Source organism: Haliotis rubra, unplaced genomic scaffold, assembly GCF_003918875.1.
Source record: "Haliotis rubra isolate DU_JTF1 unplaced genomic scaffold, ASM391887v1 Scf1695, whole genome shotgun sequence".
In the NCBI taxonomy this organism is placed as follows: Eukaryota; Metazoa; Mollusca; class Gastropoda; order Lepetellida; family Haliotidae; genus Haliotis; species Haliotis rubra.
Genome location: NW_025765664.1, coordinates 33216 through 105304, shown reverse-complemented (window position 1 = coordinate 105304; position 72089 = coordinate 33216). Strand labels below are relative to the sequence as shown.

At 39.4% G+C, this 72089-nt stretch overlaps 1 protein-coding gene and 1 long non-coding RNA gene across 2 annotated transcripts; both read right to left on the bottom strand.

Annotated features, from left to right (window-relative positions):
* Window positions 1-24559: 24559 nt before the first annotated feature.
* On the bottom strand, window positions 24560-65970 carry LOC124272379 (protein draper-like; the record flags this gene model as incomplete). The annotated part of the gene is made up of 9 exons (XM_046707548.1): window positions 65881-65970; window positions 65586-65711; window positions 54051-54296; window positions 53278-53454; window positions 52911-53048; window positions 52092-52226; window positions 50816-50953; window positions 50382-50516; window positions 24560-24694 (listed from the first exon to the last, which is right to left on the bottom strand). Coding segments are annotated over exons 1-9 (1285 nt in total), but the record flags the coding sequence as incomplete, so codon positions are not given.
* Window positions 33232-39518, bottom strand: LOC124272381. Its single transcript, XR_006897322.1, has 4 exons — window positions 39444-39518; window positions 34986-35081; window positions 34455-34574; window positions 33232-33338 (listed from the first exon to the last, which is right to left on the bottom strand). It is a non-coding gene; the product is annotated as an uncharacterized LOC124272381 (long non-coding RNA).
* Window positions 65971-72089: the final 6119 nt, after the last annotated feature.

The window sequence follows — 72089 nt, the reverse complement described above, 5'->3', positions numbered from 1 at the left end:
CCAGCCTTGTTGAGATTACTAGGTTTAGAAGCCCCTCCTACGGTAAAACAATTAAAAGCTCAAGCAAAACAGCTTGGGCTCACGGGTTATTCAAACCTGGGGAGAGCCGGGTTAACCGCATTGTTATCACATGCCCCCGTAGCGCAACCTCCCAATGTAAAACAATTAAAAGCCGAGGTACGCAATTTGGGTTTAGGGGAATATTCCCGTATGAGGAAACCACAGCTTGTAGAACTATTACGGCAGAATAGAGCTATTGACCTACAGTTCATGCGCACTGAGCGAACTGTAGGTAACTATTTGAGAGGCTGGCGCATGCATGCTGATAGGAACATAGACATCACAGATATCAAGCCTCTGATAGCTGATAAAATAAACCAGGAACTAAACGATCTGGGAAGTATCAAGTTTCAGATCACAGTGAAAATGTCACTCGATAAACAGGTGGGAGCGGAGGGAACCCACACTGGGGTCACTGAGTACGTTCAGCCTTACTTCCGAGGTAAACAAGAAATCGTGACCCATATAGAGACCATAGACGCATCAATCGATACTAGTTTTCAGCAGATACGAGAATACCTAGAACGCTACACACACTTGGGGTCCGGGTGGGCTGTAGATAAAATCGATAATGTCTATCTAGACATAGCTAACTACGTGCCGTTCAGAGGCGGGTCATACCTAGACTTGCCCCCCTACTATAGGAAAAAACATGCCATGGTCAATGTCAGGAATAGAGGAGACGATTGCCCGAGGTTAGCTTTCAGGTCAGCCTTGTTTCCAGCTGACACTAATTCGAACAGGCCTTCTAGTTATCCCCAAGACGATGGGCTCAACTGGGATGGTATAGATGAACCCACCCCCATATCCCAGATCACTAAAATAGGAAAACAGAATAATATAGCTATAAATGTCTTTGGGCACGCAGGTAACACAACAATAGTACACAGAGTCAGTCCGTTGGGGGGACCCCAACTGTTGGGGAAACGCGTTATCAATATATTCATGATCCAGCGAGGTGACAAGTACCACTACACATGGATAAAACACTTTAGCAGGCTGTTGTATGACCAATCGGCACACAGAGAAAAGAGCCACTTCTGCGAACGGTGCCTACATGGCTTCACACGAGCTGATTTATTAGAATCCCACCGGGAGGATTGCCAAGGTGTGGGGCAGACGGCTATACGAGTCGACATGCCTAAGGAAGGTGATAATATCCTAAAATTCGGTAACCACAAGAACCAAATGTCTGTGCCTTATATCATATACGCCGACTTCGAAGCCTTGGTCAAACCTGTTGAGGCTGCCGCCGGCGGGGCTGTTGGGGGGACCCCAACCACACAGAAAACACAGGAGCATGAAGCCTGTGGGTTTGGATACGTGGTCGTCCGGTGTGATGGGAAAACGAAAGCTCCCGTAGTGTACAGGGGTCCCGACGCGGCTGAAAGGTTTCTTAAGTGTTTGCAGGAGGAAGAAAAAATTATTAGGAACCCACTGTATACAGTCGCTCCCATGCGTATGACCAAACCCGACCGGTTAGCTCACACCTGTAGCACTAATTGTCACCTGTGTGACTCACCACTTAACGGTGATTCGGTGAGAGATCACTGCCACGTAACCGGTAAGTATAGAGGCGCCGCTCATAACGCGTGTAACCTCAAGCTTAGAATCAACCCCAAGACAATAAACATCCCCGTGGTCTTTCACAACTTGAGAGGGTACGACTCTCATTTAATCATGCAGGCCATCGCGAAAATCGACGGTAATCTGACGTGCATCCCCAACAACATGGAGAGATACATCTCCTTCAGCTTAAACGGCTTTAGGTTCATTGACTCGGTTCAGTTCCTCCTGTCGTCACTCGACAGTCTGGTCAAGGCAAACGATACCTTCCCTATTACTGATCGATACACAGACGCCGAGACTAGACACCTGCTGATGAGGAAGGGTGTGTACCCCTACGAGTACATGGATGGCTGGGCCAAGTTCGCCGAGACCAGACTACCCCCCATCAGAGAATTTTACAGCAATCTGACAGACTCGGCAATATCCCAAGACGATTACTCCCATGCTATTAATGTATGGAATAAACTGGGTTGTAAGAATCTGGGTGACTACCACGACCTGTACTTGAGGACAGATGTACTGCTGTTAGCCGACGTGTTTGAGACGTTTAGGCGGACGTGTTCCAAGCAGTATAAACTCGACCCCGCATGGTATTACACCAGCCCAGGTCTGTCGTGGGATGCCTTGCTGAAAAAAGACCGGAGTTAAGTTGGAATTGCTTACAGATTATGACATGCACCTATTCATTGAGAAAGGCTTGCGAGGCGGGATCTCCATGGCAACCAAAAGATACGCGAAAGCAAATAATCAATACGTGAAGGGCTACGACCCGAGGAAGCCAACCAATCACATTCTCTACCTCGACGCCAACAACCTGTACGGCTGGGCCATGAGCCAGTATCTACCCACAGGGGGATTCGAATGGGCGTCACCCATTGATGTTATGAGCATCGCACCAGATTCGAACAAAGGTTATATCCTCGAGGTTGACTTAGAATACCCCAAGGCATTACACACATCACACAACAGCTACCCCCTGGCCCCCGAACGTATGAGGGTTAACCCAGACTGGATGTCTGAGTACCAACATAACTTGTTAGGTGGGCGGGTGGCAGACGTTGAAAAACTCGTGCCCAACTTAATGAATAAGACCAAGTACATCGTTCACTATCGCAACCTACAGCTGTACCTGTCGTTGGGTATGAGGCTGACCAAAATCCACAGGGTGCTCGTGTTCAACCAGAGCCCATGGATGGAGCCCTACATCAGAATGAACACAGACCTCCGAAAGCTGGCCACCAGTGACTTTGAGAAAAATCTCTACAAGCTCATGAACAACTCGGTGTTTGGTAAGACTATGGAGAACCTTAGGAAACGCGTGACCGTGAAGCTGGTTCGGTCGAATGAGGAAGACAAGCTCAGGAGACTGATAGCCAGCCCGGCATTCAACCGTAGCAAAATATTCACCGATGACCTAGTTGCCCTACACATGAAGAAAAGCCACATAAAATTCAACCGGCCTGTTTACGTGGGGATGAGCATCCTCGATTTATCCAAACACCTGATGTACGACTTTTACTACAACGAGCTGAAGAAACAGTACGACGACAGGTGTGAAGTGCTGTACACTGACACGGATTCCCTGTTGATGGAGATTCGAACCGAGGACGTGTACGAGGACATGAAGAAACGCCTCGATTTGTACGACACCAGCGACTACCCCAAGGCCCATGCCATACACAGCACGGTAAATAAAAAGGTCCTAGGTAAGATGAAGGACGAGTGTGCTGGCATGCCCATAGCCGAGTACATAGGTTTGAGGCCTAAGATGTACTCCATCCTGAAGGCCGACAATGGTGAGATCCGTAAGGCGAAGGGTGTTAAGAAGTACGTGGTGAAACAACACATCAAACACGCCAGATTCAAGGAAGCCCTGTTCAAGACCCGTACCTTCAGGCATAAAATGAACACGCTTAGAAGTGATGGGCATAGGATATACGGACTGACGATAAACAAGACGTCCCTGTCGCCGATGGACACTAAACGTTGGATAGCTATTGATGGGATAAACACGTACGCATACGGGCATGAGAAAATTGAACCAAGAACATAGATATATATAAACAGGATACCCTGTCTAGGTGACATGTCATGGAACCAGAGAAAGTTTGAGGCTATTTACTACAGCCCGCGTGGGTACTGGAAAGGAGCTAGCGCCGTACATAAGCTTGCTAAAATGGCACGAGTACCCCCGGAGGAGGCCAAAGCGTGGCTTGAAAAACAGGCCCTGTGGCAGATCTATTTACCGGCACCACGCTACGTGCCTAGAAGGAAATTCGGTATTAACATACCCAATAGCGTTCACCAGGCTGACCTCCTATTCCTACCCCACGACAAGAGGTACAAGTATGCCTTAACCGTAGTGGACGTAGCCAGTCGCTACAAGGAAGCCGAACCCTTGACCGCGAAAGATTCAGCCCAGGTAGCCAGAGGATTCGAACGCATATACAAGCGCAGTCCGCTGACGTGGCCAACAGAGCTGCAAGTTGACCCCGGGCGGGAGTTCATGGGTGTCATGTCACACCTGTTAGACAAACACGATACAAAGGTCAGGCGTGGCACGGCAGGAGCCCATCGCAGCCAAGCCATAGTTGAGAGATTCAATAGGACTTTGGCTGAGCGCTTATTCGGGCATCAGTATGCGAGGGAGATGGCCAACCCGGGGGAAGCGATCGACTGAATGGGTCGCTAGGTTGCCTAAGGTGGTGTCGGCAATCAACCATGAAGCCACCCGTCTCACCGGCAAGAAACCGGCAGACGCTATCAAACTAAAATCAATAGTGGCAGAGTCGGCTGCTCCATTGCGTGGGAAAGAGAAACAGATACCAGATAGGGCCCTAGTGAGGTATCTATACCAGCCGGGGAAACACGAGGGTGATAGCCGTAAGCGAGCCACCGATCCTATATGGTCAGTCAAAACTTACAACATAGATAAAGTGGACATCAAAGCAGACGAGCCTAACTTGTACTACTTGAGGGATGGGCCAGGGAGAGGGCTCGTTAGACAGGAATTATTGATCGTGCCGTATGGCACAATGTTACCTCCTGTCAACACGGCATAGCCGCACGTGGAGCGATGATGCAATCTCAGGATAGACCCGTTTAAACCAACACACTTCAGCCATGTCCCCGGTGCGGGTTGTGAGGTATACATGTGAAGTTCGTATCCCGCTAGCGTCTCAAACTTTTTTATAGTAGGGGGAATGGGGGGCCTGAACAAAAGCCTTATTTGTGAAATAAGGCTTTGCAGAGGCTTTTGTTGGACTTGATCCAAAACCCCCATTGTATCCAAAACCCCATTGTATTTACTAAATATATTCAGATGTTTCCTAGTGTATTACGAGAAGGACGGAGGCATAAATAAAGTACCATGTCAGATATCAACAAATACCTCTCCGCGTAGCCAGGAAAGTGTTTGTGGGGAGACCACATCGCACCAGGTAGCATAACACTATTTTAACAGTTCGCTAAAGTTCCCATTACACCTCGGATTACAGGTTACCTTTACATGGTTTAACGTTATGAATGAAGTGAAAAGGAAGTGGGTGTGTGTGCTCTTTTGAACCTCACATTGTTATTTAGAATATGAGATAATGATGGTTACGCCCAAATACACGCACTGTGTTATTCTTGTCAAGTGACTCACACAGTAAACGTTTTGTCAAAGAATCTAATTTTTTCCTAACAATGAGTTTGTGAGATTAGTTATGAGAATGGTCGTTTGTTAAGGGAGCGAGAAATAGTATGGTATTTTACTTTTCCCGACTTTAAGGAACCCGTGATCCTAAATACAGGTGACATGCACCAGAGTCCTCCTGTAATAAAGGACCGATCATTTAGACTCACTTACCCATTCGTTGATTATAACTTGATAACAAAGTTTGATTTTAACATGTGTCAACAATGGACAGTAAAATAAACTGGAATATCACAGTGAAGAAAATAAAATTAGCATGTTACAATTGAACTTAAAATTTAAAATATACCACTTTTTAAGACAATACGTATAAAAATAGTGTTATAGATCGTCAACAACTGAAGGGGCCATGGGGACTTACAATACTTTTCCTACCTGCATGGACACAAGCTGGATGTACACCATCCCTCCAGCCGTTGGTGATTGTATCAAACATTAAAGAAACAAAAATCCTACGATTTAAAATTAGTATGAAACAATACTTTGAATGAATGGGATTTGCACATCCTCCAGTCAAAGGAATTTATTCAACCTAACAAATTAAAATTCTTTTTCTAATTACAGTACAAAATCAAAATGTTTCAATTAAATCGATTGCCTTTAAAGAAAACTAGGAAGTAAAGGAGGATTAACATTGTTGGAAAGATCCGTTAACGTTTATGAGAAAACCAAATAGTCAAGCAGGACATGTCTCAACGTGATACGTTCATCACAAGGACTACAAAACCTGTAATAAGTATTCCCAAATTTACGTCACATCGGCAATATTTCAGCCATATCGTGACGAGAATCTGAATATAAATACTGAATGTATTTGAAATAAGAAATCTGTCAGCGATGGACAGTAGAATCACTAGATTATCCCAGATGTAACATAAAACTAGTAGATAACATTTAAAGGATAAAGTAACAACACATTGTAAAAATGGGCTTTAGATCTCCAGCAACAGACGGGAGATTACCATAGCAGGGACCATCGACACTTACAGTACTTTTGCTACCTGCATGGATCCTAGCTGGATTTACACCATCCCTTCAGTGCCTGGCGACAATTTCGGAGTCTAACCAAAAGTTTAGATTACAAATATAGTGCATGTAGAAGCCTGGCATGCTTGTAAATACATCAAATGATGTGGTACGTAAGTATCCTCTCAGGGGACAATAATTTTACCTTACTGCAGGCCCACCTAAGGGTACGGCCTCTAAAGTTCTAGGTCATTTATGAGCACTACCAATTTATATGAAAATAAATGAACTATCCCGTGTTCCTTTAAGAAACAATAGTTAAATGTGAACTATTATTAAAAAGATCCTTCACTGACGATGATGTAAAATAGCTTTCCCTTGTGATAGAAATAATCCATCAGTCAAGCAGGACATGCTTCAAAGTGATTCGCCCATCACAAAGGATCATAACATTTTCATAGGTATTCGTGAATATATCGAAAATTGCCAATAAGGCATTGTGTGGTAATGGCCTCTTCAAATTTTGACTGACTACTAGCCAAATAAGGAAACAGTGCACACAGAAAATTCCTTCAGAATTGGAAAACAACACAGAAAAGACGACATGATAAGCTGAAGTATCGGGCCTCAACAACATGTCAACAGAACATGAAAAATATCCGTAACGATGACGTCAGAAGTTCAAAATTGAGTCGGGGGTCACACGTCGAAGTCACAAAGTCAATAACGGGTATGACCATCATGCGCGTGAAGCACAGCAGTGCATCGACGACGAATAGAGGCTACCAAACTTTCCAAATGAAGGCCTGGGGAATGGTTTGGGACGTGGTCGCTGCCGTCTGGAACCTGTGTCTGATATGAGTCACCCGAATCCATCTGTCCTGTCTTGGCGTCGTTACTCGGGGACGCCCAGAACGTGGGTGGTCGGCGTTGTCATTACTGTTTCCCTAACGCCTGATCAATGCAGATATCGTGTTACGATGGCATTGGAAATGTGCTGCCACCTGTTGTTGGCTCATGCCTGCTCGAACCATTCCAATGGCTTCATGACGTTGAGCACATGTTAATCTTGGCATGATGTGCATGTGACTTTTCATGTGAATTTGTGAACGTTTGAATGACCAAAGATCAAGCTTTCGACAGGGACATCAATTTCTGAGTTTCCCATGTTGTGTGCAGCTGCACAGGCTGCACATGCAGTAACACATTGCAAGTCCATAGACCACCATCAATGACGTAACGTCGCCTGGCACCTGAATGAGCGTTTGATTGTCTACAATACTTGCTATGTTCACACCTTTATTTATGCATAAAGACGCTGTCTGCCTATCTTTATCTTTTCTGTGTGCACAGTTTCTTTATGTGGCCAGGATATGATATTATTGCGTGTAATTAATTAATATCTACTTGGGTGTCCCACTTCTGCATTAAATCACGGATGTGAGAGTGAGTGAGTGAGTGAGTTATTATTTAATGTGACATTGAAATGAAAGACATGTATATCATAAAAAACCTGGCGACGAAGGACAGTAAAATAACTAGAATATTACAATTACAACTAAAACTAGTGTTGAGAGTTAAAACTAATAGCATTATTTGGACAATACAATATAAAAACTGGCTATAGATCGCCAACAACTGGAGGTAGATCACCAAACTAGGGACCATGGGGACTTACATTACTTTTGCTACCTGCATGGACCCTAGCTGGATTTGTATCATCCCTTCAGCCGTTGGCGATGGTAGGAAGATTAAGCCGAAATTTAAAATAACAAAAATACTACATTTAAAACAGCTGGTAAATTTAAATTTCCTTTGAATGTTTCGGGACTTACGTACCCTCTCAGGAGAACAATAAGTTTATGCTACTTCAACCCCCTTTGAGAGTACAGCCACTAACAAACGGATGTAAGATCTAATCACAGCTTTATAATGTGAGTATGCGATAAGAAGAATGTCGCCGATTTCTTGAGTGCTGCCTTAGCTGCCGGATCTGTCATCGTGTTACCATTGATTCCAACTGTTGCAAGGTCATTACGTTATTCAATAATTTCAGTCAATAGTGGATAGTTACAAGATGGATTTTTAATAAGCCTGAAAGTACGAAAGCAAGTCTGAAGAGAGTATATATTGTTTATATTTAGGGTGTTTATTCATATATTTAAGGGATGTTACTATGGTAGTTGCTTCTGCAATTCAACCATCTAACTGGCAGACGATTTCTCGTGGGTTCTACCCTGTGTGATCATTACAATCAAGATCAGTCTGTTCCAAAAGGCAGCATTTTGTCTGTCCCTCTATTTAGCATACAAATTAACGGTTTCAGACAAGTTTTGAAGAATTCATTTGTGGATCACTTTTTGTGGATGATTTTCGTATTTCTTGTCCAGGGAAAGATGTCAACACTTTTCAATGGCAGCTGCAGCTATGTTATAAATTTCGGAAATGGTCCTTGAAAAATGGTTTCAAGTTTTCCAAATAAACAAATAAACTGTATCCATTTCTATAGAAAATATAAACACTATAGAGACGACGTTCCTATTGAGGTTCATGATCCCTAGTATGGTGATCTACCTTCAGTTGTTGGCAATCTATGGCCTGGTTTTATATTGTATTGTTATGTATAGTTAAAATGTTTTAGATTTAATTACTAGTTTTACATTTATATCTGTGATAATCTAGTTGTGTTATTGTACTTTGTTGACAGTATTTTATATTTCAACCTTAATTGTTAATATATTTATAACTTATGTCATGATATGGCTGAAATACTGCTGATGTGATCTTAACTCACTCACTCACTCACTGCTATTAAGGTTATTAAGGAAGCTAAGTTCCCGTGTTTAGCTATGGGTACAACTGTGGCATCACGCCATGATAGCGGCAATGTACTAGATGTAAAACAATCATCAAGTAGATTGTTTAAGTAGATTAATTAACAAACCTAAAGAAATCAGATACAGATCAATTAATTTATCAGCAGGAGTATAATCTGGTGCGCAGTATGTGCAATACTTACAGATTTAGATTTACTGATGAATCCAAGGATGGCGACAAACTTGCAGGTGCTACATCCGTTGGATCCAGAACCGAATGATAGTTCCATTTTCACAGCAGTAGCAATAGCTTTATTAAAAGCTCATAAATATAAGTGCTCAATATAGGGAATGAATTATATATTATGACTCCCTTTCCCGTCTTCAGGCCATAAAGTATATAGCCGATCAAGGTCCACTTATTCGTTAAATAATAGAGTTATATAATGATCTTTCCACTGGCCAATACGACATCGAACCTTTTATCGGTAACACCTACTTGGGTTGTCAGTCCAAACTGGGAGATTTCATTTTAAGACGATACGGGAATGGTCATTGTAAATATACTCAGGGGTCAGGAATACCTGTTAAAAGGTGAGGATCCTCCGTTTTGCATCCCTTGTGATGAGAGAATCAAGGTCAAGCATGTCCTGCTTAACTGTGTTGATTTCTCCATCACAAAGGATAAATAGTATTGTTTGAAAACAGTGAAGGACCTTTGAAATAACGTTCAATCTCATTTAATCAGTGATTTAATAAAAATAAATAGTTTTAATTCGTGCCAATGTATAAAGTGATTTTTTATAACTTGGTAGGGTATAATTATTGACAGAGATTGATTATGGCTGTTAGCTTGACGGGGATTAAAGAACCGTAAAATTATTGTGCCCCATTTCCCAGTATTTTGTATATCTACAACCGTTTAAATAATGCGATATTTATCCCTTTATTCTTCGTCCCCATGGTCCCTAGTATGGTGATCTACCTTCAGTTGATGGCGATCTACAGCCCGTATTTTATATTGTATTGTCTTATTTAACTAAACTCTTTTAGATTTATTTTCTAGTTTTAAATTTATATATGTGATAATCTAATTGTTTTGGTGTCCTTCGTTGACAGGTGTTTATAATTTACTATTAATCATTATAAACCCATAAGTTGATTTAATCACGATATGGCTGAAATAATGCCGATGTGACTTAAAATCTCAACTCACTCACTCACTCACTCTTTTAATGTTCGGCTAAATTTCTCCATAATCGCTAACACCTGAAGGGATGCTGTAAATCCAGCTGGAGTCCATGCAGGCAACAAAATTACTATAAGTCCCCAGAGTTCCTAGTGTTGTGATCTACCTTGAGTTGCTGGCGATTTATAGCTGGAATATTGCTGAGTGTTGCGTAAAACTGAACGCACTCGCTCTGATACCGTACACGGATTACAAACTGGCTATTAGATATTACATCAGAGGTCTAATGCAACTGAAGTTGGACACCCAAGTAGCTATCAATAACTTACATGACATTTAACCAACCATCGTTTACACATACTTGGTTTGTCATTCCAGAGATTTGAAGAGGTCACGACGATCTCGTATTGGCCACACATCATATACACGTGAACATTTATTGAAAGGTGAAGGTCATCCACTTTGTGATGAAAGAATCACGGTCAAGCATGTCTTGCTTTACGGTATTAATTTTTCCATCACAAGGGATCAATAATACAGTGTTAAAACTATCAAAGATATTTTTAGTAATGTTAATTATCTTTTAATAATTCGTTTGGTTTTGTTTTTTTAAAAAAAAAAATTTTCGAAAGAATATGTTTTGCAAATACATCAGTGTCCAGTTTTAATATTGGTAGATTAGAATTAGTAACTCAGATTGTTGGTGGCAGTATCCTAAAACGGGTTTAAAGTACTATAAAACCATTGTCCTCCTGAGAGGAGTCCCAAAACATTTAACGTATATTCAATATCACTACGTTAATCATGATATAGCTGAAATACTGCCGATGTGACTTTTAACTCACTCACTTACTTGCATATGCAGCATTTAAAGCGCATACTCAATTGTACCTCAAAAGTTGTGATATGTAAAAAACCAAACGCTGGAGCTGTTGAAATGTTGTTCAACATGAAAGGAATGTTGACTATTGCAAAGGTGAAGTCATCCCTTGTGTGGAGTTTCTTTGTCACTATGAATCACTGAAGCGATGACTTTTAAATGTTTATAGATAAGTCCATGATCATCATGCGAAAGCTAGAGACAATATACTAAGTGCAATAATGAAACATGTATAATCAAATACCTCTCCACGTCAACACAGTTCGCTGTGCATTCCAACCTAAAATGGTTTCATGTCACAGCGACCCTAACGCCGTGATTGTTACAACTAGATATAGCTGAGCAATAATTGCTTTGCTCTAGTGCAAATGTAATGCACACCATGATTAAACTGCATATATTTGATCCGCATGTAAAACCATATAATACTCACCTGTGTCCTACTGCATACGAACAAAACACTGAAGCACAAAGACGACTGTTGTAGAGAGGCTACCACAGGTAATGAATGGGTTTTTGTAAAAGGTTGATATTACTTCCTGGTTTGTAGGTTACCTTGTACATGGTTGCAAGTTACGCACATGAACAAGGTGTCTCTGATCCGCTCTATTAAGCATCACGTTGTTATATAAGATCCTAGTTATACCTAAATAGAAAAATACTGACGCGGTTTGTTCCTCCTGGGTTTGACTTTATCAAGTGTCTGACCTAGTATATGTTCTGTCATACACGCTGCCTCTGTAAGGTCATACTATTTCATAATGAGTCTGTAAGGTTAGTTAAGACGCTGGTGAGTTATTTTCAAAGAGGAAGATCACTGACAATAGTCTTAGGATTTATTATTTCCCCACTTTAAGAAACCTAACCCGCTAAACACAAGTAAGTCCCAAAACTTTCAAAGTTAATTAAGCGCAACTATGCTTTTAATCGTAGAATATCTGTTATTTTAAATTAAGGCTTAATTGTCCTACCATCTGTGATACTCTAGTTATATTACAGTCGTTCCATGACTGGTTGTTTAACAACCCTTATTCATTGTTTATGCATAACCTTTCTCATCACTATATGGCTGAAATATTGCCGAGGTGACGTTAAATTTTAACTCACTCACTCACTAAATTCAAATAACACTTTTCTGTGACATCCATTCAGACCTCCCTATAATAAAGGACCAGTCCCATAGTGCTGTTCAAAAGCATTAAATTATTGTTGATAAATATTTATGTCTCTATTCTTGATGTCTCGTATTGTTGTGATACATTTATCCCATCTTAGGTGTGCTTGTTATTCATGGACCGTACCTTCCACCCAATACACCCTTAATCTCCTCAGCTGTCCCGCCCTGGTAATAACTTAGAAGTGTCTTGGAGAATGTGTAAGGATGAAACTATTCAACGCTATACATTACACGCTCCTGCACATGTTCTGTGCTGACCACAGGTGAAACTGTGATCCTTGCACACCTGACGAACCCAAATCTTGACAGAGAGTGCCTAGGGCGACCCTGTCCTGTCTTCAGTATCAGATGAGCACATTACATCCAAATATGTTAATAATTTGTATGTGTTATGTAGTAAAACCCTGCATGAATCAATGTTAACATTATATTTCAGGGTCCGATAGCATATTCATGTATACGAGGTATATATCTTCCGCTTGAGCGCATGCATATCAACTTGCCTGGATGGAAGCTCATCCATCTGCGGCCGCCGTCGTATTGTGACATTTCTCACAAAGAGAGTGTATCTTTGAATGAGTAAAGGAATGCCGACACATACTTTGTAATTTGATTCAGATTAAGTTTTTTGTGCTGATAGACGTCCTAATATTTCTCGTAACGAGTGAGTGAGTATGGTTTTACGCCGCATTTAGCAATATCTAACAATATCACGGCGGTGGACACCAGAAATGGGCTTCACACATTGTACCCATGTGGGGAATCAAACGCTTAACCCACCGCCCCTTCCCAGTAACGCCACAGTTGGAACTGCTGCACCCACTAACGCCACAGGCTACCCTCATGGGTGAACGTGATTAATAAGGGGAAAGTGAAAGAAAACAATGTATAAATTCAGGCAAATTTATAATCATTACTTAATTGGAATGAATATTATCTGATTTAAATGAGGAATGAACATATATCCGAATTTTCACCATAATCTGTTACAACCAAAATAATCAAGTACCATGCTTTATATGGTTATTAAAAGCTTTACGTCAATAGTGTAACATCTTTTCAGAAAAGGTTATCATAAAATATCACATGAGCTGGACTTTTTAATCACAGGTATACATTTTAGGTTAGGTGTGTCACGTGTATGCAAACTGCATAAGGCATCATAAAGATAAATACATTTGCATTACATTATGTAAATGAATGGGACAAATTGATTTTATAGAAATGCTTTCAAAACTTGAACTTGTTTTATTGTTAATACATAATCAAATGGAGTTGGATGCCCATGACAGTTGTAGTTAGAAGGACATCACCAATCCTGACAGAAGTAGAGAATTTAAACTTCAAAATAACTGAAAGAACACTTTAAATGGCCACATAACCGTACAATATCTTGTATATATATGTTTAAAAATGCTGACCTGAATAACATAAGAATTTATAATGGTCAATAATGGCGCCTTTTGACTTGTGGTAACAGCTTGTAGCATATGTCTTGTAGCAAAAATGGTCTTAACGATTTTTTGTGTAGTTGCAGCTCGTATCTCGTGAGATGCTCACGCATGACTCATGTAAACATACAGTCACCAAAAAGAGGAAGATAAGCCCAGCTCGGCGTGGGTCAGTAACTAGAGTTATAGGAGAAACACAGCTGGGGCGTATACCTCGCTTCTTGAAGAGTTTTGATCCAAGGTCACTGAAGTATGGACAAGTCACATTGTGACATTGTATTGGAGTAAATACAGCCATACAGCGCTAAGAATTGTACCCCCATGAGCGAGGGTATTCCGCACTGACCTTATGATATCTGGAAAGCTATAAGATATGTGGTGAGTAAATGAGTTCATATCGCTTCTCAGGGAGCAGATGTACAGTGATTAGTAAATGTATTGTAATTAGTAAATGAATTTGATTGTAATTGGTAATGAATGTTAATTTGTTAGATTGAATAGATAAATTTGACTGTTTCTGGCAATGCCTTCAAAATGATTGTCCCCCGGAGAGGGTATGTAAATCCTATTTCATTCGAAGCATTGTTTCATACTACGTGGTTTTAATCGTAGTATATATGTTCCTTTAATGTCTGGTGCAATAACCAACGGCTGAAGGGATGGTGTAAATCCAGCAAAGGTCCATGCGGATAGCAAGAGTACTGCAAGTCCCAATGGTCCCTAGTATGGTGATCTACCTTCAGTTGTTGGCAATCTATAGCATGTTTTTGGTTTTTTGTATTATTGTGTTGTCCACTATAGATAAAATGTTTTAGATTTAATTACTCGTTTGACATTCATATCTGTGATTTTCTAGTTATTTTACTGTCCTTCGTTGACGGGCTTATTTTTTAATTATCATAAATGATTATCTGTAACTTGTTAATCGCATGTACACAAATCATTGCGTTGGGCCAGCACTGTCATTCTTTCTTTTAAAGTTATGTGCCCTAGTTTGGATGTTTTTCTAAGGATCCGAACTTATTAAAAAGTTGGATTTTGTTATTAGACCCCTTTGAGGCTCTGCCACTTTGACACGTTTGTGAAGATTCACATCTAGATTTAGGCTTGTTTTTGACCAGTTTCTTTAATATTTGATTGAGATGAAAATTTTGCATTTGGCTGAGATGATTTCTGCTTAGTACAAGGTGCACCGTGAACTCATGTGGCCTCTGGAAGGACTTCAGCAGTCTGAGTGGATGTTTCGGGTAGCAAAATCTGAGGAGTGTCAGTATTAACCCATGTAAAGTTGGTTTGACAGCATGCTGAAGATTTGACTACGGTCACGGTAGGCTCAGGTGATGTTCTGGTGACGGAAGCATGAGTTTCTGTTAGGTCCGATATTTGGACAAGTTTTTTCGCATCTGCAAAACTAATGTTTTGAGTAAATTTAATTCTGTTGATTTCCATGTTCCGTTTCCAAATTGGACAGTCTTTTGAGAAAGATGAGTGACTTCCGGCGAAATTAGTGCATTTTTTAAAGTTGTTGGTACAATCTTCTGTTGTATGTGTCTGCTCACCCCAATGAGCGCACGTCACAGACAATGTACAAGTGTTCACTCCATGACCGAATAATTGGCACTTGAAGCACCTTAATGGGTTAGGAACATAGGTATCAACAGTGATGTTACAGTATCCAGCCTTTAATGATTTCGGAGCAATTGGAGATGAAAAAGAAAACAAATAGGTGTTGGTTAGAACAGTTTTTTGGTTTTCCGGGTTGTAAATCTTTTGACATAAATGACACCTTGATCTGTCATCTCTGTTACAATATCTAATTCCGTCATGTCTGCAAACAACTGATCAAGATCTAGAACTATGCCTTTGCTTGTGTTTAGCGTTCTATGAGCTGAGACTGACACTGGTATTCCTACAAACAATTCGGTTGACATCAGGTTTGTAGCTTGCTGTCTTTTACTACATTCAACGAGAAGAGCTCCTGAACGCAAGCGTTTAACGTTTTTGACGTCACCTGCAATGCCTTGAATAGCCTTTGATACCGCAAAAGGGTTCAACTTCAGTGGCGCCTTATCATGAGTCTCGATCACTAAAAAGCGCGGACAGTAGTCAATTGATTGGGTCGGCCTGTGTTCATTAACATCAAGATCAATGTCAAGTGGACGTTTTGCTTTTTTTTATGGGGGTTTTGTAAGCCATAGTTACTTATGAATGGTCTATCATCCGAGCTCCCCACCCACTACCGAGTATCATAAACACAGTGCTAATAACAAGTGGATATCCGACTTGCAGCACCAGGGATTCCCGGATGATATACTCCAGCAGAAAAATTAAATATTCTGCCAGATTGGCCCATGAGCCACCGCCTTCTGGCACCGGCACCTAGGCAAGTTTTCTCAAATTTGAAATCCATGTATCATATTAAATTTACACAAAACAGAACATGTCAATAATGTGTCTGAATATAACCAAGCCTAATAATGATAGAGCAATGAAATTTAGTGCTCAGGGCTCGGCATGACCAACCGATTGGTTGAACCGGGCCCATTCAACCACCCATCTAGGTGAAGTAAGGGGCAAAGTGGTGTGTTGGGCAACAGGAACACCTGGTCCTGGTTACAGTGCCCTCAACCACCAGACTCCCCGTCCTCCACCGACACAGGGGCACAACCCACGTCGTCCTGAAGAATCTTCCTTTTTGTGAAGACACATGTTCATTTCTCTGATGGAATCGTCTAATTACAAGGACTAAACGTTTCAATTATACCGGAATAATTAAGGATTAAGTACCAACCCTGTGAACAGAAATCTGGCCACCATCCAAGTCTGACAATCTCCAGGACATTTCCCTTTCACCTTGTCACAGAGGTCTAGTATGGTGACATAAACGTACCAGATTTGTTAAATCTAGTATATTTGTTATTTCAAATTTCGGCTACATTTTCCAGCAATCGCCAGCGGCTGAAGGGATGGTGTAAATCCAACTATGGTCCATGCTGGTAGCAAAAGCACTGTATATTCCCATGGACCGTCGTATGGTGATCTACTTTCAGTTGTTGGCGACCTATAGCCTGTTCTTATATTGTATTGTCTTCGTACATAAAATAGTTTTAGAATTACATGGTAAAATGTAGTTTTAAACATCTGTGATACTCTTGTTATTTTACGGTCCTTCGATGACTGGTTATTTAACAACTCGTACTTTTTTGCCTATGGAAAACCTTTCTCGTCACTATATGGCTGAAATATTGCCGAGGTGACGTTAAATATAAACTCACTCACTCACTACTAGATGTATACAGATGTGTCCGTGGATATTACGAGAAACTAGAGACATATATCAAGTACCAAAACAGCCGTCCTCATGACATACAGAAATGGAAACGTCGGACGCCCTACAAACAGATTAAGCTAACCGATAATAGCGATGACGTCATACAACTTCCTTCGCAAATAATGGTACCTGTCCCAGATTTTAAATATGATTATCAAACGAATTCCACGCTAAGAATAAACTACAATTGTATAATGCTCATCTAAGACTTCATGGATATTCACAACGTGTGTTTGAGAGTCAGCTGAAACCTAGAATCTCAAATAGATCCTGATCTTGTTGACGCCTTTATCTGGTGTATTGCTTTAATACTACCATTTAATAGTCAAACAGGCTGTGTGTATCTATCTAATATATACTGCAGGTAATGTAACCACAAAATGTTCATAACCAATGAGAAAATCAAGAATTCATAGAAACATACAAGGATTCATAACATGACTGGTAATGTTCAGATAAATTATACAGTCTTTGTTATCGGGACTTGTTATCACATGAAAACATAGTGCATGCAGGGTGTAACTAAAAAATATAAGCGAAATATTCACCTTATGTGAATTGCGTGTGCCAAGGTGATGTGAACAAGATGACAGGGTTGTCTTTGTCGACTTCACCACTGTTCACTGCCATTCTCCATCCAGAGTTGGGTTCCTCACGTGTGCAATGATCTTGGGTTCAACCTGAACACGTCTCCATAGAGGGGAAATCGTGTTTCGATGGACACCAAAATGTCTGGCCATTCCATTCGCAAGCATGACCATGTCGCGGAAACTCTGATTTTCTGTAAGCTGTGGCATGATGTACACGAAGTTTAGGTGAAATTAACGTGTTTTCCACAACATTCAGTAACTAGAGAATAATCAACGGTTCTTCAATTCTCAATATAAGTTGTCTGAACTTCAGGTGTCAAAAAGCATGCAAAAGGTGAGTATAGTCACTGTGCACAAAGTGCACAATACGTGACATCAAATATCATGCAAAGTGCTTTGTTACATGTTTATGTAGGATTATTTTCATAACTTTTTCAATTAACTTTTACTGTATGCAATTTTATGTTATGCACAGTTACTTTTCCGTTAGTATATAACACGCCTTTTCTTATTGCATCGTTAAAATAGTTCTAGCATCACATAATGTGAAAAATACATTTTGATGCTTCCATTGTGAAATTCTCATTACTACTGTCCAGTTTGTGTTTTCGTATGTTCCATGTCAGTGTGAGTTGATGCGATCTACAGAGCTTCCGCTTGAATGCATTCATCTCAGCTTACTGGGCTACACATCCATCCAGCTACCTTCGTTGTGGTATTGTGACATTTTCACAAAAGAGTGTAGCCTTGAGGATTTCTTTGTGAGTGAGTGAGTTAAAATTTATCGTCACATCGGCAATATTTCAGCCATATCGTGACGAGAACAATTAATTTTATACATAGTAATTAAGGGTAAATTGTAAAAACCTGTCAACGATTGACAGTAAAATATATACATTATCACAGATTCGAATTTAAAACTAGTAATTATGTGTAAAACAGTTTAACTATAGATGACAATACAGTATAAACCAGGCTGTATACTGCCGGATTTCTTTGTGAGATAAATGAATGAGTTTGATGTCCTGAGTAATACAATGAGAATACGTATCGACATTTAGACGACTCCCTGTTTGGGGGTAAGCACAACAGAAAATGACACAAACAATACATACCTGTAAGCAAAATACATTTTATTGGCAATCATAAATTCATTCAAATGTTAATAGTACTTTGGTGTATGTTCCATTTATTAACATAATCCATAATCAGGTATGAGGATAATTATGATGTTAAAAAGTTGGCCGATATAAATAGTGACAGATAGCTTTAGAAAATGTTCACATGAACATGAGAGTGTGTATAATCTATTTCACATTCCGATAAATGATATGATGAGAAACGTTCAAAGTTGGATAACTCACAATCAACCACATCAACATATATAATTTTGTTTGGGTTTCATTTAACGCTTAAATCACCATCGGGTCCTGCACTTTTTTATTTTATTATAGTAATATTCCACAGTAATATAGGATGTGCCAATCTACCGATGTGTACTATTGTTAATATGTCCCTAAACAAACAGGAAAGTCCAGTAAGGTCAACACTACTCACGGACAAATAACTGGACTCGTAACTGATATTGTTTCGCATATTTAGACAGGTGATCATCAATCTGTGTCATTGATTTCATCTGGAAATCAGAGTAAAACATGTAACTAAAAGTACGAAAAAAAAGTTTTTTCTCTCTCACAAATCCAAACAAGATGAGGTGATGTTGATTAGAAGATGACGAAATGTCCTTAACATGATATACATAAGTGACGAAGGTGAAAAGTTATTGTTAAACCAGCGTGTTATGCACATGGATGCATTTATCTTACAAACAGAATCAAGATAAGGTGACAGTACCGATTTTGCGGTTTTTTTTAGCTTAATTTCTTAAGCTATGCCGCCGAACATGTTACCTTCTATCAAAACATACTACGGTTTTGTACTAACACCTCTTGGTGGTATCTTTGAATTTATTAAAACGTTTTCAATGACATATGTACATGTGTGTATGTCTAAAACCTCCACACATGAAAAAGTATAGGAGCGTTGTGCTTAATTTAGACATCATTGATGGATGTTTCAGTAGAGACATATTGTTAAAGGTTCATAGTTTTGTGCACTGTTCAACCCTTATGTGATATCGAGAAAAACGTCGAATTGACTTCACACAATGCACCCAGTTTCAATTCAATATTGTCTATTTGCTATTGGGCCACCGACCCATAACAAATGTTGTACGGGAATATTTACATAGACAAGATCACATGATGCGCATAAGTGTTAACATACATCCTTAATACCGTTGCATGATATTTATAATAGGCTACATTCTTTATCATAACATCGTTATTAGAAGTCATTAGTGATATTATGTCTCACTGATAGTTTTAGCCTAATGTTTCAGTTATGTATTTCTGCCTAATATTTCTTTGATAGATTAACCATGTCTCATAAAGTGCATTTAACCATCTAATTTACCGTTCTTACAAAGTTGACGACAATATCGTCATCCTCAAATTCTGAGAAACATCCTATATTAACCTCCGCTGAGATCAATGCACCCATGCTGGCAATTAAATTTACATTTTCACGGGAACCAGGAAACGCTTCAACGCCAACCAATATGCAATATGTTTCAAATAATATTTACACGAGGCTGTAGGCTATTCTTTAATATACACATTGGGGCAAAGTGTCGCAGCACATGTTACCACCAAACAGCTTTTAATAGACTGTTTAACCGGATAATAAGTTAAATTGAAGTTTCAATGAGCTCCCACGCTATGGTTTGTGATAACATACTTTTACTTTTTGTCATATGTATATAAACTGTATTCGAAAGTGGTAAGATGAGAAAGCATAATTTTGGTTACACTTCACCATGCCCCACCAAACTGGAAATGACTGAGGGCGAGCGAAAGGAATAATGGAAATTGGGGCCTGGCCTCAGTGAAAGGCGTTGAACGTCAATTCAACTTTAAGGGTAATCAACGTGACCCCCTTGCACTTATCACGATAGTATCAACTCAACAACCTTGTCAAAAAAGGCCCCATAGCGTCTGCACACGCGTGACAACCATTCGGCAATACATAGATTCGTATCGTCTACGAACGTTCCAGACAGCACCGTACTATCCGTATCTACGAAGATAGTCCGACGATGGCAGCGCATCTACTGCATCCGTGCAAGGCTCCCTGCAAGACCACCAATCCTGATGATACAACACCAACGTCAGAGGTTCAAGTAACACTAGCGGTGGACGTCAAGAAAGTGGAAAAAAAGTTTTCTTAAGAAATTTCCTTCTTCACCAATCCAATGGCAAGACGTGGCTACATGCATTAATGTGAACTATACGTCAAGCCATGTGATGTGGGTTGGAAGAGAGAACTTTACTGATTGAAGTTGATATGAATTTAAATAGTACCGAGTACGTTTTATATAGGACCATGTATCGTTTTTACAACAGAATTGTTATGGTGATCATTTTCTATATTTCATCCCAGAAGACGTCTTGCTTGTGTTGCGTAGTAATTAGTGACTAAATATTAAAGTGAAAAACTCCCGCTCGGAACAATTTACTTAACAAGAGCCTGCTCTATATAATTCCGTGTTACTCCTTTTGATAAGTTTAAATTCGACCCTAAGGGACTTCCATCGTATTAATTTAAGCAGTGATATTTTCAGTGTGTTCATGTGTTATCCACAACTGGATCCTTGGTCCTCTTGTCTAGTATGTGTAGTTGTTTTCGAGTTGTCTTGTCAGTAATCCGGTTAACTCTTTACTCTGCAATATACAACAATAAGCTAGTTATAGTAATTATTTTTATATTTATTAACTCTCTCTAATGAGCTCAATTATTTGAGAATGCATATGGGGTATATTCTGCAGAAAACGTCAATCTTACTTAATATCAGTATAGGTTGTTCACATGGGCCTCCGTGATTCTCCAAGAGCCCCTCGTTTTACACGTATCGCCAACTGTACATAATAATTCGTACATGTTCAAACTAAGTCAAATATTCGAAAAATACATTACATTAATATATACTGAACCACAAACGAAACGTCGCTTTCAAAACCAAATGCAAAATTATGTTTTTGCAAGGTGGTGTTTGTTTTATGATTTTACCGTTTTGTTAACATGTGTTTCAATCCAAATTGACAGTCATTAACAACATCAGTGTGTTTTCTAATGAAAAAGCATATCGACTAAACGCACCGAAAAAGGCAGACATGGTAAAATGAGTGAGTGAGTGAGTTAAAATTTAAAGTCACATCGGCAATATTTCAGCCATATCGTGACTAAAACAAATTTAGAAATCACCATAAATACATGTAAATTATAAAAACCATTCATCGAAGGACAGTTAAAACCAACTTGAATATCACAGTATCAAGAAATTAAACTGGCATCTCTCTCTAACATTGGTTTTTAAATTAGGACAATACAGTATAAAAATGGGCTATAGATCGCCAACAACTGAAGGTAGATCACCATACCAGGGACCATAAGGGGACTTACATTGCTTTTGCTACCTGCATGGACCCTAGTTGGATTTACACCATCCCTTCAGCCGCTGGCGATTATAGGAAAGTTAAGCCATAATTTAAAATATCGAATTTGCTACGATTAAAAGTTCGGTTAGAGGGAAATTGACCTTGAAAGTTTGGGGACTCACGTACCCTCTCAGGAGGACAAAGTTTTGGGACTCACGTACAACTCTACTCTCAGGAGGCCACACATGATTGTAAACGGAGGTCTCAGAAAATGACAAAGACATGGTAAACTCGCCTGGAATCATGGTAAAAGGTTTTTGCTTTGACACAATCACCATGCCACGACTTACGAGAGATGGGAGGAACCAAGCCTTGGGACGATTGGAAGTTGTCCAGACTGCACGGAGGGTAGCCAATCATTTTAATGTTCATGTTAGGACAATCTATCGACTGCAGGAGTGGTATCAGGTCACTAACAGCATCCAAGACCATCCAGGCTGTGGGCGACATTCAGTAACATCGCATCGTCAAAACCGACAGATTCTGCGCCACCATCTGCAGGATCGCTTCCCCAGAGCGACGGAAACAGCACGCCAGACCATTGGGACTCACAACAGACCCATCAGTGCCGATACAGTGCGTCGACGTTTGTGTGGAAGAAGCCTCTGCTGTCACAGACCCCATCGTAGTCCTGTCCTCACTGCCCATAATCGCCAGAACCGACTGTTATGGACAACACAGCATCGAAATTGGCGTTAACGACAATGAAGAACTGTGTGTTTATCTCATGAAAGCCAATACTGTGTTTCGACAGTCGATGGCAGGGTGAGAGGATAGCGAAGGCGTGGTGAACTGTTTTCCAATGAGTGTATTCTTGAAAGAGACTCATGGGGTAGTCCAAGCATCTAAGTGTGGGGTGCAATCGGTCTGAACCAGTTAGTTGACACCGTGGTGTTCCAGAATCTTGGTCCAGGATGAGGAAATGACGTGACAGCTGCTCGCTATATTCATTAAGTCATAAGACCCCACGTTGTACCCCATTTTGGACGTTACAGAAATCACGTCTTCCAGCAAGACAACGGCCGTGCCCACACTGCCAGAGCAACATTGGACTTCCTAAGACAAGGCATCCAAACCTTACAATAGCCTGCACTCATTCCGGATTTATGTTCAAAAGAACACCTTTGGGACGAGATTCAAAGAAGACTGAATGGCTTCCAACCAAGGCCGACAAATGCGACTGGACTCGACCAGGCATTTCGCAGAGTATTGACCCAAGTGCCTATGGCATATCAACCGACTAATTCATTCCATGTACAGACGATGCAACGCTTTCATCGATGCCCATGGAGGCCCCACACGATACTGACTTTGGGGTACCTTAATGGTACCATTTTTGGTGATTTTCTTTGTGTGAACTCTAAATGTGATTCCTGAAAATGTGTTAACCATAATTGTCAAGTTTGAACTCAGTCTTCCGGTTTGATTGTTAATTAGAGTTAATTAAAGTGTGTACTTTAAGAAACCGCTCTCAGTGCGACATTTCTTTTGTGGTTCAGTATATTTTCTGACTCTCTATTAGGTCATAAAAATCTTTCCTGCCAACATCCACTTTTAATTAAATTTATTTAATTATATCATGATCGTGCTACTGACCACTACAACATCGCCTCTCTGTCGGTTACCTAGACACGTAGGAATTACTGGTAATACGATGGCTGCTGCCAAGGCAGCACGTCTCTCTCTCTCTCTCTCTCTCTCTCTCTCTCTCTCTCTCTCTCTCTGGATTCTCTCTCTCTCTAGATAAATTTACATTCAGTCCTGTAATGATGTTATTTTAAATTTGGCTGAATGGCCACATACCTATCATCGTTTGTGGCTGTATCCTCACAGGGGTTTGAAGTTGTGTATAATAATTGTCCTCCTTAGAAAAAAATGTAAGACCACATCATTCAAAGTAAGTTTCTCATTGCCTGGGTTTCAATCGCAGAATGCTTGTTGTTTTAAGTTTGGCTAAATTTGCTGATAATCGCCAGCTGCTGTTGGGCTGATGTAAATCCTACTGGGGTTCGTGCAGGTAGCAAAAGTACTGGTCCGTAGTATGGTGATCTCCCTTTAGCTCTGGTGATTTAATTGTACTGTCATATGATGATATATTTGATGGTTTCATACTAGGTTTTAAACATCTGTGAGAGTCTAGTTATTTTACAGTCGTTTGGTGACTGTATTTTATAATAAGAATATGTATTTAATGCGTATGCAAAACGTTTGTAGTCGCGGTATGGCTGAAATACTTTCCGATGTTACTCGCTCATTCACTCCACACATTATCTTTACCTTTTCTTTTCTTATAAATGTATATGATGGCTGCCAACAGAGCGATGGCTGTCAAGGCGAGAAGTGTCCCAAGTGTTGCTGCAACTGCCACTCCCTGGTCTGAGGATCCTGATGTTGCCGAACACTCTGTACAGCCTAGTTTCAGAACGCATGTATGTAGTCCATTTTCCGTTAAATATTATGCAGCTCTATTCATATGTCTTACAAAGTTACCCTTCATGAGTAGTAAAACACATATACCGAGAGATGTTATAATAATTATTTTGTTATCAAATTAGCCGAATAATCGTTTCTAAATTATGCGAAAACACGTTTAATTCACTGTAGTTCATTTTCTGTCAGTGTCCTACCTTGACACAGGGGCTTCATTAGGTTACCCTGACATCCTTCAGGACATTCTCCAGTGGACTTATTACAGGTATAGGGCGTCTTTACACAGTCCACATCGTGACATGCAGTCATCACCGTACATACCATCAACGCATTCTGGGGAGTAGAAATTTTCATCTGTGCACCTAACTCCTATGGCAAGGTTGCGTTAGCAAAGGGGTCAGGGGTAAAAAGAGTGTTTATCATACAATAACACAGTAAAATTATAACTTCTGTCACAATAAAAGTTTATCCCACCTTTACAATAGGGTTCTTGAAACCCTGGCTGACATCTTTGATCGCATTTTCCATTGATCGTGTTACAGGAAGGTTTCCTTTACATTGGCCACACTCAGACTGACAGTGGTGTCCATGGCGACCATCACTGCAAGCTGTAAATATATGATCAACCATCAACAAAAAGACACAAAACGTGTTTCACGTATATGGAAACAAGTGAAGATTTAATACCTACCATTTGAACAAAGATCTGGCAACCATCCTGGCTGACATCCTCTAGGACATTTCCCTGTCACCTTGTCACACACATCAGTGTCAAGGCAGTGACCACACGGAGACGGACAATTGGCACCATAACGTCCTTCTGGGCATTCTGCAGACAGTAATATGTGCACGTGTCAGTGATTGTAAGCTTAAGTGATTCAGTTTACACAATGTCTAATTTGTGAGCGCGAGACATTGCATTATCAAACGAAATTGGAGGCATATTGTCCATTTGAGTGAGTGAATGAGTTAATATTTAACGTCACATCGGCAATGTTTTAGCCAGATCGTGATGAGAATAATTTTGACGATTGTAAAGTATATGTAGATGTTAGAAAACCTGTCGTCAAAGGACAGCAAAACAACTAGAATATCACAGTTCGAATTAAACAACTGAAGGTAGATCACCATACTAAGGCCCATGGGGACATAGAGTACCTTTGCTACCTGCATGGACCCTGGTTGGGTTTACGCCATCCCTTTAGCCGCTGGCGATTGTAGGAAATTGTAACCAAAATTAAAATCACAAAAATACTACGTTTAAAATATCCTGCTAAGTTTAAATTTACTTTAAATGTTTTGGGACTTACGTACCCTCTCAGGAGGACAATAATTTGATAGTACTTTAACCCTCTTTGAGGATACAGAACTGAGCAATCTTAGTTGATAATGTAAACTTACCAATAATAAAACATTTATCTGTTTACAAAGCATATTGTTCAAAATGTATTTTTAGAAAATCATATTGCCCACGGCTCGTGACAAGAACACAATGACATGCTTGTAATCTTATGTATATGTGTATGCATATGAGTGAGTGAGTGCGTGAATGCATGAGTTGGGTTTTACGTCACTTTAGAAATAGTCCAGCAATATCACGGTGACACCATAAATGGACTCCACACATTGTACACACGTGGTGAATCGATCGTGACGAGCGAACGTTTTAACCATTACGCTAACCCAACACCCCCGTCAATTTGATGATTGTTGAAGCCTTGTTTATGCAAACTGGAAATATACTTTGAAGATAAACGATAAAGTCAAATCTCAATAATCTTCAATCAGACAACTCCAATTTCCACACCTTAGACCTTCCTACTAATGATCTCTCTTTTGATCATCAAACATGCATTTAGGCATCTATTTTTCACTATGTATTCCATCACAATTCCAATTGGTCATTTGTAAGCAATATTTCAAACTCATTTTCTGAGTATCCTATTTTTGTTTCAGTAACCCTCTCCTGCTCTGAAATATTTACATCATCTTAAACTCGTCTTGAATGCTGAATTGTCTCTGTTGCGAATACCCTCACGGTTTCAATCACATAATCTCCTTGGCATCATATACGACGAAACAATGCAGTTTAAATACGTTTCCAGTACTATACTGAATTGTGATACATACGAAACAGAAGCCAACATTATCTTATTACTGCATGTAATAATTGCAGTTGCATTCCGTGGTTGTAGTTTTAAAAGACATGCGAAAGACTTTATCATCATCTAATTAGTGCATGTTATAACTGTAGTTTACTCACGCTGATTACACCTGTCGTTGATCCACCCTGCTGCACATCCTCCAGGACATGTTCCATTTGTCTTGATGCAAGCATCACCATCAACACATTTGCCACACTCAAAGCCACAGTTGAGACCATAGTAATCATCTGGACATGCTGTTGGTATAACGAAGTATGTATTTTGATGTCACTTTTATTTGAAAGGATATACAAGAAGAATACTTAATCTTCCTCTATTTCAACGACGCAAGTGTTAACAATATGCAGATGACCAACAGTATATGAATTATCAAACAAAGAAACACACACACACACACACACACACACACACACAATTACCGCCCAATCACGAGTTGGGAATTAATGATCAAGAAACAAAGAAAGTCATGTCGTACATTAAATAATTGTATGGAATTTTCCACATTAAGATGGTGCATAAATATATAAGTATAAGAATACAGTGCTACATTCAGGCACAGTTGCGTCATTCATCAATCCTTCTGCACATCCTTTAGGGCACATTCCAGTCACACATGATCATTAAGGCAGTTTCCACATTGGGAGGCGCAGTTCATACCATACCGTTCATCCTGACACGCTGTACACATTAATGGCGCTGACCATGATATGAAACATGGGAAATGTTCAGTTGTAGGTAGCAACTATCTTCATACCCTCATGTAGATTTGCTTTTGAAAAGTGTCCATGGTTAAATGAGCAACTGTAAGGCTCTTTCACACTTATTTCGAATTGACAGGAATCAAGGAGAATCAGCCAGAAAAAAAATATCTCCAACATTCGAATCGCATTCAGGGAGAGAATCTCAAAGTAAACATTTTTTACAAACTTTGTAAGAATGCTGTTGGAATACTTAGAACGCACTTCGAACCCGCCTCGAATGATTCTTACACATTCCAAAATGTACTCGATCATGAATGCAGCTCGAATGAATCGGAATACAGTAGGAATAATTAGAATGAATGTCGACTGCCGTACGAGTCCGGTTCGATTGCTGCGTGAATAGCACTCGAATTTCAGTTGGAAAGTACCACAAACGCTGTACTTGGAATGACCCCCGAATGAGGAATGAATGTTAAAGAATTAAAACAGAATGCAGAGCTCGAATATATCAAATATCCTTCGAATGTTAAAGAATTAAAACAGAATGCAGAGCTCGAATATATCACATATCCTTCAAATGCACTTAGAATGTAACTCGAATGTCCGACATGCACCAAGAATGCTGCCGAAATGTTCCACGACGGGATATAAAAAAACCTGTTGAATCTGGACAATTCATCAGTCTCTGCTCAACTCATATACAGTATGGACCCCCAGGACCATGTTGCGTTGCTACAGATTGGTGTCCTCCACCAACACCTGATTGAAAGTGATGTGGGGGAGACCAGGAGAAGAAACAGGAGAAGACCTAGGAGATTCCAGACAAGACCATGACTGACAGAGGAAAGGAGGAGGCTGTATGGACTTTACACAAGACTGATTGAGGAAACGCAGTCTTTATTCGGCTACCTTTGGATGGAGCCTGCCATGTTTGATGAGCTGGTGGAGAGAGTAGGACCAAGAATACAGAAGCAGGATACATATATGAGAAAGGCCCTACCTCAAGGCTTGAAGCTAGCCCGTCACATTGAGGTCCCTGGTTTCAGGTGATAGGTACCCCACAATCATGTACAGCCTCCCTGTGGTAAGGGACACAATCACCCTGATCATCCCAGAAGTATGTAAGGCCGTTGTGGAGGAATATAAGGATGAGGTTATCATCTGCCCTACCACTCCAGAAGAATGGGCACCCATTGAAGAGGTATTCAGAAACAGATGGAATATTCCTCATGCCCTAGGAGCTTTAGATGGCAAACATGTGGCCATTAGGAAACTGCTCATTATACCACAAATACAAGGCTTTCTTCTCTGTGGTCCTCATGGCCATCTGGATGAAAATTACAAGTTACTGTGGTTGGACGTTTGTGCTTACGGAAGTATGTTTGATGCTCAGATCTTCAACGATCTCAAGGATTTTCTTGAAGACGGGAGCATAGGATCTCCTGATCCGTTCACCTTACCCCAAGATGACGAGCGTATGCCATGCTTTATTCTGGAAGATGATGCCTTTGGAATAAGGACCTTCTTGAAAAAGCCGTATGGACATAGGACTCTCCAGAGAGACGAGAGAATCTAAAAGTACAGAATCAGCAGGAGCCGACGGGTAGTGGAAAATGCATTAGGAATCATGGGCCAGAGATGGTAAATCCTCCTCACCACCATGCTGCCAAGGCCTTCCGTAGTAAAGGACATCACTGAATGCTGTGTCTGCCTGCAGAACTTGATGAGGATTCGTTATCCTAATCTCCCCAATGGTATAGTGGATGAGGAAGATGAGCAGCACAACGTGGTACCAGGAGGCTGGGGATAACTTGCGCAGCTTGAAGATGTAGAACATGTTGCAGGAGGAAACAGAGACATCCAGGCCGGAAAGAAGCAGCGAGAGTTCCAAAGCATTGCTTCAACAACCCAGTTGGAGCCTGGCAGAACAGATGATTGATGGATTGACTGTGCTTCAGGACCTCAGTCAATATGTCCATCTGGGGTACAGGGGAGATGCTATGGGTTGCAGAACATCGGCAACTACGTCTATTTGCGAATCAGGGGATGGGGCAACTGGCTGGTGAAACTCAGAAACTATCTCCATCTGGGGAGCAGCTGGAGTGTGGCGTTAAACAACAAACAAAACATTTGAAATAGTGTTTGCATGTGTTGGTCACGTTTACGACTGATAGCGGAGGAAAAACGACGCTCCTTTTCACAGTGTGGTATTACTAACTCCAGGGAATGAGTAATAACTAGCAATTTCATGCCGACATCTTTTATTCCTGCTCACTATACACAAGCCACCTGTCAAGGAGGTAACTCTGTCTGACATCCTTGAATACAAGATTCGAGTGAAGCGTCCGTAAAATATTAAAAACACAACTGACACTTTCACTAATGTTTATCAAAACGGTTTTGAGTGAGTGAGTGAGGTAATATTTCAGCCATATCGTGACGAGAACACTTTACATTGAAATGGAATATGTGTATATTATGAAACCTGTCATCGAAGGACAGTAAAACAACTAGAATATCACAATTAGATTTAAAACTAGTGTGGAAGGTTAAAACTAATAGCACTATTAGGACAATACAAGATAAGAACAGGCATCAGATCGCAACTGAAGGTAGAAAAACGGTTTTGAGCTGGCAAAAGTATTGAAAGTGTTTGTAAATTCAAAGGATGCTTTTGAAAGGCAGATTGACACTGCTTTACATTTTCAAGGGGATAATAATATGGTTAAAGATTGTGACATTGTCGACAATAAAGCCGAGTTATCAAACCTTCATAATGCACACCTTCCCTTGCCTTTTTTGCGAAGGTAACATATACTCTTGAAAATAGTAGTGGAACCTGAACGTTCAATTTGGATGGGAAGTATAAGCGTTAAGAAACTTTTCAAGGACAGACATCTTATGAACGCACCACCATTTCTCTTTATCACCACGCTAAACACAACGCATTCTTGAGTTTGACGGTCTCCAAGAAGGTCGATAGGCGGTTTTGAGTTTGACGGTTTTCAAGAAGGTCGATAAATAATTCCAAACATTAAATTTGACGTCATACATCAAACTGCATCCCACCATCGTTAGTGTTTGTTTTGTTTCTAAGGCGGTTTCACGCTGAAGACCCGGTTCGAATCCCCACATGGGTACAATTGAAATTTCTGAAAATCATAATATGCAAATTTCTACGTCATACATACAACTCTGATGCACTCTCAAAACATACATTATTATCATATCAACATTGATTGACTCCGAGATATTTCCCAATATTTTTAATCGTAAATTACAGACTCACATTTGGGGAATTTACCGCTAGCATGTGAAGTATACACAACAAATTTCAGCATTTCATACATTACGGAATTCCGTCTGTGTGAGGTTAAAATCTGTACCTGTTTGGCAGTCTGGACCCATGTATCCTGGAGCACATCCACTCAGACACTGTCCAGTGAACTTGTCGCATATTTCTGTGTTTAGTTGAACAGTGACACTGTTTGTCACAGTCCTCACTAAACCAGCCGTCACTGCAAACTGAAAACGAACATGCAGGACACATAAGCAACGTGTAATTTAATCATAATCAATGACTAACGATTAACAACAACATGGGTTGCTATCATTTCTTCTGACCAACAAAAGTAAACAACAAAACAATATAGATATGACGGGAAAACAACCTGTGAATGTGAGTGTATCTATCCTCTCTACTGTTTCATTTCAAGAAATTATTTCTAGTCATGTTTCTATGTGAACTGATGCCACAACCCATATAGGATTGTCTCTGCAAATACGCCAAAATCGATTGTCCCTCAACATAAAGCAGCATTATGTGATTTGCATGTCCTGCTTGTCTATATTGATATTTCCAATCACAAGAATATTTTAATGGTAAAATAGTGAAGGATCTTTTAATCGTTAATTACCATTTAATGATTCATTTTTTTAAAGAAATAGAATTATTAGAAACTAAATTACCATGGTTTGTAAATAGATAAATAAGTATATTTGAGCAGCTGAGGTTTTGAGTGGTTGTATCCTCACAGGAGGGTGAAGTATTGTAACATTATTTTCCCCCTGTCGGGGTACGTATAGTCCCAAAACATTTAAAGTAAATTTAAACTTACCACCGTCTTAACTGTAGAATACGTGTTCTTTTAATGTATGACTAGATTTGTCTAAATTGCTGACAGGTGAAGGGATGGTGTAAATCCAGCTTGGGTCCATGCAGGAAGCATATGTACTGTAAGTGCCCATGGTTCCTAGTATGGTGAACTACCTTCAGTTGTTGGCAATCTACAGCCTGTTTTTTGTTTGATTTATTGTCTTTCATAGTTAAGATGTTTTAGATTTTCATATTAGTTTTACCGTTGTAACTGTGTCATTCGAGTTATTTTACTGTCCTTTGCAGACAGGTAAGTATATTATCTACATTTGTTTTATTCATTTATATATTTACAACTTTCTTAGTCACGATATGGCTGAAATACTGCCGATGTGACTTTAAGTTTATGAGCGAGTTAAAATTGAACGTCACATCAGCAATATTGCAGCCATATTGTGACGAGGACAGTGGATATCCATATTCAAATCAATAAATGTATAACGTAAAAAACTGTCATCGAAGGACAGTAAAACAACAAGAATAACACAATTAGAATTAAAACTAGCGTGGAAAGTTAAAATTAATATAATTATTTGGACAATACAATATAAAAACAGGCTATAGATTGCCAACAACAGAAGGTAGATCACCATACTAGGGTCCATGGGGACTTACAGTTCTTTTGCTACCTGCATGGACCCTAACTGGATTTATATCAGCTGCTGGCGATTGAAGTCAAATTTAGCCTAGATTAAAATGACACAAATACTACATTTAAAACAGCTGGTAAATATAAATTTCCTGTGAATATTTCGGGACTTACGTACCACTTTAAGTTTATAAGATTTAAATAAATTACTTTTCAATGCAAAGTTGAAATATTTTACTCACATGTTCAAAGGTGTATTTTAACCTACCAAATATCTGCACCTCGCACAGCGCGAGATAATCGCTTGTCTGTATAGTCAGGTTGTTTCCTGTCAGTGCTTGTTGACATTTGACATCAGCTATAGCAGGCGGGTAGGCGTCCGTTGACCACTGGAAGCACAGCTGTCCACCAACATATATCTTCATGCCCTTGTTTCGTTCCAGGGCTGTATTTCAAAAGGAAAATGTACAGTCTTTGAAGGTCAGACATCACATTGACAAAGCACTAGATCGATTAATGACGATCGATGTGAAAAGGTACAGCAATATATGGCATGCACGAACATAAGACCAAAACGACAACAAATATTGTCCAGATGATCATGGCAGAGGACAACCAAGAGGACCAACATTCCTTACGTAGTTTTCATTAAGCAGTTCAAGAGACGTACACCAACATTATGTTTTGTTAATTATTTGGTTATGTGTAATTGCACATGATGTATTTATCATTGGAAACAGAAAAAATATATATTGATACTTATGCTCACAGTTCTGAGGTAGATACAGCTTGATGTATTGGATCTTGAAAGCGGTGGTCAGGTCCACAGTCCATGCTGGATGTTGATCTCCATTCTTTGTATGTGTACATGTGAATGGTTTACTATAGAAGTCGGTGGTGGTTCTGCCATCCACGCCGTACCTGGCGTCGTAACTGTGTGCTGTATTCCCTGTATTGACGCTGGTTTCAGTGTATGTACTGCTCTGTGTGGCAGTTCTTCCTGAGGCAATATTTCCTGGAGAAAGTGAAACGAGGTACAACGTCATACTTATGAGACAATAGTGGTGTGAGTGCGAAAATGTTCAACGTCACATCGGCAATATCTCAGCCATATCGTGACAAAAACAATTTATACGATAAATAATGAAAACATTTTAAAGAGTGAAACCGGTCTACGATGGACAGTAAAAAACCTGTATCACAGATATGAGTATAAAACTACATGTGAAAGTAAAACATTGTAATGAAAGAAGAAGATCGCAAACAACTGAAAGTCACCAATCTAGGAACCAAGGGGACGTACATTACTTTGCTACCTTCATGGACCCTTTGCTGGATTTACACCATCCCTTCAGCCGCTGGCGACTGTGCTTAGATTTAGTCATTATTAATAATAACAAAGGACAGTAAAATAACTACAATATCACAATATTAAAACTAACATTTAACTTATAAAAATTATATGACTATTTGGGGCAAAACAAGATGAAAAATGGGCTATAGATCGCCAATAACTAAGGAACACGTCTTCCTAAATACAGCTGACATCCAAACGAGCCTTCTTGTAATAAAGGACCAATCCCTTAACTAAACTCTGGCTTTATCAGGTTTCTGCCTAGCCAATTATGTTAATTATGTTGTTTTCTTTGTTACATTATACTGGATATATATATACTTCCCCCTTCTTTATGTTCCATTATGCTCGACAACGGTACAAGAATCTGTATCGAACCGTTGCACTCACGAATAAAAAGAAGTTGTTATCCATAAAGTTTGTTTTATATAGTCACGATATGGCTGACATATTGCCGATGTGACTTAAAGTCTAAACTCACTCACTCACGTAACTCACTTACTTTTTACATGGACATGAACTATATGCATGCTTTGATCAAATTGACTAAGTGTTGTCAGTACTTTGTTTGCGTATCTATGTGAGGGTAACATGTGACACAAAAAAACTGTGTTTTGTCATTACTTATATATAGGTGCAGGTACACTCTAAAAGACACTTTGGCAACTCCTGTAGAGTTTGATTTCTTCAGTGATTGAAAACTGTTTAATTTAAATGGGAACGAGTTCGATCATCTTACACATCGCTACACCAAATGCAAAATGACCCAATACTCACGTTCCTGGCAGTAGGTACCGAACCATACTTTCTGACATCTGTCTGGATCACCGACCTGGCTACAGGGGGTAGAGGGGAACACGGCACAGGCAGCTGCAGTGTTACAGTGACACCAAGCATCTGATGAGATGAAGAAATAAGAAACTGATTTCATGTATACTGGACAAAATAAGTTAGCGATATTGGTATTTTTAAGATTGATATTTTATCAGTGTGTCAATGAATGAATAATCTTTATTCATAATTTCAAAAGTTACGTATATCCCAAACTATTTTTGTCCAGTATATTTATCTTTGCATTGATATCTACTTTTATAATTTATATAACAGTCAGGAAAGAATATGTTTCACCTCTCATTGGCTGACATTTTGTTCATTGCCACTTAATAATTAGTCCCAGCTAATCATATATGATACGGTGACAGACAGAACTGCTCTATAAAAGATGTCATGAACAACATGGAACATAGTACCAGACGCATTGTTTATATTAATGGTAGCATACCAATAACCCCCCATAAAATGTCCTACCAGTGAGTGTCCCAGTGATGGAGAAAAACAACACTGTGCTTAAAAACCACTCCATTGTGTCTTTGATTTGATCTCTATATTCCCTGGAGATGGAACCTGCAACGAAACAAACGTTCACGTCGGAATATAAACAATATTTGTCATGGAATATTCACTGATTATATAGCTATGAACTGGTTCACAAGTAATCAGTTTAAAGGTACTAACAGGAAATCTGAGATACACTCTCGTCATTAGCTATCAACACACTGATGTCTTCAAATGTTCGAAGCAATGATTTACTAAACATATTCAGATGTTTCCAAGTGTATTACAAGGAAGATGGAGGCATAAATAGAGTAACATGTCAGATATCTACAAATACCTCTCCAAGTAGCCAGAAAATTGTTGGGAGGAGACCACTTCGCACTAGGTAGCATAACACTCTTTTAACATTTCGCTAAAGTTCATATTACATCCTGAATTGCAGGTTACCTTTACATGGTTTAATCAATCAGTTTTATTTAATCAATCAGGTTTATTTCGTAACAAGGCCTCAGGCCCACGTACATTACAAAACGAGCAGTTGTCACTAAGGCGACATAATCCCCCGCCGCAAATGATCAAATCAAACTTAAAACTTAAAAAGTAATGAAAGTTAAGGTCGCAGTTTCAGATGAAGTTAAATGTCAACAAAAGCATGACCAATCAACCTCTCTTGATATCTTGCTCTGTAGCTGTTCAAACACACAAATATTTTCAAGACTCACTTTGACCTTGACATGAATGTCATGGTGTATGAAATATGCAAAAAATAGTAATAAAGAAATTGCTTGAGAAGTCTTGAAAATCTATGAAGAAAATCCAGTGAACCGTTCTTGAGATAATTATCTTGCTGCGAAGCTTAACATACTGAAAGTGTCGCTGTGACCTTGATAATTACGTGAAAGTCACCAAGATCGACTGGGCACTGCACCTTTCCTATATGAAACCTGGTGTCAAATAAAGATGAAATAAATAATGGTGTCAAATAAAAATGTTGAAAAGCCAGTAAATAGTCCTTGAGATATAATGCTGACACGCTGAACATGCAGGTAAACAACCTGAAATCTTTAAATTGTCGCTGTAACCTTGAACATTTCGTGAAGGTCACCCAAATCAACTAGGCCTTGCGCCTTCCCCATATGAAGTTTAGTGTGAAATATGAAGAAAATCTAGTGAATGGTTCTTGGGGTATCTCGCCGACAAGCTTAACATGCAGGCTAACATGCTGAACTCTTCAAAGTGTGGCTGTAACCTTGAGAATTCCGTGGAGGTCACCAAAATCGACTAGGCCCTGCGCATTTGCTAGAGGAAGCATGGTGTCAAATATGAAGAAAATCCAGTGAACGGGGACATACGGTGCTTTTGCTACATGCCATTCCTTCAGTCACTAGCGACAATTTCTGAGTCTAACCAAAATTTAAGATATCAGGTATAATGCATTTATAAGCCTGCAATGCATGTAGATACATCAAATGATGTGGTACTGACGATACGGTACCATCTTAGGGGACAATAATGTTACGTTACTACAACCCCACTCGAGGGTACAGACACTAAAATTCGAAGTCATTTATAGGCACTACCAATGTATATGAAGCCTCTATGCACATGAAAATATATTAACTAACTTAATTTCCCTTAAAATTTCAATAATTAAATGCGAAAAAATATTAGTTAAAATACCCTTCATTGATGATGATGTAAAATAGCTATCCCTTGTGATGGGAACATCAGAGCAGTCAAGCTGGATATGCTAGACCGTGATTCTCTCATCACAAGGGATGCAACACGGAGGACCCTCACATTTTAATAGGTATTCGTGAGTATATTTGGAATGGCCAATACGACATCGTCTGCAGTCTCTTTGGGTCAAAATGATACCGAAGAATCACAATCACACCAAATCGGTTCATGATCAAACATTCATTTCAACGAAGAATGTAATGAAACCATCAGACTAACTCTGGATAAAAGTTCCATAACGTCTCCAAAATACAAAAAATAAGTATATTCAATATCACCACGTTAGTCACAATATGGTTGAAATACGACCGATGTGACTTTAACTCACTCGCATACTTGCGTCAACAACAATTTCGCCAGTGCCCTGTTCCTTAAACAAAGTTTCGCCAGTGCCATGTTTACTAAACAACAATTTCGCCAGTGCCATGTTCCTTAAAGAACAATTTCACCAGTGCCCTGTTCCTTAAGCAACAAGTTCGCCAGTGCCCTGTTCTTTAAACAACAATTTCGCCTGTGCCATGTTCCCTCAACAACAATTTCGCTAGTGCCCTGTTCCTTAAACAACAATTTCGCCAGTGCCATGTTTACTTATCAACAATTCGCCAGTGCCCCGTTCCTTCAACAACAATTTTGCTAGTGCCATGTTCCTTAAACAACAATTTCGCCAGTGCCATGTTCCTTAAAGAACAATTTCGCCAGTGCCCTGTTCCTTAAGCAACAATTTCGCCAGTGCCCTGTTCCTTAAACAACAATTTCGCCTGTGCCATGTTCCTTCAACAACAATTTCGCTAGTGCCATTTTCCTTCAACAACAATTTCGCTAGTGGCTTGTTCCTTAAACAGCAATTTCGCCAGTGCCCTGTTCCTTAAACAGCAATTTCGCCAGTGCCCTGTTCCTTAAACAACAATTTCGCCAGTGCGCTGTTCCTTAAACAACAATTTCGCCAGTGCCCTGTTCCTTAAACAACAATTTCGCCAGTGCCATGTTCCTTAAACAAAAATTTCGCCAGTGCCCTGTTCCTTGAACAACAATTTCGCCAGTGCAACTAGCGACACCATACACAATCAGCAGGATCGAATTTCTACCCACAAGGTATAAATAAACACGCTCTTATGACATGCAAGGTTTTACATACTTCAAACGGCAAAGGAATGTGTCAAGTGTCGACGCAGTGAGGGACTAGACAACATATCACGCAAGCCTTGAATACCTATAGTTCAAATAACTTCAGTTTTTGTATCGTCTCCTTGTGAGCTAGATGTTGCAGTTGAAGATGAAACTCTAATTTGCAGAATATGTTAACGCGCGGGCTCAATAGTGAGTGAGTGAGTTAACATTTAGAGTCACATCGGCAATATTTCAACCATATCGTGACTAAAACAAGTTATAAATGCGTAATATATCATGGTAAATTATAAAAAAAATGTCGGTGAAGGACAGTAGAAAAAACTAGAATAGCACAGATATAATTGTAAAAGTAGTATGAAAATCTAAAATATCTTAATTATGAAAGACAGTACAATATAAAAAAACGAGCTATATATCGCCAACAACTGAAGGTAGAGCACCATACTAGGGACCATGGGCTCGGGCTCAATAAATGACAGTTGATTTTACTCACAGTATTTCATAAACTCTCATTGATATGATTTATATGAAAGTCAATTAACAGGTTCACTATTTAATTATCTGTGCAATGAAGACGATATATATCGGGGAAACTATTCCCTGGCTTACAACAGTAACAAGATACAACTGGCACCTGACCACAACCGTGATGTGCTGCTGTTGACCTGTATGTTGATGTTTAGAGCAGCACACAGACAGTTACATACCAGTCATTTCTCGACCATGGTGATTCGTATAACAAATGCACTGGGACACTCTCGTTGATTGGTAGCAAGAGAAGTATGACGCGCTTTGAAATACTGGTAAAAAGCGCATACTTAATCGTACCTCAAAAGTTATGAAATGTAAACACCAAACGTTGGAGCTGTTGGAATGTTGCTCAACATGAAAGGAACGTTGATTATGACAAAGGTGGAATCATCCCTTGTGGAGAGTTTCATTGTCACTCTGAATCACTGAAGCGATGATTTTTAAATGTTTAGGCCAGACCAATTTTATTTCTTGTTTTACAGATCCGCCGGTCGTATCCTTTCAAGAATAAGATAAAAAAAAGAATTTTCCCGGCTCAAAAAATAAAATCCTAATGTTTGTATTGTCAAAAAATGTAAACTTACAAGAAAACGATTTTTAGATTGTTTTTGCTTTTGCCCCATATACGCTTCATAAATTCCCAAAAGTAAAATACTTTTAGTATTTAAAAGGAATATTACTGTGACTTTTTCTCTCTCCTGCCTTTAGGTTTTCAGAGGACAAAAACCCGTAAAACAGTAGAAATAAAATTGGTCTGGACTTATAGATAAGTCCATGATCATCATGCGAAAGCCAGAGTTATATATTCAGTACAATAACGAAACAAGTATCCTCAAATATCGCTCCATATGAACACAGTTCGCTGTGCATTGCAACCTAAAATGGACTCATGTCACAACTACCCTAACGTCGTAATTGTTCCAACTAGATATAGCTGTGCAATAATTGCAGTGCCGTTGAGCAAATGTAGAGCAAATCATGATTATTAAATTGCATATGTTTGATCCGCATGTAAAACCATATAATACTCACCTGTGTCTTACTGCATACGACCAAGACGCTGAAGCACAAGATCGACTGTTGTAAAGAGGCTACAACTGGTAATAAGTGGAATTTGTGAAAGTTGATATTACTTCATGGTTTGTAGGTAACCTTGCACATGGTCCGCAAGTTACGCCCGTAAACAAGGTGTCTCTGATCTACTATATTAAGCATCACATTGTTATATGAGATCCGTTGTATTGTTATACGTAAATAGAAATACGGTTTGTGCCTCCTGGGTTTGAGTTTATCAAGTGTCTGACGTAGTATATGATTTGTCATAAACGCTGCCCCTGCAAGGTCGTACTATTTCATAATGAGTCTGTAAGGTTGGTTAAGGAGACTGGTGGGCTATTTCCAAAGAGGGAGACAGCTGACAATAGTCTTAAGACTATATGATATTTTTCTTTACCCACTTTAAGAAACCTAACCCACTAAATGTAAATAACACTTTTCTGTGACATCCACCCAGACCTCCCTGTATTAAAGGACCAGCCCCTTAACGCTGTTCAAAAGCTTATAAATATTTTTCAGCAATAATTTAGTCATTGTTCTTTACGTCTTGTATTGTTGTGATGAATTTTCCCATCTTAGGTGTGTTTCTTATTCATGAGCCGTGCCTTCCACCCCACACAGCCTTAATCTCATCAGCTGTTGAGAAGTGTCTTGGAGAATATTTAAGGCTACAAACTTTCTACTTTACACGCTCCTTCACATGTACTGTGCTGACCATAGGTGAAACTGGGATCCATGCAAACCTGACAAACCCACCCCGGACAGAGAGTGCCTAGGGCGACCCTGTCCCATCTCAAGTATCAGATGAAGACATTGCATCCAAATATTGTGAATATTTCGCTTATGTTATGTATTAAAACCATGCATGCATCAATGTTAACATTATATTTCAGGGTCCGATATCATAATCATATACACGAGGTATATATCTTCCACTTGAGCGCATGCATATCAACTTGCCTGACAAGAAGCTCACCCATCTACGGTCGTCGTTGTATTGTGACATTTTTCACAAAGAGAGTATATCTTTGAATATGACGTTGTAAGATGAGTAATGGAATGACGACACATATTTTTGTAATTTGATTCAGATTCAGTTCTTTTGGTGCAAATAGGTGTCCTAATATTTCCCATAACGAGTTAGTGGGTATGGTTTTACGCCGCATTTAGCAATATCACGGCGGGGGACACCAGACATGAGCTTCACATATTGTACCCATGTGGGAAATCGAACCAGGGACTTCGGTGTGATGAGCTAACGCTTAAACCACTTGGCTACCCCACCACTCCTTCCCAGCATCACCACAGTCGGCACTGCTGCACCTACTAACGCCACAGACTACCCTCATGGGTGAACGTGATTAATAAGGGGAAAAATGAAAGATAAACAATGTATAAATTCAGTCACATTCATGATAATTAATTAATTGGAATGACTATTATCTGATTTAAATGAGGAACACATTTGAACATATATCCGTATTTCCACCATAATCTGTTACAATCAAAATGATCAGGTATCAGGATGATTATGAATATGACAAGCTTTACGTCAAAGGCCATGAATAGTGTAAGAACTTTTCGGAAAAGGGTATCATAAAAATTCACATGAACTGGACTTTTTGTCACAGGTATACTTTTAGGTTAATTGTGTGACAGGTATACTTTTAGGTTAATTTGTGTGACATGTATGCAAACTGCTTGAGACATCATAAAGATAAACAAATTGGCATTACATTATGTACATGAATGAGACAAATTGATTTTATAGAAATGCTTTCAAAACTTGAACTTGCTTTATTGTTAATACATAATCATATGACGTTTGATATCCATGACAGTTGTAGTTGGAAAGGACATCATCAATACTGACAGAAGTAGAGAGTTTAAACTTCCAAATAACTGAAAGAGCACTTTCCAAAGCAATGTCCATGTTCTTGATCTTATCCATATGTTTCAAACCGCTGACCTGAATAACATAAGAGTTTATAATGGTACATAATGGTGCCTTTTGACTTGTGGTAACGGCTTGTAGCATACGACGTGTAACAAAAAGGTCGTAACGACTTGTTTGTGTAGTTTTTAAGTTGCATACAGCTCGTATCTCGTGAGATGCTCACGCATGACTCATGTAAACATACAGTCACCAAAAAGAGGAAGATAAGCCCAGCTCGGCGTGGGTCAGTAACTGGATTTATAGGAGAAACACGGCTGGAGCGTATACCTCGCTTCTTGAAGAGTTTGATCCAAGGTCACTGAAGTATGGACAAGTCACATTTTGACATTTTATTGGAGTAAATACAGCCATACATCGCTACGAATTGTACCCACGAGAGCGAGGGTATTCCGCACTGACCTTATGATATCTGGAAAGTTATAAGTTATGTGGTGAGTAAATGAGTTCATATCGCTTCTCAGGGAGCATATGTACTGTGATTAGTAAATGTATTGTAATTAGTAAATGAATTTTCTTGTAATTGGTAATGAATTTTAATTTGTTAGATCGAATAGATACCTTTGACAGTTACTGGCAATGCTTTCAAAATGATTGTCCCCCGGAGAGGGTATGTAAATCCTCTTTCATTCGAAGCATTGTTTCATACTACGTGGTTTTAATCGTAGTATATATGTTCCTTAAATGTCTGGTGCAATCACCAACGGCTGAAGGGATGATGTAAATCCATCCAGGGTCCATGCGGTCCCTAGTATGGTGATTTACCTTCAGTCATTTATAACTAAACTGTTATAGAGTTAATTACTAGATTTAAATTCATATCTGTGATGGTCTAGGGATTTTATTGTCCTTCGTTGTCCACTATAGCTTAAATGTTTTAGATTTAATTACTCGTTTTACATTTATATCTGTGATATTCTAGTAATTTTACTGTCCTTCGTTGACAGGTTTAATTTTTAATAATCATAAATGATTACCTATGAATTGATTAAGTCACGATATGGCTGAAATACTGCCAATGTGACTTCAAATGTTAACTCACTCGCCCACTCATATCGGTTCTTTTCTCAAAGAATGTAAACTACTCTGTTGGGTTTTAAGCGCTATAAGTACAAAGTACGGTCAAAGTAAACGACAGTTGCCATTTCAACGTATTGACCAGTGACAACTAAGGAAAGAACATTGTATACTCCCCAGTGAGTTGAGATTGATAAAATACGATGTGCCGTTGAGATTGACATCTAATGATCGAGGGAAAAATACCAGCGCCTTGAGCATGCACCAGTTGCCTGGATATGTGCGCTATATAAATATCCTATTATAATAATAATACAAATTCTGCTATTAATATGACGGCGAGTAATCAGTGTATCTTTTCGAATAAACGATGAAGTATTGTAACAATTTGTCGCATCTGCAATATCTCAGCCATATCGTGACGAAAACAATTAATACAATAAAAATGAAAACATTGTGAAGAGTAAAATCTGTCGACGATGGACAGTAAAAATTCTAGATTATCACAGATATGAATATAAAACTGGAATGTAAATCTAGAAGATTTTAATTGAAGAAGACAATACAATATAAAACACGGGCTGTAGATCGCCAACACCTGAAGTAGATCACCATACTAGTGTCCATGGGGACTTACAGTACCTTCGCTACCTGCATGGACACTAGCTGAATTTACACCATCCCTTCAGCCAATGGCGTTTATGCTGAGATTTAGCCATGCATTAAAATGACAAAAATACTACGATTAAAAATCTGGTAGACTGTCAAGTAGGAATGATACATGAAGAGGAGGAGATACATGGAACATTGGTACATTCGTTTTCTTCATGTATGATTTCTGCTTGACGCCGGTACAAGGATCTCTATCGAAACGTCGCACTCACCAAATAAGGAAGTTGTTATCCACAACGTTTGTCCTATATTGTACCTGGCAGGCTATCCTTTTGTGATATATTGACCAAGGTCGCCTTATCAAAGCGACCAGTGGAAAATAGTGTATCATGCAATAACACAGAAAATGTTAACCTCCGTCACATTAAAAATATATCGCACCTTTACAAAAGGCTTCTTGAAATCCTGGCTGACATCCTTGTTATCCCCCCAACGCGCGTTTTGCTGGGGGTATTAAAATGCACTCCGTCCGTCCGTGCGTGTGTCCGTGCGTTTATGCACATTTGTCTTTTCCGGAGCAGAACTCTAAAACCGTTGTATATTTCTTCACCAAACTTGGCACATAGATAGATCTGGTGGTCTATTGGTGCCTTTTGGTAGTTTTGGATTTCTGAATATAATATTTTTTGCGTTTCCATGGCAACAAGTTTGACTTAGACTGAAATTGGTGGTAGTACTCTTTTCTGGAGCAGAACTCTAAAACCGTTATATGTTTCTTGCCCAAACTTTAGTAGTTTTTGATTTCTGAATATAATATTTTTTGCGTTTCCATGGCAACAAGTTTGACTTACACTGAAAATGTACACCTCGTACGGATGGGAAAGCGGCAATAACTCGATGCGCCTAGTGGCTGCAAGAGCTGTATGATCCCCAGGGAGTTGAGATTAATAATAAGATGTGCCGTTGAGATTGACATCCAATGATCGAGGGAAAAACTACCAGCGCCTTGAGCATGCACTAGTGCGTGGATATGTGCGCTAGATAAATATCTAAAAAAAAAAATAAAAATTGGTAGCAGTACTCTTTTCAGGAGCAGAACTCTAAAATCGTTAAATGTTTCTTTACCAAACTTGGCACATAGGTAGATATGGTGGTCTACTGTTGCCTTTTGGTAGATTTGGATTTCTGAATAAATATGTTTTGCGTTTCCATGGCAACAAATTTGACTTAGACTGAAATTGGTGGTAGTACTCTTTTCCGGAGCAGAACTTTAAAACAGTTCACTATTTCTTCACCAAACGTGGCACATCGATAGGTCTGGTGGGTTACTGGTGCCTTTTGGTAGTTTTGGATTTCTGAATAAAATATTTTTGGCGTTTCTAAGGCAACAATTTTCACTTTGACTGAAATTGCCGGTATTGCACTTTTCTGGAGCAGAACCTAAAAACTGTTCACTGTTTCATCACCAAATTTCATACATAGGTAGGTATAGTGGTGAACTGGTGCCTTTTGGTGGTTTTAGATTTCTGAATATTTTTTTTTTGCGTTTCAATGGCAACAATTTTGGCTTCAACTGAATTTAGTGGTAGTGCTCCTTTCTGGAGCAGAACTTTGAAACCTTTCAGTACTCTCCTTCCACTTATATACACGCCAAAACATTTGACATAGTAACTCGTAGACATATTCATGAAGAGTATTTTGCCATTGCGGGCAATATTGATGACTTTGTCTTCTTGTTGACATGTTCCATCGATCTTGTTACAAGGCAGGTTTCCTTTACATTGTCCACACTCAGACTGACAGTGGTGTCCATGGCGACCGTCAATGCACGTTGTAACTTGATCAACCATCAACTAAAAGACAAACCTTTTCAGGTGTGCAGGGATAGGTGAAGTGTAAGTACTTTGTTACGTCGTACGCGATAAGGTTATAATACGTTTCTATTCTTGACACGAGGTATTTCAAGAAAAAGAAAATCAAAGGTGAGGGAGTGAGTTTAGTTTTACGCCACACTCAGCAATATTCCGGCTATATGGCAGCGTTCTGTAAATAATCGAGTTGGAACCACACAATCCAGTGATCAACAACATGAGCATCGATCTACGCAGTTGGGATACGATGTGTCAACCAAAACACCCAGCCCGACCATCCGATCACGTTAGTCGCCTCTTACGACAAGCATGAGTTGCTGAAGACCTATTCTAACCCGGGTCCTCACGGGCATATGCAAATTTGGTGACGAGATAAATAGTCCTCTTCAAATCTAGCCCAGATAGCTTCACGGGTAGAAATTCAAAGGTATTTGGGGCATATATATATATAGACTACAAAGCTGTCATTAGATCTTATATACGTGATATAATGCAAAAGAAGTTGGACACTCAAGTAGGTATCAATAATTTACCAGCAATTTAACCATCTATACCTTAACCTACTTGGGTTGTCAGTCCAGATGTCAAGAGGTCATTATACGGCGATGTCCTGCTTAGCAGTGTTGATTTTTCCATCACAAGGGATAAATATTGCAGTTTAAAAGCGGTTAAAGATATTTTTAATAATGTTTATTTTCATTTAATTAGTAATTGTGTAAAAGAAACATACTTAATTGATACATTTTGCTTGATCTGCTTTGTTGATAGATGTATCTAAATATAAGTAGCTTGAATCACAAACTGCGATTGTTAGTTTTTGAACCTTCGAATGAGTGATTGAGTTAAAATTTTAAGTCACGTCGACAATATTGTAGCCATGTAGTGACTAAATGAAGTTATAGTTTTTTAATAATTAAAATAATAAATTATAAACACCTGTCAACGAAAGACAGTAAAACAACTAGATTATCACTGATATTAATCTAAAACTAGTAATTAAATCTAAAATCTAAAACAGTTTAACTATAGTGAGTCACTTTGGCAATGTTTCAGCTATATCACGACTAAAACAGTAAATACTGTATAATCATTTTTTTTTAAATCTGTCGCGAAAGGACAGTAAAACATCTAGTATACCACAATCAGAAATTTAAAACTAGCATGCAACTTAAAATTATATACTATTTAGGACATTACATCCTAAAAATGGGCTATAGATCGCCAGCAACTGAAGGTAGATCACCATCCTAGGGACCATGGTGACTTACATTACTTTTGCTATCTGCAAACCTATCGAGCTGGACGGACCATCCCTTCAGCTGCTGGCGATTATAGGAAAATTTAGCCGAAATTTAACAGCACAGAAATACTACGTTCAAAACATCTGGTAAGTATAAAATAAGTAAGTTCAAAATGTATAATTAATTTATCAATTGTTCTCGTCACGATATGGCTGAGATATAGCCAATGTGACGCTAAATATTAACCCACTAACTCATTTAGCCCTATAGCGTCTCAGGGTTGGCGTTATGAGGAAGAACGTACATGTATGGACAGGGGCTGTTAGAAGGCTCCTTCACGGTTTTATTCTAGCATTCCAGCACATCGGGGGATGCCGTCGTGATGATTGGCGCAAAGCAAATGGAGCATCTCCGGTGCACAGCGACTTCCCAGCTGTGTTCGCCCATCAGATGCCAGCCACTTATGTCACTACTTCCCTTTCAACTGACCTTACACGTGTATAATATATACCTGTTAAGATGCATATTCCAGTTTCTCTATGCTCATTGTACCCCCTGGACCAGCCGGTACGTTTAATATATGTGATGCTGGAACAGATTTTATTGCAGTTAAGCATCCGATGCCAAATGCAATAAGACATAATGTGTGATATATTGATTGGCCATTCTTAAAATACGCAATATTCAACATGTACACAAATACAAGGTAGAAGATATTATTTCGAATTCTGCTGAGGTTAACATTTATGAATTAGTCATATTCATGAGATTTGAGCTTCGGCAGTATTCTAATAACTTCGGGCATTTCTTTGCATTACGTATATTCCGTATATCATTTCATAATACTGGGTTTGTGACTTCAGTTAATGGTTTGGTCTTTTGATAACGGGGAGGGGGGAGGCTCAGATTAGTCTTATGTCCAAACTTAATGTTTCCTACCCTCAGTTGATGTCACTTGCTACTAAAAAATTGTAACAAACTCACGTGACTCTCCTCCCATGCTAAAGGACCATACACACACGCATACGCTTAGCCTAGTGGTTAAAGCGATCTCTCGGGTTCGATTCCCCACATGACTACAATGTGTGAAGCCCATTTTTGGTGTCTCTCGCCGTGATATTGCTGGTATATTGTTGAACCTAGACTCACCCACTCACTCATAGCCTTGATGCCTCTCGGCCCGTGAAGGTCCGGGTTAGAATGGACCTTCAGTAACTCATGCTTGTCGTAAGAGGCGACTAACGGGATCGGGTGGTCAGACTCGCTGACTTGGTTGACACATGTCATCGGTTCCCAGTTGCGCAGATCGATGCTCATGCTGTTGATCACTGGATTGTCTGGTCCAGACTCGATTTCTTACAGACCGCCGCCATATAGCTGGAATATTGCGGAGTGCAGAGTAAACCTAAACTCACTCACTCACTGATGCCTTTCCCTGAATATAAATGATATTTTCTCTGAGAATGCTTAAGTCTGGAACTATTGCGAATTATGCTAGAAACGTTACCGCTCATAGACGTGTATGACGCTGTCCAGATGTCATTATCACGTTGAAACTGGTATCCTCGCACAGGTTACGAACCCAACAGAGAATGGCAGTGAACAGTCGCCAAAGGCAACCCTGTCCTCTTCTTCACATCCCTATGCCCACTGAACCCAAACGAGGTGAACAATTCGCTAATGTTATGTAGTAAATGCTCCTTGCATTTTGTTTAGAACAGGGCTCAATAGCAAAGACCTGATTCATTGTGATAATTGCATCACTCCTGTCACTTGTTTGTATTGATGTGTCTCGTGGTAACGTGGCGAAAACGAAGTATATGATTTTCTGCTTAAATGCATTCATCTGATCTACCGGGTGAGACACCCATCCAGCTACCTTCTTCGTGGTTTGTTACAACTGTGAAGGTTTTATTGTGCCGTAAATAAACGAGTTTTAGTTTGCGAAGAAACGTACTTTGACAGATGTGAAATAAGATTGCTGCTTACAAAAGGACAGATGTTGTAAACTCGTTGTACACAAGGACACATATCAGTTTAGGCTTAATTGCCTACGTCTGCATTCAGGGTATGGTTTCCGTGCAAATTTGTACACTGGTAGATACAGATATGTTACAGAACTGTCAAAGGTGAATGAATTGCCTGCAGGATATTTGTGACAGGTAATTGATGTTCAGAACGTGACACTGCACAATATGTACACAGCATGTAGGACAATGGGAAAGGTGATATTGACACTGTTTACTCTGTGGAGTGACACTGAGACAGATACAATCTATAACTGCAATCAAATAACCTTTATTTACAATGATATTTTCATTAAAATGACAATAATACTTTGACATATGTTCCATTTATCAACATAAGCCACAGTCTGCATTAATAGAAAGATCTTGTATGAGGATAATGTTGTCACGGTACACGACATAAATAGCGAAAGGTAGCTGTAGAAATTGTTCAGTGTTACAATATCACACAAACTTGAGAGTTTTATGCATATATTTCCCACCCCGCTTGATTGACATGAGATCCGTTCAAAGTAGGATCACCTACAATCAACCAAGTCATCATGTATGGCCATCCGATGCAGTTGAGGACAAGCATATTTTACTGGGGTTTCATTCAATACTGAAATCCCCAACAGATCCTGAACTTGTTGACATTATTACTTTGTTATTATCATATTACACAGTGAGTGAATGAGTCGGGTGTTACGCCGCTTTTAGCAATATTCGAGCAATATCACGGTGGGTGACACCAGAAATCGGCTTTCACACATTGTACTCATGCAGGGAATCGAACCCGGGTCTCCGGCGTGACGAGCTAACACTTTAACCACTAGGCTACCCTACCGCCCCATATTACACAGTAATATAGGATGTGTCAAGCTACCCGATATTTACTACTGTTAATAATTTCTTAACCAAAGAGAATCTAGTAAGTCATACACTACTCATCTACAAATACAAGGACCAATACATAATATTATATTATATTCCATCAGTGATGACACATTTATGTTACAATCAGTTATCCATAACTTTATTTGAAAAAACAGACAGGTAAATTCTGTTGTATATTTGTAGATTTCCTTTTGATCAGTTCAAATGCGGGTCTGTGAGCCTTTCCCTACATTAATGTAAGGAGTGGTATTGTCAATGTGCTCATATGTGTTCTCCACAACTGGATCCTTGGTCCTCTCGTCTAGGGATATGTAGTTGTCTTCGGATTTCTTTAGTAAAGCATCCAGTTGACTCTTTAGTCTGCAATATACAAAAATAAGCTACTTGTACTCATCGTTTTTATGTTAACCTCTCTATGGTTATTAACTACCACATGGTGATAACGTACAAACGTTTTATCAAACTCTTTGTAATGAACTCCATAATATGAATATACATCTCTGGTTAATTCTGCACAAATACGTCAATCGGACTTAATATCAATATCAGAAGCTCACATATGCTTCCGTGATTCTTTCTCTAAGAATCCCTCGTTTTGTAAGTGTTGCCAATTGCACACTATAATTTGCTTATGTCACACATTCCTAGAAAACTGATATGCATGTACTTAAAAGTATACGATCTGACCACGTAAACATACTGAATGAAGCATCATCAGTGGTAATATAGTGATATGATAAGCAGTAGCCTAAGAGTCCTTGATACAAAATTATCAGGTACCGTTGCTTAATACCACGAATCCTTGTATTTATATTATATTTGTCATACATTGTCTTCCCCTTACCTTCTGTTATAAATAATAGCTGTCAGCAGAGCGATGAGAGCCACGACGAGAAGTGTACCAAGTGTTGCTGCAACTGGCACTACCTGGTTTGATTGACCTGATGTTACCGGGCACTATGTATTTATATATATCCATATTGAATAACATTATACCATTCAGATTCTTTATTGTTAGCTTTTGTGCTAACGAAAGATTTTTTAGCACTTTGGCTACAAAATTATTTCCTATTAAGACCACATATTATACAAGGAGGGATTTAATATAGATCCTGTCATCAAGCTTGGGTGTCGAGATACTTTTTTCCATCTGTATATATTTTGAAGCTGTCTTTGCAAAGTTAATGATTAGTGAAAAAACAAACAAGATGCTTTATAGTATTTATCTCCGTGTTCAATAGTGCCGAATAGTCGACTCTACATTATAATACTCACACGTTTATTTCACAGTACGTATTTTTCTTTCCATGTCTTACCTTGACACAGGGGCTTCATGAAGTTACCCTGACATCCCTCAGGACATTCTCCACTGGACTTATCACAGCTTAAGGTGTCTTTACACTGACCACATCGTGACATACAGTCAACCCCGTACATACCATCAGCGCATTCTAGGGAGTAGACGAGACATATTTTTCATCTAACATTATCAGGCTTAAAGTGATAACGGTGTAAGAATCTCGTACATCGAATCGTTGTTCTATGAAATAAACAAGAAGTTGTCATTCATAAAGTAATATACTTCATGTTTTTCTTCTAGATTGCCGATCAAACAATTACTTGGTAGCGCATTTGTTTTTATGGGCCAGTATATCGCAAAGTTAATATGTTGGCTAACGTTCATGGTGAATAGTCAGACATGACACAAAGAATATCTTATTACTGCATTCTGTAATTGCAGTTGACTTACGCTGATTGCACCTGTCGCTGAACCACCCTGCTGCACATCCTCTTGGACACGTTCCATTTGTCCTGATGCAAACATCACCATCCACACGGCTTCCACACTGGAAGCCACAGTTAGGACCATAGTAACCATCTGGGCATGCTGATGGGTTTTTTTCATGATGGCAAAAGGAACATGAATGAGATACAGTAATTCACAATTTGCAGTATGCAATAGTATGAAACGCATGGGATCAATAGTTGGCCATTAATGACCCCAAAACATAAACAACTCATCTCGTTATCCTTTCAGTTCCAAGTATGTTTCATCTGACCACAGTTATAATCGTAGAATATATGTTCCTTTGATTCAAGACATCCAGGTAGGGTCCATGCGGGTAGCAAAAATAAACAGTATTTCCCCATGGATGTATATTGTATCTTGTCCGAATATTGCTACTACTTTAACGTTTCATGCTAGTTTTAATTCTAACTTTTTAACTCTAGTTGTTTTACTGTTTTTTGCTTACAGGTTTTAAAACATACATGTATGCTTAAACAATGATTAAATTTTCTCGTCAGGACATGGCTGAAATATTGCCAATGCGACGTAAAACATCAATTCAGTCATTCCTAACTCACTATTCTTTTAATATTCAAGTATAATTTTGCATCGTATATATTCCACATTTGAACACAGTTATCTTTCTCCTGCACACCCAACAACATATTCCTGTTGACATGTTACACACATTAATATGAAAACAGTTTCCACACTTCCAAGCACGGTTCATACCATACCGTCTCCTCTGATAAGATGTACACATTAGGTTTATAATGTTCACTTTGCTCAGATACAAGGTTACTTTCGACATGGATAAGCACAACTGAAGCTATAATTAAGGAGCAGGAGAAGAAACAAAGTGTACAATTATGACCAAGTGTGTCAACCCTACAAAACATTTCAACAAAAAATATGTAATACTCGGGATGACTTTCATTTTCCAATAGTGGACTTTGTTGTTAACAATAAATAACGGCAAGAGAGAGAATCGGAATTCTTGCAACATAACACATAAATATATCAACGGGACATAAGCAAGTTTAGATACATAAAAACCAACAAGTACATCCTTAGCAAAGTCGTGTCGTTGTTTGGGTGAAATAGATCTTATGTGAGGTTAAATTGTAAGTTAATATGGAAAGGGGTCTGGTCTACCTATGTTTACATGCTTGTGACAATATTTTGGGATTATGCATGGAACAAAACAATTATCCTCAAGCAACGAAAATGTACTCACGTTGAAGGCAGGTGTCAGTTCGCCACCCTGCTGCACAACCTCCAGGACAGATGCCTGTAGTCTTGTCACAAAAGGTAGCATTGAGGCAGTTTCCACACCTGGAGGTGCAGTCCCCATAGTAACCGTCTGGACACTCTGTACATGAAGTAAACGAAACAGTAAGCTATTCGACAATCTCATATTTTGGACACAGATTGCATCATATCATTAAGGATAATATGGTAAACGTATCTTAGAGACATTAGAGATAATTTAAAGAAGGCAAATGCTGGTATCAAACGCTTGGACGTACGGCAAACGCTCAAAGGTATGCATTCCAGCTGGCGTAAAGTACTGAGAATATTATGAGACGTATGCATATATGTTATTGAATATTAATGATACTTGGAAAGACATGTCATGGTCTACATTCTAATCTGCTAGGGTTTATTCGCCTTTTTGGACCAAAATTGTGACAAAATGCCTAAGGATGCAGGTGGAGTTTAATTGATACCCATATGCATATGCTAAACGGGTGAACGTACGTGGAGCATCATGTAGTGTTTGTTTTGTTTGTTTGCAAGGCCGCACTAAGCAATCGCCCATCCATGTGGCGGCGGTCTGTAAATAATCAGGCATGGACCAGACAATCCAGTAATCAACATCATGAGCATCAATCTATGGAGGTGGGGTGGGATTTGTCGACAAAACACCGAGCCTGACCACCCGATCCCGTTTGTCGCCTTTTACTAAAAACATGGGTTGCTGAAGACCAGTTCTAACCCGGATCTTCACGGGTCTGAAATGTCAGTAATACACTATACCGTCCAGAACCTGTACCTGTTTGGCAGTCTGGGCCCATGTATCCTGGCGCACATCCACTCAGACACTGCCCAGTGATCTTGTCACATACTTCTGTGTTTAGTGAACAGTGACACTGTTTGTCACAATCCTCATCAAACCAGCCGTCACTACAAACTGAATACATAACCAACCTAAATGACGAACAAAACTGAAGAAACAGCTCATTCCCGCCAATCAGTTACAACCAACAACCCAATAATGATAATAACAGCAAGCCATCTGCATTTGAAGCTTCTAACCCATTAGACAGGCATCTTGTGACCCAACTGAATTACTTTTTATAACAACGTTAAAATAGAACAAAATATTCGTCTTACAGTCTGAAAGGTGTATGTTTACCTACCAAATATCTGTACCTCGCACAACGTGATAATATTGCTTGTTCGTATGGCCAGGTTGTTTCCTGTCAGTGCTTGTTGACATTTGACATCAGCTATATCTGGCGGATGGGTATTCCTTGGCCACTGGAAGCAAAGCTTTCCTCTAACATATATTTTCATACCATTGTTTCGGTCTTGGTCTGCAATTCAAAGGGAAAATCTCAGAGAGACAAAAACAACTTGAGATCGAGATGATCATGGTGACCCAATATACATACACTGACAACATTCTGTACGCCCTTCAAGAACTATACATCAACGATACATTCTACTTTGTGAGGTGAGGTGAGGTGAGGTGAAATTGGGTTTAACGTCGTGCTTGAGAATATTTCGCTCATATGACGACGTGCATGAGTGTGTATGTGTGTGTGCGCTGCTTGTACTAGCCCAGACTTCAGCTGGTTTTATAGTGCTAGCCCACTCAGATACCATGACGCAGTGAAGCATGAATACCCCACTCAGACACATTATACTGACTCCGAGCCGACCAGTCCTTGTTGTACCAATTCATGCCGAGCGCCAGGCAGGGACCAACAAGTACCATATTTTAACGTCTTTTGGTATGACGCGGTCGGGGATCGAACCCGCGACCTTCCGCTCTCCGGGCGGACGCTCTAACCACTACACCACGGAGGCGGTCCTTCTACTTTGTGAAAATTTAGGTAGATGTAGTTCAGGACTATATTTGTATAATTAGAAACAAAAACAAATAATATATTTTGCTTCCAATACTCACCCGTATTACGCAGATACAGTTTCACGTGTTGTATCTTGTCTGTATTTGAGATGTTCAGGAACACCGTCCATGTTGAGTCTCCCCCTAATGTATGTGTACATGTGAATGGTCTACTATAGAAGTCGTTGGTAGCTCTACCATCCACGCCGTACCTGGCCTCGAAAACCTGATGTGTATTCCCTGTTTTGACACTGTTTTCACTGTAGGTACTGCTCTGTGTGGCACTTCTTCCCAATGCAATATTCTCTGAGGAACAGAAAATCGCGTTCCCCGCTTTACACATAACACAACAGTGGAAATAATGACATAAGACTCATTGTGATAACAGTTTCCTTGTACGGTGAGTGAGTGAGTTGAGTTTTACGCCGCACTCAGCAATATTCCAGCTATCTGTAAATAATCGAGTCTGGACCAGACATTCCAGTGATCAACAACATTAGCATCGATCTGGGCAATTGGGATCCTTGTATGGACGACCTCTAATCATGAACGAGAATTACTTACATGATCACAGTTAAATTTCTATCAGGTGCTACTACACCCTGGGTGTTGTCAACCTAAATCACATGCTTTTTTATAATACATTTAGTTATATATGTACCTTCCCTTTTTACGGTGTTCAAGAGAGTTTGAAAATACTGTTTCTATTAAAAATGAAAAATGAAACTTTTCTCTTAAGATCAGGGTGTCAATAAATATTACTATAGTAATAATGGAAAACATCGTACAAAATACAGGTACTTGACTTAAACTGGAAAAGTCATTGTCAGAGCTATCAACATCACAATAGTCTGCTGCAACAGATACAGATATAGCATTATCATCAGCATCCTCGTGACTGCTTGTACTCACTGTTTTAGCTGTGTCTTACCAGCTACTGGAGCAGCACGTCTCAGTCATACGATGGAGGCTTGAAGTCATTTCAACCATCGTCAAGAAAATATCACGGTTGGCTATGTGTGCCCTATTTCTGAAGCCAAACTTTCGACAAGGCGGTAGAAGTGTCATTTCAGTATTGCAAGATGGGCAAGGGAGATTCTCTTTGGCACACGACCCATCCAGTGTGAAAGGTCTCCAACAGAGCATATGTTAACCTTTCTACCTCAATACACTTATTCCATTTTGCCTTCACTTTTATAGAAATCCGCAGATTGGCCCTCTAACCACGCCTTTGTCGTCTGTATGTCCTCGTCATCGTGGAAGCTTCATTTGCCTCAACAGGAAATAAGTGCATGTGTGAGTTAAAATTTACCGTCACATCGTCCGTATTGTAGCCATATCGTGACGAGGATTTGAATAATAAACAAAGTCGCAATAATTTAAGTCACGTTATAAAACCCTGTCAGCGACGGCCAGTAAAATAACTAGAGTGAGTGAGTGAGTTAATATTTAACGTCACATCGGCAATATTTCAGCCATATCGTGACGAGTGCATATTTGTCATTGAAATGTAATATGTGTATATTAGAAAAAAACTGTCTTCAACGGACAGTAAAACAACTAGAATATCACAATTACAACTAAAACTAGTGTGGAAAGTTAAAACTAATAGCACTATTAGGACAATACAATATAAAAACTGTCTATAGATCGCCAACAACTCGAGGTATATCACCTAACTAGGGACCATGGTGACTTACATTACTTTTGCTACCTGCATGGACCCTAGCTGGATTTATATCATCCCTTCAGCCGCTGGCGATGGTAGGAAGATTTAGCCGAAATTTAAAATAACAAAAATACTACATTTAAAACAGCTGGTAAATTTAAATGTTTCGGGACATACTCACCCTTTCAGGAGGACAATAATTTTACAATACTTCAACCCCCTTTGAGGGTACAGCCACTAACAATCTCAGTTACTAATCTAAACTACCAATAATAAAATATGTATCTATTTACAAATCATTTAACAAATCTAATTCTTTTAAAAATGCAATAATTAAATGAGAACTTATATTATTACAAAGATCCTTCATAGTTCGTGATTTGAAATAGATATCCCTTGTGATGGAATATTCAACACAGTCAAGTAGGACATGCTTGACCGTAATTCTTTCATCACAAGGGATACAAAACGGAGAATCCTCACCTTTCAATAGGTACTGATGACTATATCTTGTTTGGCCGATACGACCTCTTCAAATCTGGACTGACAACCCAAGTAGGTGTAACCAATATAGGGTTTTATTGCATGTAATTTATTTATACCTGCTTGGGTGTCCTACTTCTTTTGCATCAGATCACGGATGTAGGTTCTAATGCTAGCTTTGTAATCAGAGTATGGGATCAGAAGTGGTGTCACAGATTTGTTGAGTGCTGCCTTAGCAGCAAGATCGGCCATTGTGTTCCCAGAAATGCCAACGTGGCTGGGTAACCAACAAAAGACGATGTCGTATTGGCCAGTATTAAGCTCATTGTACAATTCAATAATTTCTAATAAAAGTGGATGTTTACAAGAAAGATTTTCAATAGCCTGAATACATGAAAGAGAGTTAGAAAATATGATATACTGTGTGTATTTAGGATGTATTTAATATAGTTTAAGGCTGTTAATATGGCGTTAGCTTCTGCTGTACAAATAGAGCTCTTATCTGGTAAACGAGAAGATACAGTTCTGGATCCAATGACAGTGGCACAAGCCACCACGCAACCATCCTTGGACCCATCAGTAAATAAGGATTTGTATGTATAATATTTACTTTTTAATTGATTTAATTCTTGTTTAGGTTGTAATTCATTAGTTTCTGAGCTTTTTAATGTGGTCAAGGTAAGGTCAACTTGTGGCCTCAATAATTGCCAAGGGGAAGAAGAAAGAAGACGGGAAGGAGATATATAGGCGGAACAAGTGAAGTTTTCTTATCATACAAATCCCCACAAATAGGATTAAAACGCTTTTGTAAGCAGGGTTTGACTCATTAGAATACAGTTTTGTGGCATACTGCAAAGATAATTCTATACGGCGATGTTCAAAAAATGGCTCCTCAGCCTCGACAGAAAGACTGTCAATTGGAAGAAGTTCGGAAGGATTCTTGGAACAGAACCGTAAAGGCCTGCTCAAAGCTAAAATCAACCCCAATGGCATTAATTAAACGTGGACCCCATTCATACGCCCTAGATCCACTAACCAGTAAGTTTAAAACTCATCCAGTCCATATGTTTACCCAAACCCTATACGGTTGTGAGCTTTGGTCTTGTCTGAGTAAGGGTGAGATCCTAGCAATCGAGCGTGCACAGAGATTCGCGATGAAGCTGGCACAAGGACTTCCCAGATGCCGTGAAGGACTGACATTTGCAACGCTCTCCTTGGTATCCTTTCTGTAGGAGCATATATCGACAAACAAAAACTTCATTTCTTTGGGAGACTTTGTCATACAAAAAGGCGGAATATATCATCTCAGTTATTTCTCACTCGGTTGTATTCCCTCAGGTAGAACTGTAGCAGTACATCACTGGGCTTCATACCTGATATTCGTCGACTTCTACATAGATATGAGTTGCAAGAAAATTACCATTCCTTTTTAGCAACAGGAGTATTCATGACGTACATGTCCTGGAAGAAGAAGGTTAAAGCCACTGTTAAGCAGCACGAAGAGAGGCAGTGGGTGACCAGAATGGATGAAGATCCCGCCCTTATGCACTTCAAACTGATTCACCCCCATATCCAACCTCACATGGCCTAGTTGGTAGACAAGAGTTATCTCTCCTTGAAACCCTTGTGCAGAGTGGTTGTCCAGCTGTGTGCGTTTTGGAGACCTGGCAAAGTCAAGGGACAATGTAAACTGTGCCATGAGGACTACTGTGATCTTCTGGTGCACACTGTGTGCTCCTACTCTGGAACATCTGACATTAGAGAGAGTCTATGGTGCGACATCATCAACTGAGGTCCAATTGAGGTCAGTGTCTGCCATCACAACCAGAGTGACATTGGACTGGTTACTGGTCACTCAAACCTCCGTTACAGCTGAGTGATGACGAGACATTGCAATATGCCAAAACCATCATAACTCACATTGCATCCTTCAACAAACGTGTGGAACTCTGATGGGGCTGTGTGACAGTCAAACTAATTTTTGTTTTAAAACATATGCATAAAATAATAATACACCCCAAAAAATGACAATAATAATGATAACCAACCAACCATGTATAATGTAATTTAATTTATATGCATCTCATTGTACTCTCCTTTTGGAGGAATAAAAGCTTATATACCTTGGTGTGGATAGAAAAAAGCATGTAAATCCCTTAAAATACCATGTTTCCACGTAGTGTCCTATGCTTTTTCAAAATCGAAAAAGATCGACACTGAATGCTGTTTATTCATTATTACATTTTCAACAAAAGATTCTAAACGCACTAAATGATCAGTTGTACTTCTTTTTTTACGGAAACCACATTGTATATCAGTTATTAGATTATTGGTTTCCAAGTACCAAACTAATTGATTATTGATCATGCGTTCCATTGTTTTGCAAACACAGCTAGTTAGTGAAATTGGTCTATAATTTGAAGGTTCAGTATGGTCACGTCCAGGTTTAGGAATTGAAACAATTAAAGCATCACGCCATGAAGAAGGAAATTCTCCCGATGTCCAAATATTATCAAAGATATTTAAAAGTGTCTCCAAACATGATTCTGGTAAGTGCTTCAGGAGTTGATAATTAATTTTATCAGGACCTGCAGCAGTATCGTGAGCTTGTTCAAGAGGTTTATAAAGCTTATGAATAGAAAATAGTTCATTGTAGTCTTCCTCATTTTGAAATTAATAGTTTTCTTTTCTTGTTGCTGTTGATACTTTTGAAATTTAGGTACATAGTTAGCGGAGGAAGTGTGCTTAGCCAAAGGTTCACCTAATTTATTTGCAATACCTGAAGTATCTGTAAATATTTCATTTCCATTTTTAAGGTGGTGGATGCTAGATTTACAGCCTTTACCTTTGATCTTTTGTACCATATTCCATACCTTGGACATTGTGAATTGATTTTTGATATATAATTTCGCCAAGATTGATGTTTAGTTTGTTAAACAGTGCACCTGGCTTTGACATAGGTTGGCGGCGGAATTATTGCTTTTTTCCGTGCCTTCCTCGCTTGACTACAGTCACATCGGCAGTATTTCAGCCACAAAGTGACTATGAAAGATTATTGCTTTATAAATGATTCAAAGCAAACTCAGTTAGCTGTTGGCGCCCTATAGCCCATTGTTATATTCTATTGGTTAAAATAGAAATGTGTCGTGCCCAATTCCTGGAATTGCTCATTCCCTGGGTTTGGACAATTCATGATTCAATTTGCACTATCCCAGGAAATGATCAGGGATTAAAAGAGAGAGAGATAATGACTAATGGTTATTCTGACAAAACACATCCAGTCATGTAGTTAGTTAAAAGTTCAAATATATATTATTTTTAAAGCTGAAATTTAATGAAACAGCATCTTAATACATTGTGACATATCAAAACTTATATATATTTATCACAACTACTCATTTTTACAGTTGATATTTCGAAGATGGCAATGGCTTGAGCATATATTAACATCTTTGTAGCCAAGTAGTCAAGTATTTTTATTCCGTATATAGGCCACAGGCCCATATACAACATACATACATTTGTTTACAAATATAGATACACTTTAAAGGGCATACATATCAATAATACACGTGTTATTTGTTCAAATAGATTTCTTGTCAGTATAAATATAACATTTAATATAAACATATATACACACCTTTATAAAAATTTAAAATGGAAAAATGTGTGGTTTAAAGAAAATTTATATAAAAATAAAATGATACTCATCTTCCACACCCAGCTTACACAATGGACAATTACGTTCTGCAACCTCAACATTTAACCATCTTCCCTCATTATACTTTAACCTTAATAACCCACATCCAAATTTGATCAAAATATTTCGAAACGTTTTGTCCAAGATACATGATAAATATTTTTCTGGAGTTAACAGACTTTTGAACTCTCGGTAAATACGGTATCGTGAACTGTTATTCAATGTACAATTCCATGATTGAAAAAACATATTGATTGCAACAGTCTTGAATCTATTTACAAATGAAGCTGCATCACCAACTGTCTGAGACATCCAGACGTAACCAAATCCATGTGAAAAAAGTATTTCTCTAATATATGAAGCATATGTCTTATATCCACAGTTATCGTAATACATTTGCATTTTGTACACTTTCAAGGGAGTTCTATCTTGATGCATATGAATAACCTTTAACCAATACTTTAAAGTTTTACACAATGCGTTTATAAAGAGAGGATATCTTCCACACTCGCCATATACAATAGCAGTAGGTGTTTGAGGGCTGACATTCAAAAAACGTTTGCAAGCTGTTAGATGAACCTTTTCAATTTCATAAAATTTATGTATTCCCCATATTTCTGCCCCATACAGTAATGTCGGCTGTATCTGCGCATCAAATATCTTAAAATACACACTTGGGTCTACTATTCCAATTCCATTTAAATTACTTATTACTTCCATTAAAGCCCGCTTACCCCTCAGTGCTAAATCATTGATGCAATTTCTCATCTTAAATGTTGATGAAAATATAACTCCCAAATATTTATAAGTATTTAATGTTGTTATTGGTTGGTCATTTAAAAACCACTTTTCATTTCTTGCTAAACGCCCTCCCCTTCTAAAAACAACAATATTTGTCTTGTCTAAGTTTACTTTTAGACCTGAATATTCAGTGTAATTATGTAGAATATTAAGTTGATTCTGTAAGCCTGGAATTGTATCAGACATAAGAACAACATCATCGGCAAACATAAGTAACATGATTTCTAATAAGTCTGGAAATAACTGCACTCCATATTTACCATATCTAGATATGTCGTCTGATAATTCACTAATGAAAAAGGAAAACAATAAAGGGTTAAGAACACAACCTTGCTTTAAACCAATTGGACAGTCAAAATACTCAGTATATCCGTTATCACTTCTAACACAAGCTGTTACCGAGCTGAAAATACTCATTACAGCAGTTAGCATTTTCCCATGTAAACCGGATTTGAATAAGCGCTTATATAACTTAGAACGGTCAATTGAATCAAAGGCTTTTCTAAAATCAATAAAAGCAACATATAACTTTTTCCTTTTCTTAATTAGACATTTTTCTATAACACCATGCAAAGTAAAAATATGATCAATCGTAGAGTACCCTTGTCTAAAGCCTGCTTGTGTTTCGGGAACTTTACTCCATATATTTGCCCAGTTCGTGATACGGACATTTAAAATAGATGTATATAATTTACTTAATATACACAATAAAGTATCCCCCCTGTAATTATCTGGGTTTTTGCGATCACCCTTTTTATGTAAAGGAATAACTATTGCTTTCGTCCAAGCCATGGGAAAAACACCTGTGTTAAAAATACTATTAAACAATATCTTTAAAAAAAGGCATAATAATATGTATAGATGATTTCAACAGTTCAGCAATTACACCATCTCTACCAGCTGACTTGCCATTTTTCAGATGAAAAAGATATGAACTTATTTCCTCATCAGTGATAGCAGACTCAAGAATACAGCGATCAATGTCATTTAAAGGAATATTTACATCAGAACTGAAAACATCATTCTCAATGGTATCATCAGCTTGATTTTGGGATGTGAACAACCTTTTAAAATGATTATACAATAAAGATTTATCTAATGGACAACGGGAGCTCTTTGTGTTATTCAGACTTCTCAACTCTTTCCAAAAAGCAGAAGTGTTACGGATAGAAGATTTTAACTTAGAACTTTTCTTTTGCTGAAATGTTAACTTAGCTTTTCTACATTCATATTTGTATTTATTCCTTAGTTCACAATATCTGCGTCTACTGACGGCTGATTTAGTGTTTCTGTAACGTCTCAATTCTCTTCTAGCCTCTCGCTTAGCATACTGACATCTACTAGTATAAGATCCACGATTAGCTGCTTTATAAGGTATCGTTTTAAAGACGTCTGCTGATTTCAAAATATGTTCGACAAATATATCAAGGGCTTTGTTGACACCAACATTAACTAAATCTACTAGATCATCAAGAACCGGTAGGTGTTCACACAATGAATCTAAAAAGGTTTGTACATTATCTTCATTCCACATATATCGAGCTGAACCTTCATTATCATTATCACCACTGTTATCTACAGGTGCAGTCTCAACTGCATCAAAGCTTAACATCAAACTAACAGGCATGTGCTTCGATTCAACTCTTGAGTGCACCGTTAAGTATTTACAATGTGAATGAATATTTGCAGATGCAATAAAAAAAAGTCAATAACGCTCGAGCCAGCTTCTGATATATATGTAAAGTTCCCCTCTCTATCTCCCACACATCTACCATTACATATGTACAAATGATGAGTAAAACAAAGATCAAGTAATTTTCTTCCAAACGTATTTACAATTTGATCACACGAGCTTCTCGTGTCAAGAGGTACGCTCTCCTCCTCGGGAAACGCTGCTCTGTCGACCCCTGGCCGGTCAACTGTCTCTCGGGGGTTGTTGCCACTCCCGAACCGTGCGTTAAGGTCCCCGCACATTACTGTCTCGAAGCTGCCGTCTGCGCTGTGGGTGAGCCAGTGCTCTACATCGTCTATGGCTGTCACATGATCTGTAGTGTGGTAGAAGGGAGAGCCAGTGGGGGGTACATACATTCCCATCAGTACGCGATCTTTACTCATTCTTGTCAAAGACTTGTGTACTCTGATGCCAATGACATTTGGTATATTTAGGTTCAAATGTAGGCAGTGTTTAGCAATAGATTTACGGATTAGCATGTAAACACCGCCTGATAGTCTACCCACACTAGCTAGTCTACGAGCATTTGCAACATAAACACCATAAGCAGAAAGTCGTAGGATATTTATCGCTTTATCAAGATATGTTTCCAAGAGACATACAATGTCGAATTTCAATAAAAATTCAAGAAAGCCATTATCATTAATTTTTGACATTAAACCGTCTATATTCCAAATAAGAATAGGCAAATGTTTAACATGTAAGGAAATAGTAGCACCTGGGGCGTAGGTGTCGACTGTCGGGGCCCGGCCGCATCCCTATGCTTCCTTCATCATATCGTGGGGTAGGGGATCACGTGACCTCGACGTCTCCCTTTGGACAGCTGTTGTTGCATCGAGGCTGGCGGAGTTTTTCCCCGGGGCCACGTTCGTGGCAGGGAATGGAGTCCCGATTGTCGAGGACGTTGATCGGGGACGTGCCAATCGCCGTCTCGTATCGTGCGTATTAGTACGAAGTGGTCTTGTGAACAGTTGGCCATTCTTAAAATAGCCGAACAAACCTTTAGTTTTCAAATCAGACAACTTCTCTCGCTGCTGTTTTGTTAGGTCGCTGGCAACACCTATGTTGGACCTCCGGAATTGTTCCCGATGTCGCAGAGTTTCAATTTCGTCATCACTGCTCACAAATTTTGCTATAAGTGGTCTTGATTTCATTTGTCTGTCTCTCTTGGCACCTATACGATGCGCACGTACAATATCCCCGCGTTGCCAGTCTTTTTCCGTAACGTGGTCATTTAGAAGATTTTTGCAGGAGTCAAATGATTCATTATCAGTCTCGGGTACACCGTAGAATACAACATTATACCGACGACTAAAGGCTTCAAGCCTATCTAAATCAGTGCCTTGCAACTCCAATTTACCCTCCACGAAATCGAGTCTACATTGTAAGGCGTCTATATCGTTATAGATAGACGACTGCTCGCCCGAAACGCTGTCTATGTCACTGCGAAGTTCAGATATAAGAATTTCTAGTGTTGAACACTTATCTGAGAGATTACTGAGTTTGTTATTCATAGACGCCATTTCTTTTGTCATAAGTAGCCTAAAATCCTTCAATTCAGATAGGATGTCAGCTTTCATGGATTTTAAGTCTTTCAAGTCAACTGGGCCAGGGTTGGTTTCGACATCATTTGATAGAATGATTTGTAGTCTGATCACACTCGCTGATATGACAGATCCGCGAGATGACTGCATACTGCATATATGATATGCTTCCGTATTCAAAGTGAAGTGATCTGTGACGTCACGAGTGTAAACACAGTTGTGTTCAAACGAATGCGAGGTTAAGAGACTGCGATCATTTGTTAAATAGTGGTCTACGCCTCTGATAACCAATGCAGATGTCAGTAGATGTAGGGTCAGCAGTATAACACATACCGATGCCCGGAGCGGCATATCAGACGCAGACGTGTATCGTGTGTACTTGGAGTCACAAACAGACCAAGCAAAGTTCACAGTCAATCAGCAAGTGTACGTTATCATCCAATTCCTCTCCAAGGAATGAGCAGTCGTTAACACTGCTCACTCACGGGGATGGGGCAACACTCTTGCCCCAACCCAGGGAATCGGAAATTCCCGGAATTGGGAACGATACATGTTTGCAGTGTCATCAACACAGTACAGTGCCTGTGTCACAGAATACGCTGATATTCTCCAACTTGAGAGCATCATGAACAAGGATGAACGAATTGTCAATATCAGGCTACTGGTGTTTTGAAAATAGAATGTGAAATCTGTCAACTCCTAGAATGATTTGAGGATGGATCTGTACTGATTGATCCGATGTGGGAGACAGCAACAATGTTTTCTGCGTTTATTTTTCTACATACTGGTGTTATACCTAATTACCTCATGATTTATACCGAAGAGTAACAGCGAGATAAAGTCGTAAGAAGCACCATAAATACCAGAAAGATTTGTTCATAGTATTCAGTCAAACCTTCTACTATATATAAATCAAAGTTAGTAAAACATCATGAGTGGCGGTGGGGTAGCCTAGTGGTTAAAGTGTTTGCTCGTCATGCCGAAGGCCCGGGTTCGATTCCCCACATGGGTTCAATGTATTAAGCCCATTTCTGGTGCCTCCGGCAAAAAGCGGCGTAACATTAAACTCACTCGCTCACTCACTAGTAAAACATCTTCTATTCATAAAGTTACCGACACATATGTGATACCCAACGTCAAAGTAAGCAATGAAACTGATAGTTGGGAGGCAATTCCCTTATGCTACCTGACTGTGTATGAAGACGGTGATCTGTGAATAAGTGTGCCAGGCTGTGCGATAATCGGACTGCCCTGAGAAAGGAAGGCACATCAATCACTGTACCGTGATGAGTACCGTCCAATATTCCATAAGTAATAGCCTGTAGCAGCTGGGTTCGTGATGATTGAATATGGAATATGATATAATTTTGATTGGAAAACGCGTGTATTGTGAAGGAATATATACTTGTTTTAAAAACTGTAATCGTTAAGAGAATATAATGGCTTGGTTTGATTGGTATATAGTTGGAATACCAATATTCCGAGTCTGAGGGTGCGATGGGTTTGTATATCTAGATACACTACAAACGAATATCAATCCACGTTTTAAGGCAGAAAACACGTTGGAAACTGCCTCCAGTATAACGAGGAGAATTGTTTCGACTGTGATTTCTTTGCTTGAACACGAAATGAGACAAACTACAAAGTGCAAACGCGTGATACTCACGTTTCTGGCAGTAGGAACCGAACCATCCTTCCTGACATCTGTCTGGATCACCGACCTGGCTACAGGGAGTAGAGGGGAACACGGCACAGGCACAGGCACATGCAGTGTTGCAATGACATATGACACCTGAAAGTACGATGTCTCGTTTTCTGACAATGCACGAATGCATCTTCTTTATTGTTTTACATAGGTAGTCGTATGCTCATTTAGAAAACTGAAAAGTACCATATGAAGCATACTATAACTCGGGTAAGACAGATGGAAGTATTTGAATAGCCTCAAACAAAAGTCTTACCATTGAGTGTCCCAGTCATTGAGAACAACACCCCAGTCATAAATAACCACGCCATTGTGTATCGCGCCTGTTCCTAAGGTGATGGATCCTGTAGCCCACAGACTAACGTAAATATAAGAAGTTTAAAGACGAGGTTTCAACTTGGCACGAGTTTGAAAATGGAATTCCCAAACATTGACCAAGTAGCCCTTGAAAGAGATGTCCTCACTGAACTGCCCAATCTTCTTTTTGTTTGTATTATTATGAGCAACATTGCGTTGTTGAGCAAACGGCTGCGAACTGAACACTGTACGGGGATCGGGCTTGGGCGTTGGGGGATATTTATTACGATCTCGTTTATCGATCTCGCCAAATCACTATGCCCGACAGTATATGTGATAAATTGTTTTTTGTCCAACACCAGAGGGATGCCAATACACAGAATTAAGAGAAGTTATCAACTGGACACCTGATGATGACATATGATGACAAATGAAATCACATTTTTATTTTTACCAATAGAATATAACAATGGGCTATTGGGCGCCAACAGCTAACTGAGTTTGCTTTGAATCACTTATAAAGCAATAAACTTTCATAGTCACTTTGTGGCTGAAATACTGCCGATGTGACTGTGTAATCTTTACCTCACGCACTCACTCACGTTGTGCCTTGGCATCCGGTTTAATAGCTACTAGAACAGTAGAGAAGTAATCACTTCCACAAAAGTCATCATGAATGGACCATTCAAATTCGTTGTATACATTTGAATCCGCGAATAGGTAGAATAGGTTCCCGGCGCAGGATGTAAATAGGTGCTTGAATCATCATTAAAAATACATACTTTATTACCAGAGATAAACTCTTAAAAATACTCCCCATAGCTCCGCAGCCACCATGGAGTGTCAACAAGGACGATTCCTCGTGTCTGTGTGTCTTCAGCAGAGGATACCAGGAGGATGTACTCAAGCCGAAAATATCTTGAAAAGATATGTGCCACCGGATTGGCCCATGAGCCACAGCCTTCTGCCATAGGACTCGAGGCAAATCAACAAAACAATTTGTATTTTAACCAAACGTTAATGCACAAGACCGGACGCAATACTTTTGAAAAATCAAAATGTGTGCAAAATACTTACCATGCACAGGGCTTGGCGTGACCAGCCGATTGATATAACCGGTCCCATTTTGCCACCCGTCTAGGTGAATTAAGGGTCGAAGTGGTTTGATGGGTAAAGGGACGTTGCTCTTGGAACCAGTGCCCTCAACCACCAGAATCCCTTTCTCCGCCGACTCAGGGGAACAATCCACGGCAAAGATGTTGCTCCATGTGGTCGCTTCTTACCAGCAATGGGATGTTGGGGACACATTCTGCCCCGGGTTTACATGGGGGAAGAGCTATTAGCGTTACCCAGCACTCACCATGAGGAGCCCACGAGTGCCCACAATCCTGGATTCTATCAAACATGAACAACGCGCCGTAATAAAGTTCCTTACCGTGAGGGATGCTACGCAAAAGAAATACATGATCACATGTGTAAAGTGACGAGAGGGGATGCTCCTGACTATTCCAGTTTACCGTTGGCCTCTACAGTTTAGAAGGGGTACAGGGTCAGACAGGCCTTCAGATGCCACCCAACCGGAAACCACAGCCGTTATCGAAAGAAGAATCTTGTCTAACTGTCTATCTGAACTTTCTAATGAATTCTAAATATCACCTGGAACTGTTGAAACTTCGGGGCTCAAGACCGCCATCAAAGAACTGATGGAGACGGATTTCTTTCTCGTCTTGTGACAGGTGATGAAACATTGATCCACCACTGGATTGGAATCCATGCAATGGAAGCACCCCACTATCGCACTCAACTATCGGCTGGCAAGGTAATGGCCACCATATTTTGGGATGCAAGAGGCATAAAACTGATTGATTATATGAAACAAAAAATTACAATCAACGGGCAGGGTTGTTTTAATTTAAAGAAATATTTGCGAAAATCTATTCACCAGAAACGCTGTGGGATGTTAACACGTGGTGTCCTACTGTTGCGTGACAACGCTTCGGTTCAGTCGAGAATTATACAGGCCATCATACGTGAATGTGGATTCGAACAGTTAAGTCACCCACCCTACGGCCCAGATCTTGCCCCCCGTGACTACTTTGTGTTGACCCCATGTGGACCCGGGGGCATATTTGGTCCACTAACCTGATTGCCATGGGTTGCGCCCCTGTGACGGTGGAGGACGGGATACTGGTGGTTGGGGGCACTGGGAGCCTGGAACTGTGTTCCTTTTGCCCAACACACCACTTTGGTCCGTACTTCACTTAGACGGGTTGTAGAACAGGCCCGGTTCTATCAATAGGCTGGTCACGCCAATGGTAAATATTGTCTGCACATTTTACTCATTTTTGTGTGTTGGCCTTTTCAATTTATCAATTTGTCAATATAATAAATAGCCTAGAGTCCTATGTCAGAAGGCGGTGGCTCATGGGCCAATCTGGCAATATTGTTCGCTGAATTATGTATGTCTCTGAATTATTGTTATGGGCAGAATCAGCCTGACAGTTAATTTAGTAGACAAAAATCTCTATTCAAGTCATATTTGCTTGAGTATAACATCCCTGGTGCAGACCCGATGCAATTAGACACCGTCCGTGTTGACTCTTCATGTTGGATGGGGAGCAGGGTTGTCGAATCACTTTTATATCACCATGCCTCACAATCATTCTGGTTCTATTCGCAGTGAAAAGAAGAGATGTCCTGAAGGTGAGATATTGTCGTCTGATGATGATATTTCCCTTCCACAAAATTCTAATTCTTGGGCATGATTTATTGTTGTAGACTCAAAAAATGGACTTATTTTGAAAATCAACCCTTTCGCTATAAGCAAAGCAATTGGGGGTATTTGTGGTGAAGTAGCAAATGTTTCACGTCTCCGAGGCGGCTCACTTTTAGTAGAGTGTGCTCGGAAACAACAAGCTATCAATCCTTTGAAATGTTCCACATTTGCAAACACTGAAGTCACTGTCTCGGTTCACAGAACTTAAACTTCCAGTCGAGGCATCATCCGCGACAGAGCGCGTTGTTTAGCGGAAATGACAGAGGACTAAATCCTTAAAAAAACTTCAAGGACAACATGTAACCTCGGTGAAACGTTTTATGAGAAGAGATGGAGAAATCACCATCCCAAGAAATACGTATCTGTTTACATTTGCGCTGAGTGCTATCCTTAAATCCATATAAGCAGGCTGTTTTAACATCGGAGTAGAGGTGTTTGCCCCCAATCAACTCTGGTGTTACACTTGTCAGAAATTTGGACACAGTTCCAAATTCTGCAATCATCCGTCTGCGTGCCCTCGATGTGGAGGTTATCATAAAGGCACTGGTTTTAGAGCAGTACTGAAATCCGTAAATTGTAAGGGTGAACATAACGCTGCTTCTAAAACCTGTCCTTCGTGGATACATGAAAGGGATGTTTTGACAGTGAAATGTCAAAACAACATTTCCTTTCAAGAAACAAAACAAAAAAATTGTTGCAAGCCGGTCACCTCAACGCAAACCTATGATGCAGCTGTCTCCCGCATGTCTTCAACTAGTTCCATAGAATGTCAGGCTGACTTTACATGTACCAACTCGGAACACCCTCAGCCTGTTTGTAAATCATCAGTCAGACGACTTCTGCAGACAGTCAACAATGCGTAAATTCTTCAGCATCTCAAGGTATCTCAGATACCAACTGCAGCAAAATCATCGACTGATATCTCAAAATCACAAAGGAAAAAAAGAAAAAAAGAAAAAAAAAACACATCCCAACAGCTACTGAAACATCAGTAGATCTCCATAACGTTTTTGAGTTATTAGAGAAGGATTTTACTCCTACTAGTGGTGATAACAACTCTTCGCGTTCACGTGAAAGATCACCTATAGAAGCACTGGGAGCCATTCCAACCTTCTTCAGTGGAACTGCAGAGTACTTAGGCATAAATTCCATAAACTGCAGCTATTAGCAAATGATATACATCCATCAGCAATTTGTTTACAAAAGCCACGCACCAAAAACATACAGATAAGTTTGAATTCAGGGAGTATAATTCATTTTATTCTTTTTCTCCACCAGGTGATAAAGCTACCGGTGGCTCTTCTGTTTTGGTGTGATAGGGCATTATTCATAGTCCTGTTCCCCTTAACACAAATCTGCAAGTTGTGGCAGTTCGCCTTACACTGCAAATTAGTTTCACACTTTCCTCCTTGTACCTTCACTATTCAGAGGCTTGATCTTCAAAACCTATGCGACCAGCTGCCAAAGCCCTTTATTATCATGGGCGATCTAAATGGACATAATCCTTTATGGGGAAGTTCAATTATGAATCAAAAAGGTAAAGTGATAGAGGATTGCATATCTGATAACGACCAGTGCATTTTTAATGATGACTCAGACACTTACTTATCCAGCTACAGGTGCATATTCATCACTAGATCTGTCTCATGCAGATTCAAATTTATTGAGTGAATTTGCATGGTCAGTCCACGTTGACCTCTGTGGAAGTGGACCCGTGAAGATCCGGGGTAGAATAGGTCTTCAGCAACCCATGCTTGCCACCAAAGGCGACTAACGGGATCGGGTGGTCAGGCTCGCTGACTTCGTTGACACATGTCATCGGTTCCCAATTGCGCAGATCGATGCTCATGCTGTTGATCACTGGATTGTCTGATCCAGACTCGATTATTTACAGACCGCTGCCATATAGCTGTAATATTGCTGAGTGCGGCGTAAAACTAAACTCACTCACTTACTGTGGAAGTGACCACTTTCCAACTATTTTAAAGTCTGTGCTCCCATCTGATGTTCGAAATTCCTCCTTCATCACGATGGAACTTTAGAAAAGCTAACTGGCCTTTATATTAAACCCTTTGCACTAACAAATTGAAGCCTGAACTTTTTATTGGGACTCCTGATCCCATAAAATGTTTTTTTTCTGATGAACAATGTAATTGCTGATGAATGTATACCTAAGTCCTCTGCTGTTCCTCACACATGAAAACCATGGTTTGATGACAACTGCAAACAAGCGAGGAAGGCACGGGAAAAGGCTGAGCAATAATTCCGCCGCCAACCTATGCCAAAGCCAGGTGCACTGTTAAACAAAGTAAACGTCAATCTTGAGAAATTATATATCAAAAATCAATTCACAATGTCCAAGGTATGGAATATGGTACAAAAGATCAAAGGTAAAGGCTCTAAATCTAGCATTCCCCACCTTAAAAATGGAAATGAAATATTTACAGATACTTCAGATATTGCAAATAAATTAGGTGAACCTTTGGCTAAGCACACTTCCTCCGCTAACTATGTACCTAAATTTCAAAAGTATGAACAGCAACAAGAAAAGAAAACTATTAATTTCAAAATGAGGAAGACTACAATGAACTATTTCCTATTCATAAGCTTTATAAACCTCTTGAAAAGGCTCACGATACTGCTGCAGGTCCTGATAAAATTAATTATCAACTCCTGAAGCACTTACCAGAATCATGTTTGAAGACACTTTTAAATATCTTTGATAATATTTGGACATCGGGAGAATTTCCATCTTCATGGCGTGATGCTTTAATTGTTTCAATTCCTAAACCTGGACGTGACCATACTGAGCCTTCAAATTATAGACCAATTTCACGAACTAGCTGTGTTTGCAAAACCATGGAACGCATGATCAATAATCAATTAGTTTGGTACTTGGGAACCAATAATCTAATAACTGATATACAATGTGGTTTCCGTAAAAAAAAAGAAGTACAACTGATCATTTAGTGCGTTTAGAATCTTTTGTTAAAAATGTAAAAATTCATAAACAGCATGCAGTGTCGATCTTTTTCGATTTTGAAAAAGCATAGGACACTACGTGGAAACATGGTATTTTAAGGGATTTATATGTTTTTTTATTCTATCCACACCAAGGTATATAGGCTTTTATTCCTCAAAAGGAGAGTACAATGAGATGCATATACATTAAATTACATTATACATACGTACATGTTTTTGTTGGTTATCATTATTATTGTCATTTTTTGGGGTGTATTATTGTTTTGTTCATATTTTGTAAAAGAAAAAATAGTTTGACGCGTTTGTTGAAGGACGCAATGTGAGTTATGATGGTTTTGGCATATTGCAATGTCTCGTCATCACTCAGCTGTAACGGAGGTCTACAGGATAGCAGCATGGATACCAGTCCA